The 72,089-nt window shown below is 36.6% G+C and overlaps 3 protein-coding genes across 3 annotated transcripts; 1 reads left to right on the forward strand and 2 right to left on the reverse strand.

The window, feature by feature from the left end:
* Positions 1 to 17,451: 17,451 nt before the first annotated feature.
* LOC113275047 (putative transcription elongation factor SPT5 homolog 1) lies at positions 17,452 to 20,681 on the forward strand. The gene has a single exon (XM_026524479.1). The coding sequence runs from the start codon at positions 18,095 to 18,097 to the stop codon at positions 20,558 to 20,560; it is 2,466 nt and encodes an 821-aa protein (XP_026380264.1). The 5' UTR covers positions 17,452 to 18,094; the 3' UTR covers positions 20,561 to 20,681.
* Positions 20,682 to 26,475: 5,794 nt separating this feature from the next.
* On the reverse strand, positions 26,476 to 27,279 carry LOC113272265 (uncharacterized mitochondrial protein AtMg00310-like). The gene has a single exon (XM_026522130.1). The coding sequence runs from the start codon at positions 27,277 to 27,279 to the stop codon at positions 26,476 to 26,478; it is 804 nt and encodes a 267-aa protein (XP_026377915.1).
* A 9,605-nt stretch (positions 27,280 to 36,884) lies between these two features.
* Positions 36,885 to 38,560, reverse strand: LOC113275048 (fasciclin-like arabinogalactan protein 8). The gene has a single exon (XM_026524480.1). The coding sequence runs from the start codon at positions 38,457 to 38,459 to the stop codon at positions 37,083 to 37,085; it is 1,377 nt and encodes a 458-aa protein (XP_026380265.1). The 5' UTR covers positions 38,460 to 38,560; the 3' UTR covers positions 36,885 to 37,082.
* Between the last annotated feature and the right edge of the window lie 33,529 nt (positions 38,561 to 72,089).

The following is a 72,089-nucleotide window of genomic DNA, read 5'->3' on the forward strand; positions in this document are numbered from 1 at the left end:
CTTACTAACACATATTTCGAGAAATAAATAGGCGAGTTAAACTCGGCTCGAAATAGCAAATGCATATAATGAAAGTCTATATATCAAAACGACTTCTGTCTCAAGAATAGGATATAGAGTATATAGACTTTTGAGTGACAGCTAAGTTCAAGTCTCCACATACCTTTTAGTCGGTGAAGTTCCACCAGTTCCTTGAGTAGTCCTTCGTCTTGTATGATGATTTCCATGGAGTCTTGAGCTCAACTACACTTTCTATCCTAGTCTGAGACCTTTAGCTATAATAGGCTATAAATCAAGACTTATAGTTTTGATCACTAACATTGACAAACATGCTTGAGATAGCAACGCATGCGAGTTCGACCGAGAAATGCTCTAACAATCTCCCCCTTTTTCAATTTTAGTGACAAAACTATTAATACATATGGAATACAAAAAATAAATAAATTAACTTTTGTAGCTCCTATTCCACATGCCTAATCTTCAACATTACTTGAAATCTTCGTCACTTCCAAGTACTCCAATGATCCCAAAGGTTGTAAGTTTAGCATCATCGTTGTTGAAAATCCGAAGCTATAACAACAAGAAAACAATAGTTCTCAATCATTTTTATACAATGTCATAGTATCATTACACAGCGTCAAAGTCCAATTTGTATCACAACTTCAACAACAATACTATGGTGATATGTATCACTCCCCCTTAGTCAATACTCCATCTCACATGGAAACCACTCCCCCTTACATAATGATCTGAAAACCATATGTATTTGTAGTGTGATTAATTCTCCCCCTTTTTGTCAATAAAATTGGCAAAGGTACAAGAACGGGATCCTAATGAAATTTCCGAAAGAGGCATTTCTTGACCAAAAGAAAGCAAAAGTATATCATCTTATTTTGATGCAATCATAAAGCCGAAGCTAAATGCATTCATCAAGGAGTTTGAAGATACAAGATAACCCCTATAATATTCCACAGTCGCACTCCCCACAAAGATTTGGCAATTAAGCGCAAGTTCAAAAGAACTCTCCCCCATAAAATGTCATTCTCGAAAGAACAACAAGAGCGACCTTAATTTCGAAAGAAAAGAAGGATTTCTTTGTACATAACAAATCACATACAAGTATGAATTTGAGTCCAAAATATTCAATGAAATTAATCACAAGAGAACCCATAATTAATCTAATCGAAATACACAACCAAACCAATCACAAAAGTAATCTAATTGGTTGTGCTTGACATAAGAAAACTTACGGAGCAACAACTAAATAACCAAACTAGATGATTAATTTAGTTGAAAATGCTCGACATAAAGTACCTCACGGAACAACAACATAGCTAATCATAAGAATAATCAACTTGGTCGTTCAATGCTCAACATAAGACACTTTACGGAGTCTCACAGTAATACATAAAATATGGATCAGGGAAGATCAATACTGTGGAATACACAAGGATTCATTCTATTTTTCCATCACCATTTGCACAATGACATACAATAGACATAATCCTTGAAAAACAAAAGATTTTAACCTATCTTTCATCAATAATTGACAATATAGGCATAAATTTTGTATTTGTCAAAAGTCTATTCATTCTTTTATCAATACATGCATATCGACATAAGAAAGACTTTACTTTTGACAAGGTATGGGACAATCATAGTTCACGGATGCAAACACACATGTCTCATAAACAATTGCAATATATAAAACCATAAAGATTAATACTGCAAAAATCATCTTCCAAACAAATTTAGAATTTAAACCAATAAATCTAAAAACATGAAGATGAAAACGTTGGACATAGCTATGTGTAATCACAATAATGGCTATTCCAAACTCTAGTTATTCTTCTAAACAAAAACGAAAAAATAGAAGATTTACTAGACAAACAAAGAAATCAACAAGCTAAGGAACGAAAGCAGACTCCAATGCCATGGACGAACACGAACTAAGGTCAAATCGACGGTTCAGGATCCTCACGAGTCTTGGCGTCTTTGAGCTTGTGATTAGCAGCATCCATTGCATCTTCAGAGAAGATATTCTCTTTATGAAGATCATTGATGTGAGATTTTATGAGACCAAGGTCAGTTGAAACCTTTTTCAACTCAGTTTTCAACACATCAAGACTTTTCAGAGTATCAACGAGCTGCAGTTTTGCTTCCTCAAAATACTTAAGAAAGTCATGGACCACTTCAGCAGAAATCATATCATCCTTCTCAACATTCTCATGAGTATATGGATAGTAACACGAGGCATTGGGATGATTTTCATCTACGAAGGTTCTTTTCTTCCTCCCTTCGGATTCAAAACCAATACCTTTATCAAGAAATCCTTTAGCAAAACTACACGATTGTGAAGAGGACGACAATCTTGATAAACCAAAATAACGTAGAGTACGTAAACGTGACTCAGAGGTTTGGTATTTATATGGTTTCTTAGGGAAGAAGACCTTTAGGGTTTGCAAACCGTTAACTCGTGATGGTAACCCATGTACACATACGAATACAACATGGCCCATAAGGACTAAAACAACAAAAGAACTTTTGCTACATGAGAATTCATAAATGGCTCAATAAATTCCTTACCATAGGAGTAATTTAGAGCACAAGTGTAGCAGTCCACAAAGTTGCAAAAAAAAATGCATAAAGAGAGAAACGATACTAGACAACACAAATACTTCTTAAGAAATATTGTCCACAAACACTAGTTTAGCTATAAATGATAAGAGGATAGCTCAACTAAGCAGAACACCAAATTGCCATAGTATACCTGATTTTTTACACATCTTGCTCAGCAGGATTTTTATGAGCAAGTTCTTAACCCTTGTGATTAATTAGCACAAGTATGAGCTCTGAGCTCATTAAAAGAACTGTGTTTATGATCGAGTCTCTTTTTCCTTCTGAATATAGAAAGAGATCCATTTTTATGTGAGAAATTATCATAAAACTTATTGTCATCAAAATATGAGACGTAGTTAGAGTTCTTACCAGAACAATTTTGACTTGAGGAGGATGACAACCTATCGACAATTTCTTTATATCCTTCAAAAATTATCTCCATCAGGTTATTTCTCATATCATCAATTTTTCTTCTTTCTTTTGGAATTTGGTTCACATTAAGGGAAGTGTTATTCCATAGGAAACGACATGATCTTTCCTTGGACGAATCTTTTTAAGAATCCTATTCTGCTTTAGATCATTTGAGGAACTCATTGAACTGACTTTCCTGGTAACATACACAGGGTAAGTACGAAAACCAACTGGTTTAGACATACAAATGTCAGTTACACCTTTGAGAATTAAGTCTAAGGTGTGTTGAAGTTGAACCAAGGAGGTTTTATTCAACCTAGAGTTTCTCTTTTGTTTAGCAGAGCCTTTTGCATCGCAAAAGAGGCATACTTTCTGATCACAAGAGTGATTATACAAGGTAGTTTTAACAACCTCGTTAGGAGATTTCTTCCTTCCATGTGATGTGGAACATCCTTGATCAATGGGAAATTCAGACACATTCTTTTTAACAGGAAGGGATTCCAATTTTACTTCTGGAGCTGGAAAGTTTTCAGGCGTAGCAGAAGTGCTTGGTATATTAGACTGCTTAGAGCATCCTTGAATAGAGAGTTTACTCAAGTGATGTTCAATTTCCAAAGCATCCTTTTTGAGGCTAGCCTCAAGAGTCATACGTGAAGAATGATCTTCAGTATTTTCTTTGAATTTGCAGTCTCTTATTACACCAAGCAGAACATCGACATGGTGTTTTAACCGATTAAATCTATCAGTCTCTTAATAGATAAATCCGTCTCCCACGAATAGATAAATCCGTCTCCCACGAATATACCTACGAGTTTTGTTCCGTATTTTGATAAATAAAGGTGAACAGGAACCAATTGACAAACCAGACTTATATTCCTGAAGAACAGCCTAGTATTATCAATCACCTCACAATAACCCTAATCGACGCAGCAAAAAAAGATATTGTGGAATCACAAACGATGACATGAAGTGTTTTTGATTACTTTTCTATCTTGTCTATCGGAGATATAAATCTCAAGCCAATTATTACAATTGTACTTGTACGATAGAAGATGCAAGATCAGATCACACAACTACAAGAAAAGTAGTATCGGTTTGGCTTCACAATCCCAATGAAGTCATTAAGTGGTTAACCTGGTTTAGAAGAAGAAACCAAAAGTTAAAGGAGAATCGACTCTAGATTATGCAACTAGTATCACACGTAAGATGTGGGGATTAGGTTTCCCAGTTGCTAAAGTTCTCCCTTATATAGTCTTTCAAATCAGGGTTTGTAATCAATGTTAGCTTGGTAACAAAGCATTCAATATTCACCGTTAGATGAAAACATGATTAGATTCAAGCTAATATTTCTCAACCGTTGGATCGAAACCTTAACTTGTTACACACAAATGAAATGTCCAATTTTGGATTTATGTAACTGTTCCCAAATATTTACATTTTTTTCTTCAACAATAGTTAACCAAAAGGTTAGCCATATGATAACTTTCATATCAACCATATTCTTCTTCACCATAACTAGTCCAAATGACTCAAATGAACTAGTTAGAGAGTTGTTCAATTGCTTAGATCTTATGTAACTACACAAGACACAATCGAAGCAAAAACGGTTTGATTCACTCGAATCGGTTCATGAACTTTATAGCCACGGTTTGCAAAAGCATTCCTTAGTTTATATAAACATGAGTTCAAGAACAACCGATTTTAGATATAACATACTCAAGTTCGCGAACTGGGTTCGTGGACTTAAGCTCACGGAAGGAGTTCACAAACTCCAGCATAAATTACCGGGTCGAGAACTTCCGCCAGTTCGCGGACTGAGTTCGCGGACTTGGCTCATGCCACATTCCGTTTCTCTTGATCAACAAAGTTCGAAAAATTTGGTTCAAGGAATAAGGACTTATGAATATATGTGTTTCCACAACAATGCTTATATCCTACCAATGGTTATGTAATCTAAACTCTCATTTCAATCATTGAAACATTCTCAGAGGATGTTATATAGCCGTTATTCACAGACCATTTTTCGTCAAACCAATTTCCAAAGTGATTGAAACATAACATGACATTCGTCACTAGGTAAAGATGAATTTGGCTAAAGGGAAAGCTTACCAACACATATTTCGAGAAATAGATAGGCAAGTTAAACTCGGCTCGAAATAGCAAATGTGTATGATGAAAGTCTATATATCAAAACGACTTTTGTCTCAAGAATAGGAGATAAAGTAAATAGACTTTTGAGTGACAGATAAGTTCAAGTCTCCACATACCTTTTAGTCAATGAAGTTCCACCAGTTCCTTGAGTATCCCTTCGTCTTGTATGATGATTGTCATGGAGACTTGAGCTCAACTACACTTTCTATCCTAGTCCGAGACCTTTAGCTATAATAGGCTAGAAATCAAGACTTATAGTTTTGATTACTAATATTGACAAACATGCTTGAGATAGCAACGCATGCGAGTTCGACTGAGCAATGCTCTAACAATTGGCATATATGGAACAATCATAGTTCACGGAGGTAAACACACATATCCCATAATATTATTTCCAATACTGCAAAATCATCTTCCAAATAACTTAGAATTTAAATAAATAAATCTAAAAACATTGCAAGATGAAAATCGTTGGTAATAGATATGTGTAGTCACAATATATGCTATTCCAAACCCTAGTTATCCTTCTTAAAACACAAGAATAAATTCTCATAAGAAGTTTCCTAGAAACATGATAATAGATATAGAAGCTAATCATCATTTTCATCACTGAAATTCATCCAAGAGGCTTGAACTTTTTCCATTTCTTCCTTGATTTCGGGAAATTTTGTAGCAATCACATGTAATTTTTCTCGCACACATTTTACCATGTAATTGATCTTATGCACACGCTTGCGAATTTGATGAAGAATACTCAAGGTGGTAGGATCACAAGAACCGTTAAGGGAATCACATCTTTGTCTCTTGTAAGCATTCATATTCATTCGTTTGAAAGTAATCGAACGAACAATTTTGGGAGTTCCAATAGAATTGCCAATGGGAGCAATGGAATGTGCACAACATATTTGCTCAATTTAGCATGGAAAACCTAACTTCTTGTTGGATGACTTCATCGAGATCATTTGACGAATGATAAATCCACAAATATCAAGACCTTGAGCACCCAATTCAAGGAAATAGACTAACTCCGCAAAATCACGACTCCATCGAGAGTTCTCAACCGTGGAGGGACAAAGATTAGAAATGCCAAGTTTTCCGAAAATCATCAAAGAAAGACTAAGATAATTGGTAGGAAGGATCTCTTCAAACCAATCAACATTCTTACCATAAATACCTTTAGAGATGATTTCATATGATGGTCTTTCTCCCCTTGGTCTAGGAAGGCGAAAATTACCCAATGTAATTTGAGTAATCCTTGAAATCAACTCTCTATCAACAAAAATCCTTTTTCTATTTATCATAGTCTTGAATTCTAAATCATAAAGATTAACATCATGGATGTTAGCATAAAATATTCTTGTAAGAGTGTCAAAACCTTCACCAAGACCATTAAAGATGATTCCAAGATTGTATTTCTCAAAGAAAATCAAATCTTCTTTATGACCAATTTCCAATTTCTTTTCTAGAATGAAACCACTTGAAGAAATATTTTCAAAGATCTTACCAGTAGAATCATTGATAAATATAATTCTAATAGAATCTTGGTCACTTGATATGTTCATACACATAAAAAAAGAATTATGATTGTTTGCCATCTTCTTTGAAATCTTATCACCATTATTGATTTTCCCCATTAACCCTAAAAAAATTGAGAGTCATAAGAGGAAGAAAACCTTACTTGATATGATCCTTGAAAATGGTGACAAGCCTTTGTTCCTTTTTTACCTCAAAAAGAAGATTAATGGAGATGGTACGTGAACCCTAGAAGATCCCTTGTCTCCGAATGCGAACAATGAGAAGAAGATGAAGGGTACGCGTACGAGAACCCTTAAAAGAACCCAGTAGTGGGCTTGGACCCGTACTGGTTCGGTAACCCATAAAAGGGAAACATGAATACCTTTCTAAAACAAAAACCAAGAAGTTTGCACACTGAGAAGGGTTAAACAAGTGTGATGAATAACGTAGATCAAGTATACAAAACATCATTAAACCTCAGGTGGTCAGGAAAGATTCTGTTGAGAGAATTTTTCCTCAAAGAAAAATAAATTTCAAAAATAAAAATAAAACTAACCCATAATACAAAGACACAAAACTAATCAGACCGTTACTTTCCCCATTTCAAGTTATATACAAATGGGGTGAAGCCAATCTTGTTACCAAGAGGCTAGGTGAGCAGAGGAATCCTCACGCACCTTCTCCAGTCGATATTTGTGAAATGTACCAGAAGTATAATCATAGTAATGATGATACTCAGGGTTACTTGAAATTTTTGACTCCTTTTTCTTATGATTAAAGGAAGGATTTTTCCAACAACTGGAACTCGCAATACCACCTAGTAAAAATATTTTTATCAATTTTGACCGAGGTATGTCAAAACTCGAAGGTATGTCACGAATGACATAATCATAATTTTTTCCAGTACAACCCTTTTCCTTAATCAAAACTAGTCGTTCTAGAGATTTAAAAACGTTTTCAAAAGCCATAAATACATCTTTGTCAATTGATCCATCACGATAGTATTCCTAAAAAAGATTAATAAGTAGTCTAGAGAGGTACCATATCCTTGAGCTTTTATTCACACGTTTCCTGCAACGAACCTTTTTAAAGGAATCTTTAATTTTTCCTTTGGATTGTTTTCCATCATTTAAGATTTCCGACACATTGGATGATGAGAGATTGATGCGTGTCGTTAATGCAACAAATTAATATATATATCCCACTAATTAACTGGTAATATAGCGCTAGCAAGAGATCGTTCCCACAGAGAGCTGTGTAATTGATAGGTTATTTGATCAGCAAAATAAAGTAAATAACAAAGGGGGGTTTTGGTTTTAAGATAAATATAAATACAATAAGATGAAAGGGATGATCAAGGAATCCTTCGCCCTTACCAAGCGATAACTGTATTAATAAACTTATCTATTTTTCGTAAGAACCATTCATTGTAGAATAACAACTAGATCAGTGTTATCCTCAAAACTCCTTCAATCACTGGATACGGAAGTTCTCGACTACCAGATTCTGTCCAACGAACCACCAAGTAGTAGATCACTCAAGGTGTAATCCAATTGAACACCTTAAGCTTTGTGAATTTAGGTTGATCCCAGTAGTTAAACTCTTAGATCAAGGTTTACTTGTTGGTGTTGTCTTCACACACGATTTCTCCACAGAATCCCTCTGTAAGGTCTCGTGATTTCTACTTGTGTAGAGAGTTAATCGACGATTACTTATCTCATAACTTCCACTAGCAATAGAACAATCAATATACTAACCTAGCGTGCACTCCAAATCAATCTAAGAATCACTCATAAACCCTAGATATAGTAACGACAAACGATGATGATAAAAACTCTCAATAGATTTGTACTATTAATAAAGCTTCATGCTTAGAACATTGAATTCATCCTTAATCAACAAAGGATTTAGCTACTCATATTACAAAGAATATGAAGAATGGTGGTTTCCCCCTAAAGGGGTAAACCCTAGGTTTTGATGTAAAACTTGTGATATGAGATTCGATGATTGATGAGATTTTACACAACCTAATACCTTTTTATAGGTTTACATTGCTTGGTCTCCAAGTATTTAGTTAGGTTTAGGAACCCGATCTGAAAACACGAACTAACGAAACCAAACGTGCCCTTAGGTCTTCCAAGGAGTAAATACACGTTTCCCATTATCTAAGTGCGCGAACCCAGACCGCAAACTTCAAATTCCATCAGATATTTTCGGAAATAATTCTACGAACCCCGTCCGCAAACCCAGTTCGCGGACTGCACTATCTTTGGTTTTCAATGAAACTGTTTTGGCCACAACTTCTTCGTACGAACTCGAATGACCTCATTCTTTTTGCATTATTTTTATCTTTCAATTCTCTTCAAGACTATGATGATAAATCCTTAATTTGAATGAATTAATATCGGTCTTTGGCCTGTGTCTTGATTATGAGCGTTTTGCTCCTTTTCGTCGCACTTCTTCTACTTGTCTTGGACTTGGGCACTTGAATACTTAGAATACTTCTCTTCCTAGCTCTTTTTAGCATTTTGTAGCTCCTTTGTGGATGGTTCACCTAATAGAGACAAATAAGAGAAAACAAGAGTAATAATACGAATACATGCAAGAATAATAGCTAAAACAAGTATGGAATGGATACTAAAATCATATGAATTATGCACTTATCAAATTCCCCCACACTTAGCTTTTGCTATTCCTCGAGAAAACTAAATAAAACTAATCCTAAATACAACAACTCCATGTCGTTAGGATACGGTTACTCTTAGCATGAATAACAGGCCTTTAAACCCCTAGGTGTCCCTAGTGGACGAGTTATAGCCTCGTGAGGCTTACAAGAGGTATACCCACAAAACCTACTCCAATTTTTTTCCTTGGAAGAACCACTAAGGATAGACACAAAACAAAAAGCCAAGTAATTAGCTTGCGTATGTTCTTTAACTACAAGCATCCCACAAACATTCCAATCATCACACACAAGCAATTACTTATGTATGACATTCAACCTGATTGCAAAACTCTACTAAGATAGTCATCGTACTTGTTGCAACGTTTGTCACAACACTCGTATACTGAAATCACATGGATAGATAAGAAAATGAAAATAGAAAAGTGAAGTGTGCAAATGTTGACTTAAGTGAAAGATGTTACCCATAATACTTGTATGAATGTCGTCAAAAGATATATATTTATAGCGCACTAGTTGATAGAAGCACCCATTTAACTCGACCTCATGATTAGATATTCTAAGCGCATGTTTCCCTTCAGCAAGTACATGATAGTTGCCTTGGATCCTGCACTCCATGCTTGCTTAGGAGACAGGGACAGGGACAACGTTTCACACATACTGATATCAAAGTGTCAAGAACCTCACCAATAGTCATTTTGACTTGCTATATAATGATGATAGGTTTTTGTTTTCATCGACTATGATTAGTCCGAAATTCCGGACTTATCATTTATTAGTGTCGATAAATGAAGATGAGCCTTATTTATTTATTTTTTCTTTTTTTTTTTTTTCCGGCTCACTCTTTATGAGTGTAAGACAATTGTATTATGGGGCTATTATATAAACTCAACCAATGATTACCTTACTACAACATCCACGGCAGTATCAGGATCCCACCAAATCACTTTAGAGAAACATAAAACTGCAAAAATAAAAAGAAAGTGATTCAGTAATGATTAATTGCGAGGATGAATCTTTCAAATGACTACCATAGCTTAGTTTCGTATTCAATTATGAACATATATATGTATATATATATATATATATATATATATATATATATATATATATATATATATATATATATATATATATATTTAAGGATTGAAATAAATGGAACTTAATCTATACCCGTAAGAACTGTTTCAACCTAAAAAGGTTTAAAGTGTCATCCTAAATAGCTCATAATTAACTCCAAAATATGAAGTCTCAAGAATGCAAGAAATCAAAGAGTATTATTATTATGTGTATATGCAAATAGTAGATACTAAATTCTCCCCCACACTTAAACTCCACATTTTCCTCAGTGTTCAAAACCGAAAATTCTGATTTCTGACATAACATCCCTGACAAACTCGAAAACTGTACAAATGGGTAGGGAACTAGGAAAAACATCCTAAACTAAAGTTGTTCGCCTACGTCTTTTCTATAAGGTTTAAAAAGGGAACAGTGTTTCGATAAACGGTCTGACTTTTATGGCCTCCGGTCTGACTGACATGCAATCTGAAAAAGTTCTGGAAAAATACCAAAACTCAAATGTCCAGACCAATCGCTCCAACTTAACAGACTCCAAATTAATATTTTATTTTTGGAAAAGAAATATATGTCTGTCCTCTTTAAAAGTTGGTGTCAACCACTCAAATCGGACTCTGTATGAAGTCTCGAGAGCTATTTTCGTAACAAGTGCACAGTCAGAATTTTCTGACGAGAATTCGTCAAAACTTTCATTATGGATAAAGGACTTTGTAAAATCTAAGATGGGAATGCAATATATGATATGAAAAACTAAGAAAATTAAAAATAAAAGAGATAGAGATACAAAACCGATGGGTTGCCTCCCACGCAGCGCTTGGTTTAACGTCGTCAGCCCGACGTTATTGTTATCTTCCGTACACCAACAATCTGAAAATTTGGTAATCCTTCCAAATAACAATCTTCAATTCAAATAACATCTTCACAAAACCATTAGCACAAAATATAAATATTAAAGCTATAACTTTATTGAAGTTACCCCACACTTAGTCCTTTCTAAACTTGGAAGTGGATAGAGAACATAGAATTCGGGAACTTCAAAAGGTTCCTCAGCTTGGTGAACCTGCACAATACTCGAATCAAACACATCAAGTGGTGGATACTTAGAAGCAAAATAGTCCGTTAAAACTTTGGAAGCACACAACTACAATCCTAAGTGAGGTATTTTCTTAAAAGTTGGGTTAACAACTCTCTTAGAATCCACTTTAATTGGATGGAAAGGATCAATAAATATAGAATTAAGCAAAGGATTAGACAAACCTTGTACGTGATCCTCATCTTTCTTCAATGAATTATTTACCTCAAGTATATCGTGGTCCTCTATTAAACTATTGTTATCTAGCTCAATTGGGTCTTCCACGATTGTAATCAAATTGGTTTCTTTCTCAATCTCAATCTCTTTAACAACCTCGTCATCGGAATTGGAATCCTCTTCTAAAACATCTAGTTCATTGATGCAACTCCTAATTTCTTTGTTTGAGTACGTTACACCATTTATAACAATAGATATGTCATACCCAATCTCCTCCTTTTGAATAGGCGAGTGATCTTTATTATGATCCGGAGTTGGAATAATTATATCATTGTTACAAGAACTTTCGAAAGGTTGCTCATCTTCATCGGAATCTTCGTCATCCATAGGAATTTCAGAATCGTTTTGGTTTTGAGGCCAAACTTCTTCCTCATAACTATTCTTATCGAGTTGAGCAATTTGACTCCTTGAAATTTCCCTAGCCTAGTTGCGCTCATCCATCTTTTGAATATGCAGGTCTATTTTATCAATATGTTGTTGCATCATATCAATCATACTAGAAAACTTGTTAGAAGCATCACTATTCTCCCATCCTTGTGATTGTTTACTTAAATGCCCGTCATAAGTTTGTTGACATGTATGAGAATATCTATAAGGTTCCGTGGGATATTGATCATAGCCAAAAGATTGGTTTCGATTATACCCATAAGATGTTTGGTAGTTGTCATATGAATGAGATTGAAAACCATATTGATTACCACTATAATATGATGATTGGTCTTGTGGTTCATACATGTTATTTCCGTAAGGAAACATGACGACTCACAAGAACAAAAGAGAAAATAAAAACAAAAATAAAAACAAGCCAAACAAATAACAAATCAATTAGCGACTGCTCCCCGGCAACGACGCCAAAATTTGATGTGTGTCGTTAATGCAACAAATTAATATATATATATATATATAATTAACTGGTAATATAGCGGTAGTAAGAGATTTGTATAGTAAAGAATCACTCATAAACCTTAGATATAGTAAAGACAAACGATGATGATAAAAATTCTCAATAGATTTGTATTATTAATAAAGCTTCATGCTTAGAACATTGAATTCATCCTTAATCAACAAAGGATTTAGCTACTCATATTACAAAGAATATGAAGAATGGTGGTTTCCCCCTAAAGGGGTAAACCCTAGGTTTTGATGTAGAACTTGTGGTATGAGATTCGATGATTGATGAGATTTTACATAACCTAATACCTTTTTATAGGTTTACATTGCTTGGTCTCCAAGTATTTAGTTAGGTTTAGGAACCCGACCCGAAAACACGAACTAACGAAACCAAACGTGCCCTTAGGTCTTCCAAGGAGTAAATACACGTTTCCCATTAGCTAAGTGCGCGAACCCAGTCCGCAAACTTCAATTTCCATCAGATATTTTTGGAAATAAGTCTGCGAACCCCGTTCGCAAACCCAGTTCGCGGACTGCACTATCTTCGGTTTTCAATGAAACTGTTTTGGCCACAACTTCTTCATCCGAACTCGGAATGACCTCATTCTTTTTAAATTATTTTTATATTTCAATTATATTCAAGATGATGATGAGAAATTCTTAATTTGAATGAGTTAAGATCGGTCTTTGGCCTGTGTTTTGATTATGAGCGTTTTGTTCCTTTTCGTCGCACTTCTTCTACTTGTCTTGGACTTGGGCACTTGAATACTTGGAATACTTCTCTTCCTAACTCTTTTAAGCACTTTGTAGCTCCTTTGTGGATGATTCACCTAATAAAGACAAATAAGAGAAAACAAGAGTAATAATACGAATATATGCAAGAATAATAGCTAAAACAAGTATGGAATGGATACTAAAATCATATGAATTATGCACTTATCAGAGATTATCTTGAGATACCAGAGGTATTGAGAAGAATAAACTCTGAACAATCTTTAAGGATTTCTGTCGTGCGTTACAGATGCACAGAACAAGTTTCCCAAAGTAGTTTCTCATAGGGAAAATCTCTAGGATCAAACAAACACAAACTTATTAGGTTTATCGTGTTTGCTGCTCTGATACCAATTGGAAAAGCGGGGGTCTCAAAACCACAACCAATATTTCGTTTAGGAAATCTGTATGGACTAACTTCAATATGAGTCCAAGATAATCAACTAGACAGTCAGACTCAATCAAGGAAAATATATCCAAGAGTTATATCTTTGTTTCTCAATGTAATCAGCAAATCAAACAGAAAGAAATCCGCGAGCCTGATTATCAAGAGAAACAACTTGAACGGTACCAAAGACCAACGTTCAAGTGTCAATCAATTTCAATCAACAACCAAAGATTGGATTTACCAATTGATTGAACTACGCACAACTTGTGATATTTCAATTATATAAACAAATATAATGCGGAAAAGAAATAACACATACACCAGACGTTTTTTTAACGAGAAAACCGCAAATGCAGAAAAACCCCGGGACCTAGTCCATATTTGAATACCACACTGTGTTAAGCCGCTACAGACTCTAGCCTACTACAGTTTAACTTCGGAATGGAATGTAGTTAACCCCTAACCAATCTCACACTGATTAAGGTACAGTCGTGTTCCTCACGTCTTTGAATCCCAGCAGGACTCTACGCACTTGATTCCCTTAATAGATTGTTTTAAAGGGAAAACATTAATACAATCTAAGAAATGAACCACTTGTAGCAATGAGATTCTTGAGGTTGTATATACAGACATTTGTTTCCCTTTTACTTCCGCTCTTTTTATAGGCGAAGAGTTATATTTCATAATATTTATCGATGATTTTACATGTTATAGTTATATATATATGTGTTACATGATAAATATCAAACAATAATGTTATTGCAGTATTTATCACTAAGGTTGGGAGGTAGTTACATAGAAAGGCTTCTTAAGAAAAGATCGGCATCTGCGCACAATACAAATGCCAGGGACGCCAAAACATAACGGTGTTTTTGAACCATGTAATCATACTCTACTTTACATGGTTAGAAATACGTAAGGTACCTCAACCTTACCCCTAATATTATAGGGTGAAGCCCTTAAAACTGTTATGTCTATCCTTAATTCGGTTCCCAGTAAGTCAGTTATAAAAACTCTTTATGAGTTATGGACCAAAGGGAAACCTACATTTTCGGGTTGAGCAGTTGAAGCTAAAACTATGTAACCCACATGAAAAGATATTGGATCAGAATAATAATATTTTCTTTATTGGATACACTTAAAGATACGAAGGGTATAAGTTTTATTGTCATGCTCATAGTACGAGATAATTTTTACCGTTAATGCTAGATTATTTTAACCGTTAATGCTAGATTTTTTGAAAATGATAAATCTAGAGGGAGTCGTATATCACGAAACATTATAATCGAAGAATCGCGAAGGCCAATAATTAAATTCTTATACCTTTATAAATAATTATTGTTTTTTAAGTGATCAACGTAGTAAACCAACTGCAGTGAATTGGACAACTTACGATTCAGTCCATTATACTCTGCAGATCCTAAAGTATTTCGATTTTTGGTTATACACTGATGCACATAGAGATGCAAATTATTTAGCTGACTCTTTAGCTAAATTTGCAAGAACTCATTCAGTTTGTTTCAATTGGGTTAATAATATGCATGATTGAATTACTACATTAATCCAACAGGATAAAAACAATGTGTAAAATTTTTATCTAAGAATCGAAATCTCCTTTCATATTAAAAAAAATAAATGAAACAGAACGAGTGCACATTTTAGTATTTCTCAACGAAGTTTTTTACCTCGGTATAAATTGCACGACCGAATGAATATCAGCTTCAGTGTCGGCAAGGCCGGTTAAACGATATCCTTTTCAAATTGAGAAAGCAGGAGTAATAGGAGTGTAGGCCTTTGGATTTAATTGGCAAAACTGCAGTAAATTTTTTGTAAAACTGAGATAATAATTAGATTAATTATATGTTGATGGGACATGTTTAAATATGGGTTTTCTTAACTTGTAGCCCTGTATATATATGTTAAGGAGACATTAATAACACACTTTTATCTTGGTTTTTTAACTTTTTTGCTCGATTATGAGATAACAATTAAAAACTAACAACTTAAATACTTAAATTAATATATCGAGAGAAACTTACGTAACTACCCTTCAAGTTTATTAAACAACTTAAATATTTGGGTCCCACTAGTTATAACTATCAACGAATTCAATAACAAAGTTGAATATTCTGTTCAAAGTAGATTTTTCAGTTCCAACAATTAATAGATTTCCACGGTTTGTATTGATCGTGTGGCTTGCCTTTTCTTTATTTCTCTTCTTAGATATCATGCCGTTTGAAATTCTCCATTCTCTTCACGATTTTTCTTCTTATTAGTCTATTAACCCCAAAGTCGTTAGGAAGTGACATCTACCACTCCGACTGTTCATGATTCATGAAGCATTCTTTTTTTTGTTTTTTCCCTAACCCTACAATCTTTGTAATTGTTAATGATGTGTTTTTTGATAAACATTTTTTTTTTCTGGTCAAATTTTTAGAAAAACATAAAAATACTAATTTGGCTACTGGTAAAAAATATTTCGTAGCTGCCTCATATCTAAGGTTGTTCATGGTCGGTTTTGGTTCGCTTTCCAGCCAAACCAAAACCGAAATCAGTACTATTGGTTTCTAAAAATCTAAACCAGACCAATCCATTAATCATTGGTTCGGTTTCTAAATGGTTTTAGTCGGTTTCGGTTTGTTCCATTGGGTTAATGGAAACCGACTGTATGTCAGTTTTCTGAAACTGATAGTTCAAATCTTTTTAAAAAAATAACAATTGAATTTTTTTAACCTACCTGTAGAATAAAATTAACACACAAGCGTAGTTCAAAATATAAACATTAAAGATTCATACATAAACTCTGAATTCTGCACGCTCCAAATTCATAACTTAGTTGAAGATTCTGGCGAATGCCGACTGGAGACGAAGAAAAGATGAAGAGAAAAAATGAACTCGTCTGGAGTAAGGGTAGAACTTAGGTTTACAAAGAGTGAGATGGGCGGGGTAGATTAAATCTATCTGATTTTAATCAACGACCTATACTTATCAGTTTTCTATTGGTTTTTGGTTCGGTTTTCAGGTCAAACCAAAACCGAACCAGTAATGTCGGTTTTCCATTTTTTTACCATAACCAATCCATTAGTAAATGGTTTGGTTCGGTTTCTTCCTAATAGGTTTGGTTCAGTCTGGTTTTGGCGGAAAACTGAAACCATGTTCAGCCCTATTCATATCACTTTAGCACGAGCGAAATTATAAGCCATAGAAATGAAACTATGGATTAGTATTAAATTATCTAGTGATAAGGGTATAATTGGAATTGATATTTTATGAGAAACATGTAAACCAAGTTTCAAGATAACAACTCCAATGTAATTTATCAAACTCCAAGAGAGAAAGTGAACTATCAATGACTACTTAACATTGTATATACTGTATAGGGCTACAAGTGAAGACCCTTAAATTATACACTGGTAAGTATGGCACCAACCCCAAATGAACATAGAAAATTACCACTACAGCTTAGATTTTACCGTTTTACTGCAGTAAAATCTAAGCAACAAAAGCTGATGGTTAAATCGGTCAATAAAACTAACTCAGAGTCAGACCGGATATTACTTTACGATAATACCCCGCTCAGTTTCCAAATTCTCGAAACCCTAAAATTATCTTGGTCATCTTCTAAGTTGTAACTAGACTGCTAGAGTTGTCAAAGTGATGAAGAAAAAGGCTTTGTTAGTCCCAGCATTCAGCAACTCAAACTCTAGTTTCTGAAGCTAATGAAGAACAACAATGGAGTCCTCCTTTTATTGGATGGAATCTGGTGGAGAAGGAATTACAATCATCGTATTTGTCCATAGAGAAAATCAAAAGTCTGATTGGAGGAAGAAGAAGAGTTCTGTAGCAAGATGGAGAGCCAGGAGAAGGAGAAAGGGTGAGGAGATTGAGGATTTTATAAAGTTGAAGATTTGAAGATGAAAAAGTGCAAGGAATTGGAGGTTCAACGAAGAGAATTGGAAGATTGTAGTAGAACTGATGAGGGGGGGTTTTGGGTTTGAAAGAGGAGAAAAAAAATGGAAATGGATCACATTTTGAAGTTTACAGCAAAATTTTACTTTCCAATTTGATGTATTGTCTGATTTAGGCAACTCAAAACTTCTGCAGTTCTGAATATAAAAACCCATTTTAAGTCGGTTTCCAAGTCATACACCGACTCAAACTTCAGGGGAATTCTGAATATAGAAACCACCAACAACTATAAATATACCACCCCAGACGCTTCAATTCCTTACAAACAATTCTACTGCTAGAAAAATCTTTTAGAGAAGTTGCAGAGCATATGAGAATGGCGAGAGACAAAACCCTTGTTCAGTATCGTGATGATGATGATGAATTTTCAGAAAAAGAAGAGTGTAACATTCACGGCAGACGCAGAGCAAGTAATGGTGGTCGTGGTCGTGGCGCTGGTAAGAGTAGGTGTGATTCGAGTAGGAAACGAAGGAGGTTAATATTTGTAGATGATGTTGCTGAAGAAGCTGATGATGATGAAGAAGCAGAAGATGAGGAAGATGATTATTATGTAGAAAGAAGAAAGAACAGGAAACAAAATTCTGCTGCTGCGCCATTCATAGACGACCAAGCAATTGTTGCTAGTAGTAGTGATGAAGAGGAGTCGACTGACGGAGAAGGAGAGGATCCCTTTATAGTTTCAAATGATGAACAAGAAGATGATGATGACAGGAGGATACGGCATAAATACAGGCCTCATCCTTCGCTTTCTGATGGCGAAGAAGATATTGAAGAGATTGAGAGAAGAATTCAACAACGGTATCAAAGCTATGATGAAGAATTTGATGAGGCAGATATCAATGATGTCGAGCAGCAATCTCGTTTGCCGTCAGTTAAGGATTCCAAGTTGTGGACAGTGAAATGTGTAATTGGTCGTGAACGAGAGGCAGCTTTTTTCCTTATGCAGAAATGTGCCATTGATCAACCTGGGATGCATATAAGGTCTGTCATCGCTCTTGATTATCTCCAGAACTACATCTACGTCGAAGCTGATAAGGAGGCACATGTCAGAGATGCTTGCAAAGGTCTCAAAATGTTAGATACCAGAAAAATAGTGCTTGTGCCGATTAAAGAGATGACCGATGTGGTTTCAGCAAAAGGCAAAGCCCTTGACATTGTGAAGGATATGTGGGTGCGAATGAAGATCGGGATGTATAAAGGGGATATTGCAAAAGTTGTTAGTGTGCCTGATATGCGACAAAGGGTTATGCTTAAGCTAATCCCAAGGGTTGATTTACAAGCTGTTGCTGACAAATTAGATGGTAGAAAAGTCTCAAAGAAGGCAATCATTCCGTCTCAACGTCTTGTGAATTCAGGTGAAGCAAGGAACCTTAACATACCAGTAGACTCTAGGAGGGAACGAAGCACTGGAATTTCTTTCGATGTGATTGATGGAAAGACATTTAAAGATGGTTTCCTATATAAAACAGTATCGAAGAAATCAATTGAATATCAAAATATTCAACCATCTTTCGATGAGCTTGAAAGATTTTGTGAGTCTGGTATGAACACTTCACTGGAAAACAGGAAAAAAGGCCATTTTATGAAGGGTGATGCTGTTATTGTTGTCAAAGGAGATCTCATAAATCTGATGGGATGGGTTGAGAAAGTGGAAGACGATAACCTCTATATCAAACCAAAACGGAAGGACCTGCATACAGCAATTGTGGTGAATGAAAATTATGTTTGCAAATACTTCAAGCTTGGGGATCATGTGAAGGTCGTCTCTGGTGCTCATGAAGGTGCAACCGGTAGATTTATTAAGGTTAACAGTAATGTGCTCATTTTAGTATCTGATGCGACTAGGGAGGATATCAGTGTTTTTGCTGACAACGTCGTGGATAGCTCTGAAGTAGCTTCTGGAGCTACTACCAGAATTGGAGATTACGAATTACATGACCTTGTCATGCTTGCTGACATGAGCTTTGGAATGATTATACGATTAGAGAGTGAATCACTTCATGTACTGAAGGGAGATCCAGATAAACCTATGGTTGCAGTAGTGAAGTTGAGGGAAATCAAATATAAGATAGATGATAGGAGGAATACCTCCAAAGATAGTTTCAAAAATGACGTGTCTGTGAAAGATGTTGTGAAGATTCTCATGGGTCCTTGCCAAGGGAAACAAGGTACTGTCGAACATATACGTGGAGGTATATTGTTCATAAATGACCGCCATCACATGGAGCATTCTGGTTTTATTTGTGTGCAAGCAGAGTCTTGCATAGTAATGGGAGGCTCAAATGCCAAGGTTTCCCTGCCCTCAAGATGTGCAACTTCAAGACAGACATCTTATATCCCCCCTTCACCAAGAAGATATTCTACAAGACCTCCATTAGACTCTGGGGTGAGACATAGCGGAGCTGTTGCTGGGCGAGGAGGGCGTGATAATTTTGTTGGTAGCATTGTGAAAATCCGTCTTGGAAACTACAAGGGATGCAGTGGTCGTGTTGTGAGCCGCAATGGTCAATTAGTTCGGGTTGAATTGGAGTCTCAGATGAAAACGGTTACAGTTAAACGTGAGGAGATATCTGTAGACGCGGATGTTTTCACTTCATCCAGTGAAGCACCTCAACAGGGTATTGGAAGTCAGACACCCATGCATCGAGCACAAACTCCACTACACCCATATATGACTCCTATGAGAGATCAAGGAGGAGAAACACCAGTACATAGTGGTATGCGGACGCCTATGCGCCATCAAGCTTGGAATCCTTGTGCTATCTCAACTTATTAGATTTGTCCAGTAGTATTCAGTAAAATTATTTAGTTTTGACATTGTGTTGTAATCTAATACTGTGATCTGTAACCTTGCAAACATTGAAATACAATTTCAATTAGTCTGTTGCAGAATCTTCAAAACTGGCAATTCAATTCCTGCTAATCTGTTTACTTGTTTTTCTGTCCATACTAGTTGTGTCTATTAGATTTGGTTGGTTCCTAATTTTTTAATAAGCAACCTTTCAGCGGCGTCGCTAAGATATCCAATGCAAAGGCTTGTGTTTTTTTCACTTACCCTTTGTGAATTACAGTCATGAACAACATCCCAACACTCAAACCTTAAAAAGAGTGAGAGTGCCTGGGTCTTTTTGCAGTCGTTGGGTTCTGTTTAGTCTGAAATCTGTTTTTTTTTCCTTCTTAATATGCAAGAATGGCAAAATTATGTCAGGCTTTTTTTTTAAACGAGAAGTGATGTATTAAAAGAAAGATTAATGTAGTACATAAGTTTTGTCTCGAGTAGGCTGAGATCTAACTTAAGCAGGAGAGTAATTAGACCAAGCTACTGACAATGCATTCTCTCTAGCTAGAGAGAATGTCTGCAACCTTATTGCCTTCTTTGGGAATGTAAGAACATTTCCAAAAGCGGAATTTACTAAGAAAACTTTGAATATCTTGTTGGTGTCTGGCAACAACAGAAGAAACGTCAGATGTATCAAACAATAAATATAAAGAACCGTATCAAAAAACTCTACCACGAACAAATTGATGAGGGTAGAATCACAGGTTCAACAAGCTGGGTCCTTAACACATTAGTTCGCGGGTATACTCTAAAGTAATGCTAAACCCCAACGTGCGAAGATGTGTCCAGGATAAGACTGCCCGATATAACTTGTATTAGCACAATACAAGTTACCCACTCTTAAACTCAGCAACGGGGATGGAAGTAAAACACCGCACGAAAATAAAAGCAAGAAGATGATGAAAAGTAGATTTATTGATGGTCGCTGCTTGTGTGTTTTGAAAAGAGATTTTCGAGTTGTAATTATAGGAAAATTAACTATAATTTTCAACTCAGCAACGGGGATGGAAGTAAAACGCCGCACGAAAATAAAAGCAAGAAGATGATGAAATGTAGACCTAGAGATGGTCGCTGCTTGTGTGTTTTGAAAAGAGATTTTCGAGTTGTATTTATAGAAAAATTAACTTGCAAATCAAGTTAGGTTTAGGTTTTTTTTATAAAACGAGTTTTGTTTCTTGTAAAACAATTAAACACAAAACGAGTTTTTTTCTTAAATAAATTATTTATCAAGTTAAAAACTTGCAAAAAATAATTTCAAGTAGACACGGACTTGGTGCTTGGTACACGCGCATGGGCATGAGTCGAAACATGTATTTTGCACAATACAAGTTACCCACTCTTAAACTCAGCAACGGGGATGGAAGTAAAACGCCGCACGAAAATAAAAGCAAGAAGATGATGAAAAGTAGACCTAGAGATGGTCGTTGCTTGTGTGTTTTGAAAAGAGATTTTCGAGTTGTATTTATAGGAAAATTAACTTGCAAATCAAGTTAGCTTTAGGTTTTTTCTTATAAAACGAGTTTTTTTTCTTGTAAAACAATTAAACACAAAACGAGTTTTTTTCTTAAATAAATTATTTATCAAGTTAAAAACTTGCAAAAAATAATTTCAAGTAGAGACGGACTTGGTGCTTGGTACACGCGCATGGGCATGGGTCGAAACATGTATATTTTGCACAATACAAGTTACTCACTCTTAAACTCAGCAACGGGGATGGAAGTAAAACGCCGCACGAAAATAAACGCAAGAAGATGATGAAAAGTAGACCTAGAGATGGTCGCTGCTTGTGTGTTTTGAAAAGAGATTTTCGAGTTGTATTTATAGAAAAATTAACTTGGAAATCAAGTTAGGTTTAGGTTTTTTCTTATAAAACGAGTTTTGTTTCTTGTAAAACAATTAAACACAAAACGAGTTTTTTTCTTAAATAAATTATTTATCAAGTTAAAAACTTGCAAAAAATAATTTCAAGTAGACACGGACTTGGTGCTTGGTACACGCGCATGGGCATGGGTCGAAACATGTATTTTGCACAATACAAGTTACCCACTCTTAAACTCAGCAACGTAGATGGAAGTAAAACGTCGTACGAAAATAAAAGCAAGAAGATGATGAAAAGTAGACTTAGAGATGGTCGCTGCTTGTGTGTTTTGAAAAGATATTTTCGATTTGTATTTATAGGAAAATTAACTTGCAAATCAAGTTAGGTTTAAGTTTTTTCTTATAAAACGAGTTTTGTTTCTTGTAAAACAATTAAACACAAAACGAGTTTTTTTCTTAAATAAATTATTTATCAAGTTAAAAACTTACAAAAAAATAATTTCAAGTAGACACGGACTTGGTGCTTGGTACACGCGCATGGGCATGGGTCGGAACATGTATTTTGCACAATACAAGTTACCCACTCTTAAACTCAGCAACGGGGGTGGAAGTAAAACGCCGCACGAAAATAAAAGCAAGCAGATGATGAAAAGTAGACCTAGAGATGGTCGCTGCTTGTGTGTTTTGAAAAGAGATTTTTGAATTATATTTATAGGAAAATTAACTTGCAAATCAAGTTAGGTTTAGGTTTTTTCTTATAAAACGAGTTTTGTTTCTTGTAAAACAATTAAACACAAAATGAGTTTTTTTTCTTAAATAAAATATTTATAAAGTTAATAACTTGCAAAAAATAATTTCAAGTAGACACGGACTTGGTGCTTGGTACACGCGCATGGGCATGGGTCGAAACATGTATTTTGCACAATACAAGTTATCCACTCTTAAACTCATCAACGGGGGTGGAAGTAAAACGCCGCACGAAAATAAAAGCAAGAAGATGATGAAAAGTAGACCTAGAGATGGTCTCTGCTTGTGTGTTTTGAAAAGAGATTTTCGAGTTGTATTTATAGGAAAATTAACTTGCAAATCAAGTAAGGTTTAGGTTTTTTCTTATAAAACGAGTTTTGTTTCTTGTAAAACAACTAAACACAAAACGAGTTTTTTTCTTAAATAAATTATTTATCAAGTTAAAAACTTGATAAAAATACTTTCAACTAGACACGGAAATGGAGCTTGGTACACGCACATGGGCATGGATCGAAACATGGATTTTGCACAATACAAGTTACCCACTCTTAAACTCAGCAACGGGGGTGGAAGTAAAACGCCGCACGAAAATAAACGCAAGAAGATGATGAAAAGTAGACCTAGAGATGGTCGCTGCTTGTGTGTTTCGAAAAGAGATTTTCGAGTTGTATTTATGGAAAAATTAACTTGCAAATCAAGTTAGGTTTAGGTTTTTTCTTATAAAACGAATTTAATTTCTTGTAAAACAATTAAACACAAAACGAGTTTTTTTCTTAAATAAATTATTTATCAAGTTAAAAACTTGCAGAAAATAATTTCAATTAGACACGGACTTGGTGCTTGGTACACGCGCATGGGCATGAGTCGAAACATGTATTTTGCACAATACAAGTTACCCACTCTTAAACTCAGCAACGGGGATGGAAGTAAAACGCCGCACGAAAATAAAAGCAAGAAGATGATGAAAAGTAGACTTAGAGATGGTCGCTGCTTGTGTGTTTTGAAAAGAGATTTTCGAGTTGTATTTATAGGAAAATTAACTTGCAAATCAAGTTAGGTTTAGGTTTTTTCTTATAAAACGAGTTTTGTTTCTTGTAAAACAATTAAACACAAAAAGAGTTTTTTTCTTAAATAAATTATTTATCAAGTTAAAAACTTGCAAAAAATAATTTCAAGTAGACACGGACTTGGTGCTTGGGACACGCGCATGGGCATGGGTCGAAACATATATTTTGCACAATACAAGTTACCCACTCTTAAACTCAGCAACGGGGATGGAAGTAAAACGCCGCACGAAAATAAAAGTAAGAAGATGATGAAAAGTAGACCTAGAGATGGTCGCTGTTTGTGTGTTTTGAAAAGAGATTTTCGAGTTGTATTTATAGGAAAATTAACTTGCAAATCAAGTTAGGTTTAGGTTTTTTCTTATAAAACGAGTTTTGTTTCTTGTAAAACAATTAAACACAAAACGAGTTTTTTTCTTAAATAAATTATTTATCAAGTTAAAAACTTGCAAAAAATAATTTCAAGTAAACACGGACTTGGTGTTTGGTACACGCGCATGGGCATGGGTCGAAACATGTATTTTGCACAATACAAGTTACTCACTCTTAAACTCATCAACGGGGGTGGAAGTAAAACGCCGCACGAAAATAAAAGCAAGAAGATGATGAAAAGTAGACCTAGAGATGGTCGCTGCTTGTGTGTTTTGAAAAGATATTTTCGAGTTGTATTTATAGGAAAATTAACTTTCAAATCAAGTTAGGTTTAGGTTTTTTCTTATAAAATGAGTTTTGTTTCTTGTAAAACAATTAAACACAAAACGAGTTTTTTTCTTAAATAAATTATTTATCAAGTTAATAACTTGCAAAAAATACTTTCAACTAGACACGGACTTGGAGCTTGGTACACGCGCATGGGCATGGGTCGAAACATGTATTTTGCACAATACAAGTTACCCACTCTTAAACTCAGCAACGAGGATGGAAGTAAAATGCCGCACGAAAATAAAAGCAAGAAGTAGACCTAGAGATGATCGCTGCTTGTGTGTTTTGAAAAGAGATTTTCGAGTTGTATTTATAGGAAAATGAACTTGCAAATCAAGTTAGGTTTAGGTTTTTTCTTATAAAACGAGTTTTGTTTCTTGTAAAACAATTAAACACAAAACGAATTTTTTTCTTAAATAAATTATTTATCAAGTTAAAAACTTGCAAAAAATAATTTCAAGTAGACACGGACTTGGTGCTTGGTACACGTGCATGGGCATGGGTCGAAACATGTATTTTGCTCCCCACCCGCTCCACCCACATTGATTTACAACATATCCATGAGAACATGGTAATATAGTGGAGCACCTCTTTAGTTTTCCACAATGTGGGACTAAAGGTTCCATTTCATTCACTTAAGAATGAGTGAGTATCCTTAGACCCTTAGGTCATGAGATCAAACCACACCAAGACCAAAAAATCATTTATTAAATAACTCATTTTCTCCAACATATCTTTAACTAAATTATGTAATTGCCAGTCAATAGAAGCGTTGTTATTGACAGCTTCCACCACTATCTTAGCATCAAGCTCAAAACGCACTTTGTCCAGCTTTATCCTATCTGCCAAATTCACTGCCTCCCACAAAGCCATGCACTCCGCTTGAGCTGCACTTCTTATTCCCGTCAAGTAGATGCATTCTGCTGCTTGTTGTTCACCTGTAAAATTTCGAACCGTTAGTCCAATTCCTCCAGTATTGTTTATATGTAAATAAGATCCATCAACGTTAATAGAAACAACATCAACAGATGGGGGTATCTAGTGTATGTTGGTACGACAAACTCTAGCAGATGTAACATGTTGTACATGATATTGATCTAAGTGATCACTGATGAAACTGCGAGATCTAAGAATGGTTTTTTCTGGATTGGGGTTAACGTTCTGAAAAGCTTTATCACATCTATCAGTCCATAGACACCACACAATGATTGCTCTTCTGCAGATTTCTTGTTTTGTTATTCTCTTGGTTTGAAAATCTTCAAACCATCTTTGAGTACAATTTGTAAAGGGAATAGAACCATCTGAAGACCAACCAGTGATGGAGAACCACACAGCTCGAGCTAGATTACATTCCATCAAAACATATGATGGAGTTTCCTGCACTAATTCACAGAAGGGGCAAACAGGATTGATACCAGGAATTTTAGAATGGAGAACGTCTCTTGTAGGGAGAAGAGAGGAGACATCCTTCCATAAGAACTGCCGAATCCTAGGAAGTAAAGGCAGTTTCCACAGTATCATTTAGATTTTGATCATTCTTGGCTCAATCGATTCTGAGTTATTATGTTCTTCATGGAGTTTACGGTAAGCAGATTTTACAGAGAATCTGCCATTCTTTTTCAGCAACCAGATTAATCTGTCCTCGCAGTTGATGTGAATCTGTGTATTCCATATGAGATTTACAGTGTTGAGATCAAAGAGTTCATGCAGAAGGTCCAGGTTCCATGAGTTTTTACTCTGGTTAAAAAGTTCACAAACATACTTAAAATTCAAGTGAGTTGTTGATCCCTGTCTTGGTACTGGAGGATGAGGAAGAACTTGTATCCACCTGTGTTGCCAGATTAGAATCATTTTTCCGTCTCCAAGGCACCAACAGCTGTTTGCTTGTACAAAATATAATTCAGAACTTAAGCTTCTCCATGACCATGTTGTGTTAGTCTTATTTTTTAGGTTGAAAAGATCTCCATCTTGAAAATATTTCTCCTGCAGGGATTTTGCCATCATAGACTCCGTGTCAGAACTGAGTCTCCAATAAGATTTCGCAAGCAAGGCCCTATTAAAAGTGTGCATATCTCGAAAGCCTAATCCCCCTTCTTCTTTAGGTTTTTGAACTCTTCTCCAAGTGATGATGTGATTTCCTTTACACGTTTTCTTATTTCTCCAGAATTTTTGCTGACTTGAGCTCATCTTTTTAATGGTAACATCTGGAAGTCTGAAGCTTGTCATATGGTGAATTAGGATTGCATTAGAAACATTCCTGATCATTACTGATCTTGCTGCTTCTGACATATTGCTTCCATTCCAGTTTGCAAATCTATTGTCCATTTTATCACAAAGGATAGAAAATGGAATGCATTTTTCCTTCCCACAAAGAAAGGAAGCCCAAGATACTTCTCATCTGAAATATTCAAATATCTAACCTGCAGTTCACCACTGATAGTTTGGCAAGCTTCAGGTGACAGATTAGAACTGAAGTACATAGCAGACTTATGAAAATTAATTAATTTCCCAGAGTATAGAGAGAACTGTTGGATCACATTCAGCAGATTTTTCACTTGCACGTCATTAGCTTTGCAAAATAAGAGATAATCATCCGCAAAAAGCAGATGATTGATTTTAGCTGCTGAACGAGAAATCTTCATACCCGTGAGTTGCCCAGTAGATTAACAGTAAGCAAGATATCTCGAGAATGACTCCATGGCAAGAATGAAGAGATAGGGTGATAATTGATCACCATGTCTGATGCCTCGAGTTGGTTTAAAAGATTGTGTTGGAGCACCATTCAACATAACTTCAATATGAGTTGTAGTAATGCATTGAGCGATTAACTGTCGAAATTTGTCCGAGAAACCAAATTTCTTGAGGATGACTAAAAGAAAGCTCCACTCTAGTCTGTCGAAGGCTTTAGACATGTCCATTTTGAGAGCTAGGTGACCGCTGATTCCCTCTTGCTTCTTCATGGCTTGCATAATTTCCTGCACCAGGCAAATATTCTCTGAGATTAGTCTACCAGGTACATAAGCTGACTGCAATGGTGAGATGATTTTGGCGATGTGCTTTTTCATTCTCAAAGCAATGATCTTTGAGATAATTTTATATACTGTATTGCACAATGGTATAGGACGAAAATCCTCCGGCTTGTTTGCTATTTGGACCTTGGGAATCAAAGATACTCTGGTATTGTTGATTTGCTGAAGAAAGAATTCCGAGTGAAAAAAAAAATATTCTATCATCTTACACACATCCTCTTTTACCAACTGCCATTGGGATTGGTAAAACTCAGGAGGGAAACCGTCTGGACCAGGTGAAGTCCATGGCTCCATCGTCATGAGTGCTTGATAGGTTTCTTGTTCTGAAGAAATAACTTCAATTTCTTCATTGTCTTGCTCAGAGATGCATTGAGGTATGTGTCTGAGAAAATTCTCACTGCTAGAAGGATTGGAAGTAGTCATAATACCTTGGAAATGTCGCTGAAGTAGTTGAGATATTGAATTCCTATCATTACACCATGTACCTTCAGATGCCAAGAGAGCATCAATTTTATTTCGGCATCTTCTACGGTTCATTCTAATATGGAAGTACCTCGAGTTCATGTCCATGTCATTATAAAAGTGATCACGAGATTTCTGCCTGTTGGAACTAGCTTGAACTTCATTCAAATGTCTGATCTTGCTTTCTATATTAATAACAGCTTCTGTATTAGAACCATTATTGTCATCAGATTGCAGAGAGTTTAGTTCTGACTGAAGTTGTGTGATATGCTTGTTGAAATCCCCAAAAGTGCTTTTACTCCATAAGGACAGTAAGTGTCTAATATTTGACAGCTTATTTGTAAGGACAAAAGCATTGTGTTTCCTGTTAAGTCAATCTTATGGTTCAGGTGTGTATCGAAAGCATGGTGCAAGTTAATGAAAGACCCTAATATTGTGAATAATAAAAAGATTCACTATGATGATGCTCTCAGGTTGATGGAACCAGGTTTTATTATCATGATAGTAAGGATACTTGCACTTCAGCTTATGATCCATCATGTCTACATTGAATACAAATTCCGGGAACCTGTAATGGCTTCTTTTTGTGGAATCGCTGGTGGTGAGAATTGTGTTGTACCAATTGAGTTAACGAATGAATCTACTTACTCTAAATAAACAATTGGTAATAGATTTGTCAGATGATATTCACAAAAGCTTTATGACAATTTTGCTAGAGCCCGAAAAACTTTATGTCTGCTATTAAGGGTAAAATGAGTTAGCGAGTAAAGAATCTGAAGTGCTTAATTTGAGTTCTGAGCATGAAAAAATGTTCTTGTTGTTGGAACCGATTTTTTTTTTGAAGGGGGAAAAACTGAAAAAAAAAAAAAAAAAAACTGAAAGACCAACTCAGACAGAAGAACACTCACTCGCAATGAGCTGAGCGATACAAGAAGGAGGGATAGTAAACGACTCATTTGAGGAGTGGGATGTAACAGCTAGAGCTGCAACATTGTGTGCCACATTATTGGCAGTCTTCTTAACATACCTGAAGTCTACTGATCTGAACAGACTTAGCTCATCTCTGATTCTGTCTATAGTACTTTGAATGCGCCAGTTTGGTTTATAGTGAGCATATTTGAGAGCATTTATAACTGTGATTGAATCCCCTCCCAGAATAATGTCTCTGAACCCCTTTCTTCTTGCCAAAACCACTGCTAGCAATGCTCCTTTCCCCTCAGCTTCAACTGCCTTTCAGTAGTTTAGACTCTGATTTTTGCATCCTTGAAAACTTGACTTGGAATCCCTAGCAACTGCTCCACAAGCAAAACCTCTAGGTCCCGCTGCTCCATCAAAGTTAATTTTGATTTTCTCTACTTCAGGTGGTTCCCAGTTGTTCTTTTGGGACTCCATAATATCAGTCTCAGACAGCATATTGTCCATATCTTTAGCTGTGGTTTCCATGTTAGCCCAATACAACACCTCTTTAAGAACAAATTGTATGTCCAACTTGGCCCTGTTGAATATCACAGCATTTCTAGCTTTCCAAACAGCCCACCAGACACAAGCCCCCATCTTCAGTTTAGTGTAATCTCCACCTTCAGCCAACCATTGTGTCACATGATTTTGTATAGTCATACTAGGTTTTTCTCCTACTCTGAGGCTGAGTGGTGATGCAAATAAAATTTCTTGGGTTGTTGGGCATTGCAAAAACAGATGCTCACTGTTTTCAACCTCTCTATCACATAATCTGCATTCATCACTAATCTCATGTATGTGCTTTCTTATGTTGTGCGCTACTGGAAGCCCATTTTTGAGTAATCTCCATATAAATATTTGAATTTTGGGTGGGATGTTTTTTACCTCCCAAAATTTCTTCCATGGAAACTCATCATTGGTTGAGGTTGATGGAGTGTTGTGATTCAGATACTTGATAAAGGATTTTGCAGAGAAGTCTCCTTTTGGATGTGGAGTCCATAGCAGCTTGTCATTAGTGTTGGTGTCAGTCCCTTCAGGTATATAAATCTCCATTATCTTAGCAACTTCAGTTTGGGTGAATAGCTGTTGTAGCTTGTTTTCATCCCATCTGTGTTCTTCTTGAATAATAAGATCTTGCACTTTCTTTACAGTGTATGCTTCCTGTGGTCTCCCTTCAGGTCTCTTGGTTGGCAATCCTGGTATCCAAGGATCCTTCCAAACATCAATTTTCTTTCCATTCCTTACTGTCCAGCAACACCCTTCTTTCATCTCCTCTCTTACAATTAACATAGCTCTCCAAGTGGCTGGGCAACAATTAGGTTTCTTCACCTCCCAAAAATTCCCCTATTTTACATACTTAGCCTTCATTATCTTGCCCCATAAACAGTCTTCATCTTCCAGTATCTTCCACACCAATTTAGCAATCATGGCTTTGTTCAGCTTATGCAAGGATCGAATCCCCAGTCCTCCCTTCTCCTTTTCAAGCTCAAACTGATCCCAGTTAATGAAATGCATTTTGTTTATCCCACTTTCATGCCCCCACCAAAAGTTTCTAATAATTCTGGTCAGCTGAGTAATAGTTCTTTTTGGAAGTAGAGAGGTTGCCATATAAAAAGGAGGGATTAAGCCTAGCTCAGTCTTGATCAACATTGTTCTACCTGCATGAGACAGGAATATCCTATTCCACCCAGCTGTTTTAGCAGTAAATTTATCTTCTAGAAACCCATGTGAAGAAGTAAGATGTGCAGCTTTAAGTAATTGATGGCCCAAGTATTTATCAGTACCCTCCATTTGTTTCACTCCTAGCATATTTGCAACCTCCAATCTTCGATTACTTTTCACTCCTTTGCTGAAGTATACTGCTGACTTCTGCATGTTAACTTGCTGCCTTGACCAAGCAGCGTAGATAGATAGAATCTGAAGTAGTGTGTTGATGGTTTTGTTGTCGAGAGTACCAAACATGAGTAAATCGTCTGCAAACATTAAATGGGATACCATGGGGGCATTTCTGCAAGCTCTGTAACCATTATATAAAGCATTCTCCTCCATTTTCATCATCAACCAAGACAACCCTTGAGAGAAGAGAATGAAAAAGTATGGTGACAATGGACACCCTTGTCGAAGTCCGCTTTCACTTACAAAGAAACCCTCCTCCTGCCCATTAATTACTACAGAGAAGCTAGCAGTACTTATGCATTGCATAATCAGTGCATGAGTGTGGCCAACAATACCAAAAATGTTGAGACAGTGACTTAAGAACCTCCAACTAATCCTATCATACGCCTTACTTATATCTATTTTTAAAGCAAAGGCTCCAAGGATGGATTTTGAGTTTGACATGGAGTGGAAAATCTCTTTTGCTGGCACTATGTTATCTATGATTAGCCTACCAGGAATGAAAGCTGATTGGGCTTTATCTACTAAACTGTCTAGGTGCCCTCTAATTCTCTGAGCTAGAATCTTAGTAATAACTTTATACATAATGTTGGTGAGAGCTAATGATCTATAATCAGATGGAAGAGTTGGGTGTTTCACCTTTGGTATCAACACCATGTTTGTGTGATTTAGTCCTTGAGGTAATGTCGCCGAGGTGAAACAATGTTGAATTGTGCTTGTGACTTCATCACCAACAATCTCCCAGCATCTTTTGTAGAATAGCGCAGGCATGCCATCAGGTCCCCGGGATTTGAGGCTTTTCATTCTCTTCATAATATTCCAGACTTCCTCCTTTGAAGGGGTTCTTGATATTTGATCATTACTCATGCTATCCATCTGAGTCTCGGCTTGAATTTGAATCTGGTATTTGTCTTCCTCTGGGTCCTTCTTGAAAAGATTTGAGAAATGGTTTACCAAGTCGTGCACCACATCATTGGCTTCAGTCACCCATATTCCGCTTGGAAGTTGTAAGGCAGCAATCTGGTTCTTCTTCTTTCTTTGTATCACAGACATATGGAATACTCTAGTATTTTTATCCACATTTGGTATCCATTTGACTTTACTTCTATGTTCATAGTATCTTTGTTGCATGATGTTATAATGTTCAATCTTCTCCCTGAGCTCTTTCTCTTCCAGTCTAGTATCTCTTAGATGTGCCTCCATTTGTACCTGGAGTAATTTAGTTTTACATTCTTCCACAACTCTGAATATATTGCCAAAAATTTTCTTACTCCATTCATTTAGCTCCTTACCAACCACCCTTAGTTTTCCAATAGTATTCTGTTGGCTCTCAACCCAGCTCTTATGAACCACATCTTGAAATCCTGGATGTTCTGTCCAGTAAGCTTCAAATTTGGTTGTGTGTCTTCTTCTCCTTTTGTTGGTTCTACTTGTATTTACCAGAATGGGAGCATGGTCGCTGCTTATCCTTGGAAGATGAAGTACACCATTGTCAGGGAACTTGAAGAACCAATCAGCAGTACACATAGCCCTGTCCAGCCTCTCAAAGATGGGTTTATCCACCACATCGCCATTTGACCATGTAAAGGCAGGGCCAATGAATCCCATATCAATCAAACCCCTCTCTTGGATAAACTTGATGAACTCAGTATTGGTGTTGCTCAGTTTCTGACTGCCTCAATTTTTCTCACTAATCGATGTAATAACATTAAGATCTCCCATCAAGCACCATGGGTTGGAGATTTGAGCAGCATAAAGAGATAATCCTCTCCAGAATTTGTTTCTCAAATGGTTTTGAGGGGGACCATAGACACAGATCAAGTCCCAAGCATTTCCATCTACTTCCTTTATTCGACTATGTATTATGTTCTTGTCAGCTCTGATAATTTCTAGGTCTATACTATTATTCCAAAGTAGATCACTCCCACCACTTCTACCAATTGCAGGGATGTCTATATAATTATCAAATCCCAGAGAATTGAATAAATTTACAGCATTTAACTCACATATCCATGTTTCCGTTAAGAATGCAATTTTGGGTTTGCAAGCCCTGAGAAACGCCTTCAGATTGCGGACTGTCGAGATGTTTCTCAATCCTCGACAGCTCCAGGAGATAATTAACATCTTTCTTGTGGCTGATTTTGGGAAGCCACCACACCCTTCTGATTATTGTAATTGTTGATGATCTTCTTTGCTGGGGTATCAATCTCCATTGGACTCGCCATTCTTTTCGTTCCACTCGTACATATTTCATTGTCACTTTCTTTTTTGTTGTTGCTTGGTACTCTAGCTACTCTTTTCCATCCCGATTTTTTCTTTTTTGGGTTACTCTCTGCTAGGGAGGTGGAGGAAGACGATACAGTTTCTTCTGTATTTTGAACTTGTGAATTAGGGATTTGATGAGATAGGGTATCAATTGGGTGTATGAAAATTTTCCTTATTTGGTTGGATACATCCAACGGGTTTTCCATGGGTTTTGTTGATTTGGGTCCGAATTTATTACCCATTTCGTGAATTTCAGTTGTGGACGTTTCGCCTGCCTCTGTCATACGTGTTTCACCCTCAATTACTGTCATCTGAGGTAGTGAATTATTTATTGTCTGATCTTCTACACCCGACAAAACCTGCTCCACCTTCTTCTTTTCTTCCATAAATTTGTTTTTAACTCCAGGTGGATTCCTTGGATCCGCAGTGGTCTTTCTGACAGTGTTTGTCTCAGCACCAGCCTCAGCATCATTCAGTTGTACAACAGTGTAAGTTGTTTTGCTCCCTACTGCCATCTTGTCTTTTGCCTGCGCCATACCCAGCTTTCAATACCCTGTATCATTTGCATTTCTACTTCCGTTGATGTCATCGTTGGATCCGTTCATCCTCAGTGCTTCCAAATTTAGATGAAGGTGACGTGTGTCATCCCTCTCGTCGTCCATCTTCTTCTCACCGTTTAACGGTTCCTGAACGTTTACCTTGAACCTCTGTATTGATTCAATGCAACAACGGATATTGATGACCCCTGGTTCATTGGGTTTGTAGTATGCTCTAATTTCTTCAGTATATCTTGCCAATGATTTATCCCTCATACTTGCTGCTATTTCCTCTGCACTGTGACTTAGATCTTCCTCCAATTTCTTTGACAGAGATGGACACTGCTTCATTTGATGACCAAAATAGCCACAGTAGAAACATAGCCTGGGTAGTTTTTCATACCTGAAAGTGATCTTGATCTTCTTTTTTGATCTAAGTGTGATTTCCATATCTCTTGGTAACGGTCTTTGGATGTTCAATCTTACCCTAAGCTTCGCAAATCTCCCCCACTTCTTAGCCATTTCCTTATCTGTTGGTTCTGGATCCCCTATAGTTTTTGCAATATTATACACCTTCTCTGCATTTAGCATACTAAATGGTAATCCATATATGTGGATTCCAAAAACAACATGCTTAAAATCATATTCTTCTAACACCAACCCATCTACTACCTTCTCCGGTAACATCAAATCCTCTCTAACTGACCATGATGTTCCCTGCAAAACTGCTGCAATATCACATAGTAAGGAGAATCGAGCGTTATAATGACCACTCCCCGGATCTGTAATAGATATTGTTCCCGATGGTCTCCAGGCTTTTGACAGTACTTCATTAAGAATGTTGATGTTGTATTCTCTCCCTGAAATAAACTTAAAAACAATATCTTTGTTATGTTCTGAAACTTCTCAGTTTTCCTCATCTGCTTCCTCATAAACATATGTTTGCGGTTCTTCGATCTTGTTGTTGTTTTCTTCGTTTAATCTTGAGCCTTCTCCATATCTTCCTACCTCGTTATCCATACTCAGTAAGACCCAGAAAAGGAACAATCTTCTAACTTTGCAAAAACTCTACAAAAAACAAAACCCTTGAAAAAAGATCACTCTTAGCTCTCAATTGAAGGTATCCAAAAAAAAAAAAAGAACAAGTGTAATCAATCACTAAACAAGGTTCACAAATGTGTGAGAGATAAAACATCCATGAAGGAGAGAAAAATCATCAAAAGATGAATAAAATCGAAAACAAATCATCAAAAGATGAATAAAATCGAAAACTTGACCAAGGTCAAACTAACGACGGCCAAAATTGACCAAAAAAACCATTAATTTCATTTCAATCGTTGGAACCGAATTGAAGAAAGCTAGATTTGGAATCTCTTGTTAATCCAAGTTAAAAGCTACAAGGCAAAGACCAGCTATTGGCCGAAGATTTACAAAAAATTTAGCTGACGATGTAGATTGGATTCGATCATCAAGTTTAAAAACTCACCAAGCATCCTAAGAAATAACGCAAGCACATGAGTCCTGAACTCAATGGAAATGGCTAAAGCACACACAAATACAATGTGAGACTCCCAAACTCACTTGCACATGCTTACTGCTCACTTAACAACAGAATAGGGATAAGATATTAAGGAGATATTACACTGGGATTACATGCAATTGACTCCTGCACTGCCAAGATGCTTCCTTTGTCAGACGAATGCACAGGGCATCATTTCACCAGTCTCCAGGGTACAGGTTTCGCTAAAATCAACTTTCACAAACTACCACCGACAAAAAAACAAAACAGAATAAAAATGATGTACCACTAAGGAAAAAGTCTAAAATGACCCCATAATCTATTCCAAACATGATCTAAAGGTCATAATGGAAAAGTAAAGATGAGATGGTGATCAAATTCCTGATCCATCATCAAGATGAAATGATCAATTAAAAAGAGAGAAGGAACTAACTTTTCAGCCCAGATGATGTACTCGAATCAGAACAAAATCAAAATACCACCAACTGGAGGAACCCACTAGTCAGATAAGTCAGATTAGAATCAGTCACACGACCCTAGTTAGTAAGTTCGCGAATGATTCGCGAATCATTCGCGAATTTTTCCGTATCACGAATTTTACCGTCTTATTCGCGTACGTTTGCAACTCCGAACCCAAGTCGCGTATTATGTGGCATTCCCGGATTATTCACGAATCGTTCACGAATTTTACGTATCCCGAATGATACGTCCGCTTAATTCGCCATAAATTCTTTAGCTTTTACTTTTCAAAGACTCCATTTTTTGGGCTTTACTGCCTCCCGAGCATACACGACCGAATATTAGACGTGTTGTAATTTTTATGAAACAAAAACGACTGAACAAATTTGAAGGTGAAGGTGAGAGAGATCTCAAACTCACTAACCAAGCATCTAAACCACCATACGACGTCCTCTTGGATAACCAATGTTGTATATATTATTAATATCATCATATTGAGTTTATTTTTTCCTTAAATAACTCACACATGCATAAAAATTGGTCTATGACCTTATAAATACAAATTATTTGTTATATATAGATACCGAATTTTCAGAGCCGATCTCACATTTACAAATCGAATTATACACGTACATATGCCGTTCCGAATTAATGACGAATCACGTCCCGTTGACCGAATTTTGGACCGAATTTGGATTTTACAAAACCGTATAATACTCGTACGTTTGCGGTTCCGTATGTTTGCCGAATCCCGAATTGCTAACTAGGCACACGACTCACACACAACAATAATGAACCGCATAGAGCATAGCATAATAACAAACTATATCATTAAACTAGTCACCAGAGTTCACAATAACATAACAAACACCATCTCTGCTAGAATACGCAGCAGTCAAAATTCAAAATAAATAAATAAAAATTACCCAATAAAAAGTAAAAAGAAACTAACTAAAAAGGAGGAGAGAGAAACTGTTCTTCATCCATCTGTGATCATAATCTTCTTCACAAGTTCCAAGCAAGTAGAGCACCAGCAGAAACAGTCAAAATTAGGGTTTTGAAGAACGAAACATGAACAATTACACCATGACTCTTTCCATCAGAACTAGAATCATCAGCACTATCAGGAGAATCAGCTGGTGATCCATTAGGTGATTCACCGGAAGCTGGTGCTGGTGGTGATGCAAAAGGTGCCGTTGATGGTGATGGACTAGGTGTATCAGCACTTTCCGGTGACGGAGATGGTGCCGAAGAAGGTGAATCTGAACTTAAAGGTGATGGTGCTGAGGAAGGTGAATCTGATACTGATGGTTCAGGTGCTAATGATGGAGACGGTGATGGCGATGTACCAAATAACTCCACCGGTAACAAAATATCATCCACAGTGAAAATACACAAAGGAGTTTCATCAATAATAGTACCAGCAACTCTAGATGAATCAACACCGGTATTCAGAGTGACAGAATCACCAGCAGTAGTAACAGAGAACTCAAATTTCTTTGCACCATTAGTAGCTAATGTTGAGATTGGATGATCTTTATTTGTTTTCAATGTACCAATTGGTGTGTAACTAGGAATAGCATGATATTGAAGCATTGTAACAATCTCAGCACTTGATAATTTTGATAGATCTGGTTTACCTGGTTTACCAACATCTTTTTTAAATGCTTCATCAGATGGTGCAAATAATGTTAATCCTTTGTCAAGAGCTGATGATTCATACATCTTCAATACACCAGAAGAAATCAGCATTGAAGAAAATGTCTTGCAACCAGCTTTCTCTAACAAAGCTGTGGTGTTCAAAGCTGATGTGTTTGGTGCTGTTAAAATACCAGGTGCAATAATTGGTGCAGAAATCTCTAAAACAGAGAGTGAATATGGGATTTGTTTGACAGATTTAGTGTAATTAGAATCAAGTTTAGATCCAGGTGCAGCAGAACCTAAAGCAACTTTCCCACCTTTCATATCAGTAATATTAACAAACCCAAGATTACCAGGTGCATTACCAGTAGTTTGATAAAGAGTGGTAGACAGAGTAGTACCTTCAGAGATATCATGGAGTTTCTGAGCATCAAAATAATCAAGAATAACAAGTAATGACAGTGCTTTCTTGATAACTGATAATGGATGATTACCAGATGTTAAACTTCCCATAGCTCCATTGTTGAGTACCAAGACTGTGATTGTTTGTCTACTGTTGATTTCATCAGAGACTTTGGTTTTTGTTAGGTAGTCATTGTAAACACTGTAATCTGGAAACTTTGAGAGAATCTCTGTAATGTTATGTGATGCAGCAGCACCAGAAGTTGGTAATGGTGTTGTTGAGAATACTGTAAGAATCAAGAAGATTAGTATCATGGTGTTTCTGTTTGAAACAGCCATGGCTTTGAGGTTTGGGAAAATGGAAGAAAAATGAGTTTTTTTTTTGGGAGAGAGGAGGGAGCAGTCTGGTTTATGGGAGTGAAATGAGGGTTTAGGCAATGTAGTTAATATTGATATCGGTTTTTCTCGTTCAGGACCGATATACTGGTACGACTTTATATCGGGGATATTATCGTTCAAATATCGGTATACTATCGGTTCCAAATTTAGAGATTATAATTTTATAGCTACCGTCAATTTTATCAAAAAAATACAAGAGTAACTTCAATAATTTTAAAGTTCACTACTAAAATCATAAATAAACAAGTTCTAGCTAGAAACAAGAGAGTAACTTCAACAACTTTAAAGTTTACTACCTAAAATGGTAATTAAACAAGGATATTACAGTCTTATTCAAAATCATACGAGCCACTATTTATATCATTATCTTCAGTAACTCCATTAGCTCCATCAAGTAGTCCATAATCTGTGTTTAGCATCAATTGATCAGTATCATATTCATCATACTCAGAGTCGGTTGGGTAAGTAGACTTACTTCAAGAACTATATGCACCTCTACTACTAACTGGCCGACTTTCTTCACCAAAAATATCTTGCAAATCATCCAAAGTTACATTATCACCTTCTACCGCCAAGTCTTCCAAGTTCTGTGAATCCAACCATTCATCATTTTCATCATGCTCATCAGAAAAAATAAGATCACAAAATATCCCCGATATATCGACCGATACGGCTAATATCGGACAATATTATCGTCAAGATATCGTATCGCCGGTACAATGCTTATCCTACCGCTCCAAGGCCGATATCCCCGATATATCGGCCGGGCCGATATTGACTACACTGGGTTTAGGTGGGTTTTGAAACCGAAAAAGAGGGATTGGTTAACTAGGGTTAAATGTTTGCCATGTGAGTTTGCCTCGGTCATAGCTGTAGTTAAAGAAAGAAAAGGAAATTCTCATAGTACGTTTTCTGTTTTCTTTTTTTTTTCTGCAAATTACTTAAAGGTCCTTTTTGATGAAAAAATTTCTGTGGATTTTTATTTGATTTTGAGTACAACTTTGGTAATGGGTTCTTTTTTGGTAGGGTTTTGTTTGTACGAGTGAAATTGCACTACTGAGAATGTGATTATTGCTGGAAACAGAAAATAGGACTCAGGCTTGTTTTTCTATACCGACGTGTTGTTCTTGTCATGTTTTGTTTGTTGGTTCATCTCTCATTTCCAGAGTTGGATGCAAATTGGAAATGGATTTCAAAAGAAAAGTTGTAGGCAAGCCGAGACTGGTAATGGTAAAACTGACTGGTGTTGCGCACAATGATCCATGTAATATTGGATGCTAGCTTGTAGTTATGGGCAAAGAATTTGTTGGCCATTTCGTATTTTATCTTTGCTTATATTAGTCACATAGCAATTAATATTTTGGTGTTTAATGGATGTCCTGCTTTATCTATTCGCAGTATTGAGTGTATTCACAGTTCACAGTGCCAAGAAGGCAAGAAATAAACAAGTAAACAGAGTTGGAAAATTGGGTTAGGCATGGTCTGTGGGTGTTTTAGTCCATTTATTTGCATAGGGAACCAGGTGCAAAGTGTTGCTTACTTGGTAGGGTGGGTATATTTGGTGTTGATTTAGTCAATTGGAAATGTCGGCGACAAACGATAATCTCGCTAAGCACGTGAAAAGTGAAAACTTACGGGAGAATAAAACTTTTTCCACCTGACCTGTTAAAGAAAGAGGGTTGAATTAAGGTGGAGTAATGAGTGATGTAAGGAATTAAATTAATCTTAATTAAGATTTAGGAAGTTAGTTGGTAATTGACAAAAGAATATGAAGAGAAACAGTATTTCGACAAGTCTTGGTACAAAGGACTAAAAAAATTAGGTTTAAGCTTTAAAGTTTAAAGACACATACTTGAACATCAATCTTAATTGGTGTCGTTTGTGGGTCAGAAATGAGTTACTTTACTTGTAGCATGGATCATCAAGCACATCCTTGAACTTCAATTCGAGTGCTTCTGGTTTAGAAATGAGCTCTTTTGGCATGGATCCAATGTTAAAGCACCTTAGATCCATTAACACAGTGGCATTATTTTGTCTTGTTTTTGCGTATATGGCATCAATATATTGTTTAATGCAACTATATATGATTCTGGTACATTTGGAGTTATGTCTTTAATGCAACTATGATTTATATTACTACTACTATTATTATATTTAAGCAGGAGATATCGGAGTAACAATATGCAAGAGGTGGAAAGTGAAGGGAAAGGTGAAACTCGAATTATTTTTTTCAAAATCAAAAGAGCTTTTGAATGGGTTGAGAGTAATGACTAATGAGTATTAGCGTGAGTTTCCCCAATTAATTTCCTTTTTAGGATTTTGGTGATGATTCTAGAGATTAAGATAAGACTCGTGCTGATAAAAGCAAGCAAATGGACAAGATTGATAAGATAAGACTAGGTTTAGTGACAACGAGACCTCATCCTTGCACATCAATCTTAATCTTTCTGATTTTATCTGTCGGTCACAGTATGTGAGCTACTTTTTGTTCAAACATTGTTTATTTAATTATGGGTTATGAAGTTTGGTTACACATTAACAGGATTTGGAAGTTGATTAGTCTGGTGTTCATGCTGGAGATGGAAACTTACAGGGAAGCAAAACTTTTCCTTTTTCATTTAACTATTAAATGGGAAAGATCCTTTGCTTTGAGTTTGGGTTGAGTAAAGTTTGAGATTTTCTCATTTTCCTTTTTAGGATTTGGTGACTAAGAGCCGGGGATTAAGTAATTAAAGTGAGGTTTAGGAATAATATCTTATCTCGTTTAACTTTAAACTAAAAGAAGTTTAGGGACAATGAGGCATCCTTGGACATCAATCTTAAATGTTTCTGGTTTTTGTTTGTGGGGACGCACGTCGCACATGAGCTACTTTGGCATGGATCCACTGTTTAAGCTTAATTACAACCATAAATACATACAGTGTACCATGATTCTGTTTTTGGTTTTACTGTGACTATTGACCAAGTAAGAGAAAATTAACATCTTTTGGTTTCAGAATACCATGGGCTCTTGTCGAAAATGCTTCTCACCCCACGCCAGCCCTCCCCACACTCACATCAGAATGATAGCGGCCCTCCGTTAACTCCAGCAGCCCATCAAAAACAAATGAATGGTGAGAGATCACGACACCTATTGGGGGAGAAAGTGGGTGAGTGGTTTTGGGGGTACGTAGCAGCTTCGGGCTCTTGTCTTAATCAAAAAGTTTCTCAAAAAGTGGTGTTTCGGGTTTGGACTCTCTCTTACAAGGTTCCTCTACCCTTGGACACCATAAGAAGTTCCATCATGGTGAATGATCGTCTCATGTGCAAAAATAATTGTTAAATCAAACTCACCTCTTCTTTCTTTCCTTTTTTTGCACCGAGGTACCTAGCCAAATGGTCGGAGGTTCTTTTTCTTTTGGCTGGTTTAGTTATCAACAAGTCTTCTAGGAGGATCTGATCAAAAAAAAAAAAAAAAAAAAGTCTTCTAGGAGGGTGTTAGGAGCTCATTGAGGGGATAAAAAGGCTAGGAAAGTCATAAAAAGAAGATTATGGCATAAATTATAAAGGGAATACCTCAGTTAGCAAATCGGGATTCGGAGACAAGTTCAGGACAGTATACGTACGGAAATTAAACGGATTCGGATTGGTCAGATTCGATCAAAAAATCGGTCAACGGTTCGTTGTTCGGGAGGTAGTTTGGAACGACAGACATACGTATATAATTCGTTTCAGAAATGTGAGTTCGGTACGATTCAACTCGTACGATGCAAGGTTTTAAAAATCATACGAGTTGACTCGCAACTCGTACGATTCGAGTCATTTCTAAGCAATTCGATTCGACTCGTACTGCTGAATCGAATCATCACCTGAATCGTGAAGATTCCTTTTTATTTATGCGATTCAGTACATCTGTGAAGGTTTAACCTTTGTTAAAATTAAGTATAAAATGAAATGTTATGTAGGAGTCGAACCAGAGGCGCCCTCGTATGGAGTCATAACCACTGCACCACATCGTGCTTTTGTGAATTACATTAAAACTATGTATATCTTATAATAAAATTATAAAATAATATGTAACCCACATTGCATTTTCCACACAACTTGATTATTTGTTAGCAAATATACGATTAATTATACGATTCGATTCTTAAATTTTGAAAAACCATTTACGTTACGATTCACGATTTCACAACCTTGGTTAGATGGACTGTATAAAGAAATTCTAACTTAGTATAGCATTAAGTACAATGCATACACAAATGAAACCGAAAAACAGCACACAGAACAGTGGTTACCTGTTAGAGCAAGTCTTATGGTGGAATCCAAGCTATTCCAAGTGTGGAAAAATCATGGAATGTCAAGTCTAGTGGCTTCCAAGTTGGGGTCTTCTACAGAAAATCCAAGCAGGGTTCCATGATTTCGTGGAAGGGTCCGTGGAATCCATGGAAACGCTAATAAGAATAGTGTAAAACGCTATTAAGAATAGCGCGCTAAAAGACGAAAAATGCTAATAAGAATAGCGTTGAGCTCTATTCTTAATAACACTGAGCGCTATTAAGAATAGAGTTTTTTATTGTCCGTAGATTTAAGATGAGATGTTGAAAAATCTAACGGCTGAGAAAAATGCTCTATTCTTAATAGCACAAGGTAGCGATATTCTTAATAGCTCTACTTAGTGCTATTAAGAATAGCACTTAGCGCTAAGAATAGCGTTTCTACTATTCCACCACTACACTTGCACTTCCATCTACAATTCCAAGTGTTGAGGTGGCGTGGAAGATGGAAGATGGATGGATTCCACCATAAGGCTTGCTCTTAGACATGCGAGCGGGAGGTTTCTAGTTTGAAACCCAACCCATTCAACTCAACCTATTCTGTTTTTTGAAGTATTAATTCGAAACCCAACCCATTCAGTTTTTAGAATATTTAAGTAAACCATCTGAATTACAAGTCCGAACTATTTGCGATTAATTCAGATGCTCCATAATATGTTCGTATTATGTTAATTTCAGTAGTTCGACCGATAGGTTCGGATTCGACCAGTTCGTACGGATTCGCGAATAGTTCGCCGAATTACTAACTAGGGGGAATACTAGTTTTGGCAGGTAGGATATGATAAGTGCTTAATTTACATGTTTAGAATGTCAATTCCATACTTGTTTTAGTTATAATTCTTGCATATTACTTGTTATTATGATTATATTCTAGTTTATGTGTTTTATCGGGTGAATCATCCTAAGAAGAGTGAAAAGATATGCAAAAGAGCTATAACTTGAAGTTCTCCAAAGATCCAAGTGTCTAAAGCCGAAAGAAGTGGAAGAAGTGCGACGAAAAGAAGCAAAGAAGGTCGAAAACATAAGAAGGACTAAAATACCAAGTTCAACTCATCCAAATTAAGTATTTCTTATAACCATTTTGAAGAGAATTCAATTATGAAGAGAATGGTGAAAGAATGAGGTCATTCCGAGTTCGGACGAAGAAGTTACGGCCAAAACAGTCGAGACGTAAAACTGCAATCTACAACACAACTTTCGGCATTGCTAAAGCAATACCGAAAGTGACCATATTTCGGGCAGAAAAGGTGTATTTTCAACCCCAACTTTCGGCATTGCTTTGGGGTATTCGACAATGTCGACTGAGACAAAGCTATGGGGTCCATTTTGACGTATTTTGACTTCCAAATCAAGGAAACTTGGTCCCAGATGGATTCTAATACCTAGATCTCATGGAAACTGTATAAGAGGACTTCCACAACAATTAAAGGGGATCTCTACATATCATATCTCATATTATACTTTTGTTCTTAATAAAATATTCTAGGGTTTACCCCTTTAGGGGGAAACCGGGTAATTGTGTAATCATGAGAAGCTAAACTTTTGTTGATTGAGGATGAATTCAATGTTCTAGCGTGAAGCTACATTATTATACAAATCTATTCAGATTTTTATCATCTTATCGTTTGTTTTCACTATAATTAGGGTTTATGATTGATTTCTAGATTGTTCAAGTGTACAATTGGATGAATCTATTGATCATTCTATTTCTAGTAAAGGGTTAGGATATCCATGTAATTGTTGAATAATCCTTACACAAGTAGAGAATGTGAGACCTCGCAGCGGGATTCTGTGGAGAAATCGTGTGTGAAGACAACACTAGTAAGTTGACCTTGCGCTAAGAGTCTAATTGCTAGGATTAACCTAAGTTCACATAACTTAAAGCTTCCGTTGGGTTACACCTTGAGTGCGCTACTACTTGGTGGTTCAGTTGGATAGAATTTGATATGCGAGCGCTTCGGTATCAAGTTACATAAGGGACTTTGGGGATAGCACTGCGCCAGCTGCTTTCCTACGGTTGGTGATGAATGGTTCTAACGAAGATAGATAATTATACTAATCCAGTTATTGCTTGGTAACGGTGAAGGATTCCTTGATCATCTTTCTTTTATTTGTTATTCTTTTACTTTGAAACAATCCTCCTTTTTTCTTTTATTTTGTTTCGCTATCTAAATAACCTATCAATTACACAGCTCTCCGCGGGAACGATCTCTTACTACCGCTATATTACCAGTTAATTAGTGGGAAATATCTTAATTAATTTTTTGTGGTTACGACACGCATCAGGATACTATTTGAAAGATCCGACGGTTGGGAGTTTTAGAATTTCTTTGTCCTATATGCAATGGTATCCTTCCCGCCAAAACTGGTGGGATAATGGGACTTAATTTCTTTTGCTAATTGATGGACAATCTGGTAAGAAAAAAATAATAGGCTATTTCGAAGGGAAGCGCAGGACGGTTGACTTACTCAATGACAATATAAATTGTTTCTACTTCCTCCATCCCTATTATATAGGCGGAAAAGCAAATCTCGTAGAATAAGGAAGTTTTTGGTTTTCATAAAAAATTTTTTACTTTCCTAATTTACCGTCGTCTTATCCCAATACAAATATTATATATTAATATGTCTATAAATCTCCACCTCACATTAAATTAAATTGTATGATAACCACACATCATAAATAGGGATATATGAGAGAAAAACAACCTTGAAACTAAAACTCCGCCTATCTAATGGGACTACAAAATCTACAAACTCCGCCTATATATTAAGAACGGAGGGAGTATTTAATTGGTTGTCATGTTATTTTTAAGGGATAACCCTTTGTTGGGGAGTGTCCAAGTTAGTTAGCTTTAGTTTTAATAGATCGGTGTTAATTTCGATTAGAAATCAGGTCATGTGAGTCGCGCTTGGTGCTTTTTGACCCGTTCTTTTTTTTTTGATCAAAACCCTATTTTCTTTTCTCTTTTAATTCTTAGGGAGAGTTTGAGTTGTTCATGAAACTCACCACAAGTGGCATCGAAGCACTCAATTCTGAGTAACCTGGTTGCAACGGTGAATTAAATGGATTTTCATATTCATAAGAAGTTTAATTCCTTGATGAAGAGACATGAAGATCTGACTAAGAACGTCAATGATACTTATGCTAAGATCTTATCAGATATCATCACAAGTGTTACGTATATTAACTAGCTTGATAGCTACAAAAATGAAAACATTGGAAGATCGAATAACAAAGAATACTGGATTTGATAAAGGTTTAACTCAGCAATGTCAAGGTTCAGTTGGCCATGTAGCTTTTCTGTGGGAGGATCATTTTCTGGAGGTATATCAATCCTCGGTTCTCTAACCCGTTTACAGATCCATATAAACACAAAGTTGATTTTCTTAAATGTTAGAGCACTGCACAGTCGAACTCGCAAGTTTTGTTATCTCAAACTTGTCGTAAAAGTTAGATGTACAAAGCTATATCTTTATTTCTAGTATACTAATACTAAAGACAAGTCTCTGACTAGGATTAAGGTATCGTAGTTGAGTATCAGAAAGCACTGAATACCCTCAACTATTGAAGACAGAAGAACAAACGAAGACATCAACAAGGACTTCATCAGTAAAGGTATGTGGATACTGATTTCATTTGGAATTGTTGTTTAATTCTACCTTTTTAATCTATCGAAACAAGTGCTCACTCTATGAAACAATTCTTTTGACGATAAATATACATGTATGTTTACACACGAGGATATTTAAGCCTAAGGCTTTAGTGAGAATGACCCTTGTCTATGGATAAGTCCTCATGATGTAGTGCATGATGTACATATAGGCTTATATATTTGATAATTTATGCTAGAGTTGTAACTTAGGAAACACTCTCAAAATAAGGAGAGTTTTGAAAAAAGAAAATTGCTCACTCTAAATAAAGGGTGAGCAATAAAGGGTTCATATAAGTTGCATAACACATCCCTTAGAAAATTTGTATGTGTGCTTCATAAAGTTGTTTTCCACTACTTCTGTGGTCCAAGAACAAGAGTGAGCAATAAGACTTTGCTTGGGGATCGTGAAGCACGTGTTAGTAATAATCTTCTTAGATAGTTACGAAACTTGTATCTAGTTCAATTCAATAATCCTTGTATATTTTAAGGTCCCTATCTTATGATATAAATCCATTCAATGATTGATGATAATAAACCCTAGATTTCATAGATTTCAATGAAAGATCGTATACCGACACTAGTTGGTCGAAATACGGATTAGAAAGAAAACTTCATATAAGGTGTCTCACAAAGTAGTTTAACTCGCTCAAGATCCTACGCGATTGGGGACTGATAGACACATTTTTGTGTCTAATATGTCTCAATTGTATGCATTGTTAGTGCTCGATTTTATATTTATTGTGTTATTTTATGTCTTTGTAGGTATTTTTAGAGAAATAAGCCCTTGCGGCGAAATGGGCTCAAAAAGCAGTGTTTTACACCCCCGGAGAAATGCACCGGAAATGTCCCAGAAATATCCCGGAGGAACCCAGAAAAATTACTATTTCAGCCCCAAATTGCTAAAGGGACACCAGAACTAGATTAGGGGGAGATCAGTTTTCTTCCCAAAATTTGAATGAAAAATTTGGCGGGAAAATATTTTTTCTTCATGGCAGATTTTCCAATCGATTTTTGAAGAAGTTTCAGGCCGATTCAATGGCTGAAACTCATTGGGTATCTTCTTATGGGCTAGAAAGGATGGTTATGGGTCTTTAGATCGCTCAAATTTGGCTAAATAACTCACAAGAAGAAATCAGGGCAGCACGAGCATAATAAGAACAGTTCACGGGATTACGTGATTTGGAGAAGATTTTTAGCGTGTTAAGTGCATGATTGATGTCCCGAGCAGTAGGAAGGAGTGTGTATTTGTTAAAAAAGTAAAGAAATACAGCTTATAACGCGTGGAGAATCATTTCAGAGAAGAAAATATTCGGAAGATATTTTCTTTAAACACCGAGTAATGAAGATTATATGGAGTAATTGAGGGAGATTCAACGAGATTTAGGTGTATAAATATGTTGCCTGGGAGTACTAGAGAGGGTGTCGAGAGTTTGGGTAAGCTTGGGAGGCCAGCAGAGAGGCGCAGGAGGAGTTGCAGGAATTGTACCTGCTGCTGCTGCTGCCATTAACAAAGCTCGAAGAACATGAAGAACACACCTGCAAAGACAGTCGTTCTTTGAATAGTGGAAAGACTAGCGACCGTGGGTCTTAAAAGAGAGCGTCAAGAACAGTCTTAGTTTTTCGGCGTCAACAGCAGTGGTATTTTATCGTTCTTTTCTGGACGCCGTCTGTTGGTCGCAAAATTACTGTTTTCATTCTTTTCACTCTTTTAATCAACTTTTTGAGCTATAAACATGTAATTTGAGCAAGTGATTAATATGAGGAGCTAAACCCCAATACTGGGATGATGGAGGAAGCCATTTTCATGCATGTGGTAATTTTATTTAATTCTTTTATGACTATTTGCACTTTTATTAATCGTTTTATGATTTTTATTAATTAGTTGTGATGTCGTTTGATGGTGTATGCTTAGACGTAAGAGCTTTTGATGCACCATGCTTGTGATTTACAATTGATGTTTTACAAAATCTATTTTTGGCAAATAAAAGAGTCAATATTTATAAGCTATAACTGTCTAGAATTGATAGTTGAATCGCATGAGTATAAGAATTGGTGGAATCCCGAGTCCTAGTCTCTTGATAATTGTGACACATATTTTGTACATATTTTTGGTTTTTAAATCTTTACAAGTCCGAGCAACGAACTTTTACTACCACTTTCAAACCTATAACAAAATGGCGCCGCCGACGCGGACTTGTATATAGATTGATTTATTTTTTTTAGGTTTATTATTTTTTTTAGAATTGTTTGTTCCTTTTTACGTTTCTTTTTGTCTTTATTTTGCAGGTTCGAAGTGGAGCACTAAGGACTTGGAGAGGAAAAAGTTTAAAGCGAAAAGCGAAAAGAGAAGAAAAAAGGACAATTTTAGGATTTAATTTTTAATTTTTAATTTTTTTAGAGTGTGTGAGGAAAACTGTAATTTTTTTTTTTTATTTATTTTGGACTTTGGACTTTAAACAATTGGACTTTATTTATTTTTTTTAACCCTACGGAAGGGTATTATTAAAAAAAAAAAAAAAATTTATATAAACTGTGTGCAGGGAAGGACGACGATTACTATATCGTCTCGGCCCCTCGGGTTCGCACACGGCATAGGAGTCGTGTCCCGAGTCGACGACAACGGTTCATCGCCCGTCTGGTACGGGAGGTAAGTCCAATCGAAACACCCGCGAATCTCCTGCAAGCGGGTTACTGTCTGCCTTAAGGTGATAATTGTTTGAGGACGAACCGGACTGTCTTTATTTTCCTAGTAAAGGGCAAGGCCTGGCCTAAACAAGATAAGGGTTCGGATTTCATCACCGCTCCCTTCTTGCCCGCCTTAGGAAAACGAAACCTAACGCGAACCCAAGCTTTAAAATATGGAATAGAACGAGACCGATAGGGTAACGAGCTTAATAGGAAACTCGTTCGAAAAATATTGGTTGCTCTTTAAGCACACTCCAAAGTTCATGATGGTTTCTGTGAGTTGAATGCGTGACTGCGCCGCCTTGTGATAGCGGTGAGGCCTTGGGTATCAAAGCTCCACTGAGCTTCCCTCGCCTCAATTCAACTTACTTTGACTCGGATTGATTCCAGAGGGGTTTGCTCAAATTGCAACGAATTCCCTTTCGAAAGATAGAAGCTGGTCTAGAAACAATCTAAGTGGATCCATCATGCTTTTTGTTTGCTAGAAATCTTTAGGTTTGCTTTGGTGGAGTCGAGTCGGCCTTGTTTGTGATTGTATAGAATCCCTCTGTAGTTTTATTTCTTCGGTGATGAATCCTTTTGAGGAGACGCCACCTGCGATGACGTTGCGAGAATATATGTCTAGAAATTCTCGTTATCAAGAGACGTCTTCGGAAATGACTCTTGGTGAATATATGTGTGGGCAGCGATATATGGATACTCCAACTTTTATTGAGGAATCACCTCTAACGATCTATGAGAAATATTATAAACATAGACCATGTAGTTGGAACAAAGCTTGAGAATTCGTGAATATCAAAAATTATATTGTGATGATGATGAGGAGGAGGATGGTGATGATGATTATAATGATATTTCTAGTTCAAATCCAAATAATTTTAATAATTATTTACCTATTCAAAAGGACGAGGATTTGACTAGAAATACCCCCGTTTTAGACGATGATTACGAAACCGATGATGGTTTAGAGGAACCAGTTTATCTTGAGAGTACTGTTTTCGAGTCAAACGATTTAGAAACAATAGTCTTAGAAGAACTCGTAGAGATTAGCGGGGATGAACCTGACTTAGAAAAATCAATCGCCCACTTTCAGGAATCTGATGACCTAGAAATTAGGGAGATTATGACCAGTCTACCTAGAGACGCCAAAAACTCTAAGTTTGGGGGTGATTATCATTATCCATGTTCTTTAACTCTTAAAAATATCCCTCACTTGGGACTTGACATCAATGCCTCACCCATCTTACGAGACTATCTTCGTACTCGTTTTCCAGAACCTAATGATATCCAACAAGAGTCTCAACTGTTAGAAACCCATCCTATGGTTGATGTGGTTAACCCAGGAAATAATACCAAGATTGATTTTGTTTTCCCACCAAATAGTTTTCTTCCAAATGTGGGAACATATAGATTTCAAATGTGTCGAATATTAAGTTGTGAGACTAAACCTAAATGCTTTAGGAAATTAGAATCGACACATTTTCTTAAGGATGACCACTACTCTCATTGTGGTCAATTATGTAAGTCATATCTGATTGACTTAGAGGATCCGCAATTATTTAGGTTATTACTTCGTGATTCTAAGTTCGTATTTGAGTTTTTCCAGACTCTAGGACCTAGTAATTTAGATCCAATCTATGAGGAAATGCATCCAAGAAAACTATTTTATTTAGACCCTTTCATAGAACCTGAACCTGAACCACAATTAGATATAAATATCTTAATCAGGAAACTAGGTAAGGGCACACTAGTCTTGTTCATTTTCTTGGTTCACTGCAATTTCCTGTTGTCATCTCTTTTTGGTTTTAAAGACCCGCAGTTATTCCGGCTACTGTTATACGGTTCGAGTTGACTAAACCTTTTCTAAGTCTGGCTGAAGACTTTAAACTTAGCACTTTTTGGGAGGTAACCCAATCTCATGCAACACGGTAATATCCTTCCTTAACTCTTTTGCTTCAAATAGTAACCGTTTCTCCTTGTTCATGCTTTTAGTTTCATCTTTAGAACATTGAGGACAATGTTAGATTTAAGTTTGGGGGTATGGGAGAAACTTTTTAGTTGCAATAAATAAACTCCAGAGCCTAGAAATTTACGCCTATTAAGGATAACACTAACCAATCTAAGTGGATGGAAACATTTTTGTTTTAGGAGTTGAGGAACCAATCTGACTAGATGGAAACATCTATAGAGTCTATTCATAAAAGCACAGAGCTCAGGTGTTAGAAATAACATGATAGTTTCGCCATATCTTGTCGAGTCCTTTTCACTTTCTATTTTTAGTTTTCTTTTGTTTCAAGTGATTTGGTGGGGCACACGATTCAAATTGTTACCTTTGCTAGGGTGAAATAGAGTGACTGAGTTACATTTTAAAAAAAAAAAAAAAAAAAAAAAGACCGGACCAGTTAGACCAATCGGAATAAGTATTAACACTTGGATAACAATATGCGTGTGTTCTCCCTGTTTCCGTCGCCTAAGCAAGCGTGGAATGCAGGACCCGTGGGAACTATCGTGTAATCTGCTGACAAGAAGCATGCGCTTGGATCAAAAAGATCTATTCATGTCGTTAAGTTAAAAAAAAAATGGTCATTGTTACGTGTAGTCAACTGCTGGTTCCCTTGTATTTGCCAGTTTGTTGATCTAGATTTAAGTTATTGACCACTGGTTCCCTTGTATATGCCAGTGTGTTAATATTAGTCAGACCGGTATCTCAGTCATTTAGGTTAGGTTCATCTTGGCAGAGGCCTTCAGACAGATATGGGAAACACCGTTCACTTTTCAACCATCTACATTTTTCTTTTTCCATCTTCTTAATCTTTTCATGTGATTAGTCTGACTCCGAGTATGATGTCCATCGTGAAACTATCTTAGTAGAGCTCTGTCACTTATATGAATTTTAGTATGCTTGAGTGAAAACTCGTATACAACAATTGGAATTTCGCGTCAGGGTACTTCCTCCTGTAATTAATAAGTATGCCAACCAAGGAGGTTCTTTAGTGCTTTCCAAGATTTTTCGTAGATATCTATTGTCTGGAGTATTGGTTTTTGTGGGTACACCTCTGATAAACCCACCCGAGATTAACTCGGTCACTTTTCAAGAATAATTTTTGCTCGAGGACTAGAAAATAATAAGTTTGGGGGTATTTGATAGACACATTTTTGTGTCTAATATGTCTCAATTGTATGCATTGTTAGTGCTCGATTTTATATTTATTGTGTTATTTTATGTCTTTGTAGGTATTTTTAGAGAAATAAGCCCTTGCGGCGAAATGGGCTCAAAAAGCAGTGTTTTACACCCCCGGAGAAATGCACCGGAAACGTCCCAAAAATATCCCGGAGGAACCCAGAAAAATTACTATTTCAGCCCCAAATTGCTAAAGGGACACCAGAACTGGATTAGGGGGAGATCAGTTTTCTTCCCAAAATTTGAATGAAAATTTTGGCGGGAAAATATTTTTTCTTCATGGCAGATTTTCCAATCGATTTTTGAAGAAGTTTCAGGCCGATTCAATGGCTGAAACTCATTGGGTATCTTCTTATGGGCTAGAAAGGATGGTTATGGGTCTTTAGATCGCTCAAATTTGGCTAAATAACTCACAAGAAGAAATCAGGGCAGCACGAGCATAATAAGAACAGTTCACGGGATTACGTGATTTGGAGAAGATTTTTAGCGTGTTAAGTGCATGATTGATGTCCCGAGCAGTAGGAAGGAGTGTGTAGTTGTTAAAAAAGGAAAGAAATACAGCTTATAACGCGTGGAGAATCATTTCAGAGAAGAAAATATTCGGAAGATATTTTCTTTAAACACCGAGTAATGAAGATTATATGGAGTAATTGAGGGAGATTCAACGAGCTTTAGGTGTATAAATATGTTGCCTGGGAGTACTAGAGAGGGTGTCGAGAGTTTGGGTAAGCTTGGGAGGCCAGCAGAGAGGCGCAGGAGGAGTTGCAGGAATTGTACCTGCTGCTGCTGCCATTAACAAAGCTCGAAGAACACGAAGAACACACCTGCAAGGACAGTCGTTCTTTGAATAGTGGAAAGACTAGCGACCGTGGGTCTTAAAAGGGAGCGTCAATAGCAGTCTTATTTTTGCAGCGTCAACAGCAGTGGTATTTTACCGTTCTTTTCTGGACGCCGTCTGTTGGTCGCAAAATTACTGTTTTCATTCTTTTCACTCTTTTAATCAACTTTTTGAGCTATAAACATGTAATTTGAGCAAGTGATTAATATGAGGAGATAAACCCCAATACTGGGATGATGGAGGAAGCCATTTTTCATGCATGTGGTAATTTTATTTAATTCTTTTATGACTATTTGCACTTTTATTAATCGTTTTATGATTTTTATTAATTAGTTGTGATGTCGTTTGATGGTGTATGCTTAGACGTAAGAGCTTTTGATGCACCATGCTTGTGATTTACAATTGATGTTTTACAAAATCTATTTTTGGCAAATAAAAGAGTCAATATTTATAAGCTATAACTGTCTAGAATTGATAGTTGAATCGCATGAGTATAAGAATTGGTGGAATCCCGAGTCCTAGTCTCTTGATCATTGTGACACATATTTTGTACATATTTTTGGTTTTTAAATCTTTACAAGTCCGAGCAACGAACTTTTACTACCACTTTCAAAGCTATAACAGGGACCTTGGAGATTGGAGCAATGAGTTTGTGTTTGGAACTCGCCTAAACTCGGCCTAATACTCGAATGAACTTTTAGAGGCTTAGAGTCCCGTTGATCATATATGTTGCTGTTAGCATGACTTATACCTAACTAAAATCAAAATTTTGACATTATCGTGTACTTTTAGCAATACTAATACAATTAAAATTATATATATGTTCAATATAACGTAAATTCAACATTAAAGTAACTCAAACAAAAAATCTTCTTGGAATTGGCTAAAAAAGAACTTAAGGTCGGCCTTGGAGACCTATTTAATCGCCCAGACACATATTCAGCTTGGGATCGGAAATCACTAAGGTCATTTAGTGAGTAATGATTAATCACTTTGAAATCGATCTTAGAGAACATGTTAAACTACTTTGGTGTCTCATAAATTCCTTACGAAGTTTTACAAGATATCTCAAGATTTATTCTAGATGTTCGTGTTGTAGAATAAATTAGATATCTCTACAAGTTTGAAGAGTATAAACCCTTATTCTACAAGTTTATTTTGATATCTACTTTACCTAGTAGTTGTTCGAAACAAACACAATATTTCCAAAATATTTATTCACATCTAAAGGAAAATCAAATAGGTGTTTTGTGAAAGGAGAATATCAAAAAGCCTTCACTTAGGTTGAAGCGACTTTTAGGTTGTAGCGGAAATCGGCTAAGGGAATCAAATGCGTAGAATCTTGTAAGGTTCGAGAGACTTAAGGAGCATGAATGCAACTGAATTACTCGTAGGGTTAATTCGATCACCAGTCCGAAATCTAATAGTAGACTAGTGTCTGTAGCGGTTTAATACAGTGTGGCGTTCAAGATGGATGAGGTCCGGGAGTTTTTGTGTAGGTGAAATTATTCTCATTAACAAGATTCTTCGTGTCTTACTTTACTTTTTTACTTCTGCATTATAATCGTGCTTGATATGATTAAAGTAAAAACAAGTGATCTAATAATCAACCCAGACAGTTTTTAACTCAAGCTATATAAAACCTACAATACGGTTTTTAACTATATAAAAGCTACAGTTTTTAATTCAACCCAGACATAGCTATAAGTAGACTAGAAATCAAGACTTATAGTTTTGACAACTAAACTTGACAAACAAGCTTGAGATAGCAACGCTTGCGAGTTCGACAGAGCAGTGCTATAACGATCCCCCCCTTTGTCAATTTTAGTGACAAAACTATCAATACAGTGATTACAAAATAAATAAACTTTGTAGCTTCTCATCCAAATGCTTGATTTCCTTGGTTCTTCAACATTCCTTGAATTCTTCGTCACTCCAAGTACTCCAGTGATTCCGAACGTGTTCAACTCAGCATCATAGTTGTTGAAAATCCGTAGCCATAACAATAAGAAAACAATTGTTCTCAATTATTGTTATACAGTGTCATAGTATTATTACACATCATCAAAGTTCAATCCTCTTGTATCACGTTGATGTTTACTTGCTCCTAGCATAGTGGTTAATTTGATTGAACTAGTATTGAACTTTTTCAAGTCATCTTCCAACATCTTCATTTTATCAAGAGAAGCAGCTAAATCATCCTCAAGGCGTTTTTCTCGAGCGAGATAAGCGCTTTCTCTGTCATCAAAACTTTCTTGCTAAGAGTTAAACCTTGCTTCAGTTTCTGCAAATTTCTCTTCCTGTAATGACCCGTCCCTCCACCGATATTGTCCCCACTTAGTCGCGCGGTTATTCGACAGTGTTGGGTTTTTCAACAGGCATCGCTGCTGGCAAGAGAAGAAGCTAAATCATCCTCAAGGCGTCTTTCTCGAGCGAGATAAGCGCTTTCTCTGTCATCAAAACTTGTGTGCTGAGAGTTAAACCTTGCTTCAGTTTTTGCAAGTTTCTCTTCTTGTAATGACCCGTCCCTCCACCGATATTGTCCCCACTTAGCCGCTACGGTTATCCGGCAGTGTGGGGTTGTTCAACGGGAATCGCTGTGGTAATCCAGCAACGACTTCCCGGGAGGTCACACATCCCCGGATTGCTCCTGCCCGAGCATGCTTAACTGCAGAGTTTCTGCCAACTCTGGAGCAATTGTGCTGAAAAGGCTTCGGTGTTAGGAAAGGACAAAACATTACTTATATTCCATTCGGCCAACCACTGTCGAATATCAGGGTATTACAATACCACCACCTTAAATTGGAGCCGTCCTAGGCTCCAGAATATGTACAAGCCCAGATCTCCGACGTTCCTTGTAATTACATGTCCCTCCACCGATACTGTCCCCACTTAGCCACTGCGGTCATCCGGTATTGTGGGGTTTTCAACGTCCGGTATTGTGGGGTTTTCAACGAGCATCGCCGCGGTCATCCAACAACAATTTCCCGGGAGGTCACCCATCCCAGGATTGCTCCCGCACGAGCACGCTTAACTGCAGAGTTTTCTGCCAACTCTGGAGCCAATTATGCTGAAAAGCCTCGGTATTAGGAAAGGACAAATCATTACTTATATTCCATTCGGCCAACCACTTCCGAATTTGGGGTATTACAATACCACCACCTTAAATTGGAGCCGTCCTCGGCTCCGGAATATGTACAAGCCCAGATCTCCGACGTTCCCTGCCTCTCATGAGAAGCACCTGGAGCAACCCCGTCCAGCGTGCCTTCCCACCCTCGGTAGGTGACCCGTCGTTGGCTCTGATACCATTTGTAATGACTCGTCCCTCCACCGATACTATCCTCACTTAGCCACTGCGGTCATTCGGCAATGTGGCATTTCAACGAGCATCGCTGCGGTCATCCAGCAGCAACTTCCCGGGAGGTCACCCATCCCTGGTTTTCTCCCGCACGAGCACGCTTAACTGCAGAGTTTTCTGCCAACTCTGAAGCCAATTGTGCTGAAAAGGCCTCGGTGTTAGGAAAGGAAAAATCATTACTTATATTCCATTCGGCCAACCACTGCCGAATATCGGGGTATTACATTCCCTGCCCCTCATGAGAAGCACCTGGAACAACCCCGTCCAGCGTACCTTCCCACCCTCGGCAGGTAACCCGTCGTTGGATCTGATACCATTTGTAATGACCAGTCCCTCCACCGATACTTTCCCCACTTAGCCGCTGCGTTTATCCGGTAGTGTGGGGTTTTTCAACGGGCATCACTGCGGTAATCCAGCAGCGACTTCCCGGGAGGTCACCCATCCCTGGATTGCTCTCGCCCGAGTACGCTTAACTGCAGAGTTTTCTGCCAACTGTGGAGCCAATTGTGCTGAAAAGGCTTCGATGTTTGGAAAGGGCAAATCATTACTTACATTCCATTCGGCCAACCACTTCCGAATATCGGAGTATTACACTTCTAACAAGAATTATTTTTGATAAACATTATCACATTCAAGTGACTTTCTATTCAGGTTTTCCTCATAATCTTTGAGGATCGATTCGCAAGAGCGATTCAAAACACAAAGACACTCGTAAATCCTTTTCAATTTCTTGTTTTCTCGACAGAGAGGAGTCAGAAGAGATGTGACATGAGAAGTTCTCATCTTCTTCTTTTCCAACGAATTCAAAAGCTTAGCATACTCTGAGACTTCCTCATCAACATCTTTATCAATATCTGAATCACCTTCATCAGAAAGTTCATCCAACTCTTCTTCTAGGTGTGTTTCCCAATCAACAGTTTCTACATCAAGGGAATGTTTAGATGTTGACTTAGATATGAAAGTTCTCTCAGGTGAATCCAAGCTTTGAAATACATCCGGTAATTTATGAACCAGTACGTTATTAGAGATAGACTCGTCCATAATAATCAGATTGCTACAAACACAGACTTATGAGGTCTTAAACGTGTTTCCCTGCTCTGATACCAATTGAAAAAGCGATGGTCTAACAACCACACCCAATACTTCGTTTAGGCAATCTGTATGGACTAACTCCAATATATTTCCAAGAGAATCAACTAGACATTCAGACTCAATCAAGGAAAATACATCCAAGAGTTATATATTTGTTTCTCAATGTAATCAGCAAATCAAACAGATAGAAATCCGTGAGCCTGATTATTATGAGAAACAACTTGAACAGTACCAAAGACTAATGTTCAAGTGCCAATAAATTTATATCAACAACCAAAGGTTGGATTATCTAATTGACTGAACTACGCGTAACCTGTGGTATTTCAATTATATAAACAAATATAATTCGGAAAAGAAATAGCACAGACACCAGAAATTTTGTTAACGAGGAAACTGCAAATGCAGGAAACCGCAAATTTTGTTCATCTTAATCGCAACTAGTTCAAATAACTCAAGTGAAACTAGTTATAGAGTTGTTCAATTGTTTATATTCTCATAGAAGTATACAAGACACAATTGAAGCAAAATCGATTTTGATTCACTCGAATCAATTCATGAACATTATAGCCACGGTTTGCAAATTGCATTCCATATTATATAATAGTATTTGTTCACGAATAAACCAATTTAGAACTTAACCCACTCAGGTATGCAAACGGGTAAGCATACCTAGAGTTCCGGACTTGGTCAGTTCGCCAGTATGCAAGCGGGTACGCATACTCTCGTTCACGACCAATATCAGCTGAATTAGTATGCAAACGGGTACGCATACTAAATTCCGGACTTGAACTGTTACGCCTGTATGCATACGGGTATGCATACTAAGTTCCTGGACTTCAACTGTTAAACCAGTACGCATATGTGTATGCATACTATGGTTCCCGGACTTAGAGTAACTTGCAACAGATAGCATACAAGTATGCATAATGTGTTATATCCAATCAATGGTTAATTGTTCTAAACTCCATTTTAATCATTAAAACATTCTTAGAAGACGGAATAGCTGTCTCACACAAACTATTAGCTTCAAAGCAATTTTCAAGTGATCAATAGATCAATACGAAACATTCCGAGTCTACATCAAATGACTGTCTCACACAAATCATGTAAGATTTTACCAGGCGATTTTCACATGATCATATTTTGACTTTCGTGAAGAATAAAAATGAACTTGGTTAAAACGAAAGCTTACCAACATATATTTCGAGAAATATGTAAGCGAGTTAAACTCAGCTCGAAATATCAAATGTGTATAAAGTAAAGTCTGTATAGCTGTGCGACTTTTGTCTCAATAGAAGATATAATAGAAATAGACTTCTGAGTGATAGATGAGTTCAAGTCTCCACATACGTTTTGTTGATGAAGTTCCACAAACTCCCCTTAGTAGTTCTTCGTCTTCAATCGATGAACGTCGTGAAGTCTAAAGCTCAACTACACATTTTATCCTAATCCGAGACATAGATATAAGTAGACTAGAAATCAAGACTTATAGTTTTGACAACTAAACTTGACAAACAAGATTGAGATAGCAATGCTTGCGAATTCGACCGAGAAGTGCTCTAACAATCTCCCCCTTTGTCAATTATAGTGACAAAACTATCAATACATATGGATTACAAAATAAATAAACTTTGTAGCTTCTCATCCAAATGCTTGATTTCCTTGGTTCTTCAACCTTACTCGAAATATTCGTCACTTCCAAGTACTTTAGTGATCCTGAACGTGTTCAAATCAGCATCATAGTTGTTGAAGATCCGTAGCCATAAAAATAAGAAAACAATTGTTCTCAATTATTGTTATACAGTGTCATAGTATTATTACACAACATCAAAGTTCAATTGAATCACAACTTTGACAATAATACTACGGTGATATGCATCACTCTCCCTTAGTCAATACTTCATCTCACAATGAAAATCACTCCCCATTACATAATGATCTATAAACCATATGTATTTGTAGTATGAACTACACAATAATTATTCCCCTTTTTGTCAATATAAATTGGCAAAGGTACGAAAACTAGCGGGATCATAATGAAATTCTCATAGAGATACTTCATGACTAAAAGAGAACATATCAACTTTGTTTCGTTGATTTCACATAGTTGAAACTTAGCGTATTCATCAAGGAGTTTATAAAGATACAAGAAAACTCCTACAATATTCCACAGCCGCACTCCCCACAGAGATTTGGAAATTAAACACAAGTTCAATTAAGAACTCCCCCCCATAAAATGTCATTCCCGAAAGAACAACAAGAGCGACCTTACTTTTACAAGAAAAGAAGGATTTCTTTGGATATTAAAAAATTACATGAAACATGAATTTGTATCCAGAAAACTCAGTTAAATTAACCACAAGAGAACCCATGATTAATTTAATCGGAAATGCTCAACATAAGAAAACTTGCGGAGCCATACAGTACTTTCACATAGAAGTGGATCATGGAAAGATCAATACATCGGAATATTCAAAGATTCATTCTATTTTTCTTAAATATTTGCATAATGACACAATAGACTTGATCTTTGACGGCAAAAGTTCATTATATTTTCCATCAATATTTGCATAATGACATACTATACTTTAACTTTTGACATATATGGGACAATCATAGTTCACGGACGCAAACACACATATCCTATAACAATTTTTTGCAATATATAAAACCAATAAAGATTAATACTGCAAAATCATCTTCCAAATAACTTAGAATTTAAATAAGTAAATCTAAAACATTGCAAGATAAAAATCGTTATCAATAGCTATGTGTAATCACAATAATTGCCATTCCAAACCCTTCTTATCCTTCTTAAAATACGAGAATAAATTATCATAAGAAGTTTCCTAGACATCAAGACAAACTCATAATGCACATACAAGATGATTTGTCCTTAGAGGGTAGAATCAATCTTTTTCGCACGGATTTACACCAAGAATAGCTACCAAAGGCGTATAAAACTATTTTCTTAACAAAGAAGAACATACAAAGTCATTAAAGACCATGCATCATAGTTCACATAAGATGATTGTGAACATTCAAGAATCCCATAGCAATGCGTACTACTTCCCATTCTTGAACTTCCTTATTTGTGATTCACCAACATCATTCTTTAAAAATCTTAAAATGAGCTTAGAAGAGAATTACTCCAAAAATCCAAGTGCCCAAGTCCAAGAAAAGTAGAACAAGTGCGACGAAACGGAGCAAAACACTCAAAAACAAGAGACGGGACAAATACCAACCTTAACTCATCCAAATTCAAGAATTCTAATTACTGTTTTGAAGAGAATTCAAAAAGAATGAGGTCATTCCGAGTTTGGATGAAGAAGTTACGGCCAAAACAAGCTTTTTATCAAATACCGAAGACAGAAAAAGTTTGCATACGAGATTTCGTGACCTGGAGCAGTTTGCAAACTGGCATGCGAACTGGATTCCCTATAATTTGATTTTAAATGATGGTATGCATACCACCAAACATCCCGAACTACTATTTTCGAACCTGAACTTTTAAGAACCTTAAACACAAATCAAGTTAGGTAGACATGAACGAGGTACATGGATCATGATAAGCACTTTAAGCAAATAATAAAAACATAAATCTTGCTCAAGTTTATAGACATACCTTTTAGAAGAATCCAATCGTGAATACTACGACTTTTCCAAAAATTCAATATCTTACCTAACACAATATGTGCGCCCCAATTCTCGTGCTTCCCTCACCGTATACATAGCAGGGCATTCCTTGGTGAGGATGCACTTACAACACCATCAAGTTGTGTTAAGGTGAACAAGGTTTCAGTCACCACAAGTGACTGAAACATACTTTTCCGCAACTATGGATTTTTCACCATCTATAGTTTTTGGCTTATTCTGTTTCACTTTTGGATTATCATGAAAGAGATCGCTTTTAGAACCTTTCACATCCAAATCCATCTTTCCAAAGAAATTTTTAAGTTCCAACATCATGGATACTGCTTTATGCATAGTCATGGAATTTTCTGGGAGATCATTCCTTTTCACACTCAAAACATCATTGACTTTCTTTGGTATCCACTTATGAGTGCGTTTAGGAACAACCAGAACCTTCTTCTCAAGGTACAGTTATGCTCCTACGTCTCTGATCCTAGAAGGATGCTACGTACTTGATTCCTTTAGCTGATCTCAACCACAACTAAGAGTTGCTACGACCCAAAGTCGAAGACTTTAATAAACAAATCTGTATCACACAGAAAAGTCTACGGTAATAGATAAATCCATCTCCCACGAATATACCTACGAGTTTTGTTCCGTCTTTTGATAAATCAAGGTGAACAGGAACCAATTGATAAACCAGACTTATATTCCCGAAGAACAACCTAGTATTATCAATCACCTCACAATAATCATAATCGACGCAACGAAAAAATATATTGTGGAATCACAAACGATGAGACGAAGTTTTTGTGATTACTTTTATATATTGCCTATCGGAGATATCAATCTCAATCCAATTATTACAATTGTACTCGTACGATAGAAACAGCAAGATCAGATCACATAACTACTAGAAAGTAGTATCGGTCTGGCTTCATAATCCCAATGAAGTCTTTAAGTCGTTAACCTGGTTTAGAAGAAGAAACCAAAGGTTAAAGGAGAATCGACTCTAGCTTAGCACAACTAGTATCACACAGAAGGTTTGGGGATTAGGTTTCCCAGTTGCTAGAGTTCTCCCTTATATAGTCTTTCAAATCAGGGTTTGTAATCAATGTTAGCTTGGTAACAAAGCATTCAATATTCACCGTTAGATGAAAAGCTGATTTAGATTCAAGCTAATATCTTTCAACCGTTAGATCGAAAACTAACTTGTTACACACAAATGAAATGCACGTTTATAGGCTTGTGTAACCGTACCCAAACTTGTACATTTGTTGGTTCAACAATAGTCAACCAAATGGTTAGCCATATGATCACTTTCATATCAACCATATTCTTCTACCATAACTAGTTCAAGTGACTCAAATGAACTAGTTAGAGAGTTGTTCAATTGCAAGGAAATCTTATGTAACTACACAAGATACAATCGAAGCAAAAACGATTTGATTGACTCGAATCGGTTCATGAACTATATAGCCACGGTTTGCAATTTGCATTCCTTAGTTTATATAAGAATAAGTTCACAAACATCGTTTTTAGATATAACCTACTGGGTTCGCGGACTTAAGTTCCCGGACGGAGTTCACAAACTCCAGCAGAAATTCTCGGGACGAGAACTTCCACCAGTTCGCGGACTTGGCTCACGCCACCATGCCGGTTCTCTTGATCAACAAAGTTCGCAAACTTCGGTTCAAGGAATAAGGACTTATACATATATGTGTTTCCACAATAATGCTTATATCCTCCAATGGTTATATAATCTAAACTCTCATTTCAACCATTGAGACATTCTTAGAGGACGTTGATATTCTATAGTTGTTATTCACAAACTATTTTTCGTCAAAGTAAGCAATTTTCAAAATGATTGAAACTTGTCATGACTTTCGTCACTAGGTAAAGATGAACTTGGTTAAAGCGAAAGCTTACCAACACATATTTCGAGAAATAGATAGGCGAGATAAACTCGGCTCGAAATAGCAAATGTGTATAATCTAAGTCTATATAGCAAAACGACTTTTGTCTCAAGATATGAGATAAATAGACTTTTGAGTGATAGATAAGTTCAAGTCTCCACATACCTTTTAGTCGATGAAGATTCACCGGTTCCTTGAGTAGTCCTTCGTCTTGTATGATGATTTCCATGTGATAAGTGTTGTAAAACACCTAATTTTATATCTATAGTTTATGCTTTCTTTGTTATTTTTCTTGAAAATTATGTATCTTATGTGTGAATTTGAGTTTATTAGGTGCAATGGAGTCATTTGGATCAAAAGAAGGAGAAACGTCCATTTTGAGCGAAAAGCGCAAAAAGGTCAATTCACTGGTGATATTTGGAGCAGACTAGGTCATGCAAAAGGAGTTATGCAGAAAATTATATTGTCAGTCTCCTAGAACTGACAGTTGAATTGAGAATTAAGCTGTCGGTTTTCTGAAACCGACAAGCCATGTTCGAAGCGGTTAGCCCTTGTCCAGGAATGCAGGGTGCCAATATGACTTTGTATCATTACAAGCCCTAAATTCAAGAGAAGTTTTCTTCTCTTCCCATTATTCCCCCGAAATTGAGAGAAGCCATGGCGGCAGTGAAACTCGGTAAAAAGAGATGAAATTGGGACAGTGATTGAAGTCTGGATCGAACAAAGAGAGAAAAACTCGATGCTGATGCCATTGATTTCTGCTGCTGCTTAATAGGGAAAATCAGATTTGATGAGTTTTTGATTGAATTGCAAATGGAGATCGAAGAATTGGACCTGAGAAGAGGGGTTGTGTTTGAATCAGTGAAGAAAAGAGAGTTGGGTTCGATTGTGTGAGTTCTAAAATGGGTTTTAGATGGATTCTGAATTGAGGATGAAATTGAAGTTGGTGGTATAAATTAAGGGTTTGCTTCTGATCTAGGAACTAGGGATTTTGTAGTGATTGTGAGATGAAATGGATGAAGAAGAGAAGAATCCCTCTGAAATAGAAGCTAGGGTTTGAGGAAGCTTCAGTGAATTGAGGTTTTGAAGCTGGAATTTGGGTTTGGATTGAAATAAAAGTGGTGAACAAGACTGAGATAGATTCTTTGCTGGTGATTGAGACGTTGCTGCTGCAGGAAGGAAATGTGCAGCTACAGAATGAAACTAGATGTATGCTTAGGATTGACTGAATGTGATTGCACATTACAAGAAGGGAGGAGCTACAGAATGGATACCACCGAAGATTTCGCAGCTGAATGTTGGGTCATGCAGTGACTGGTGCAGGAGTAATTGACAGATGTATGTTTTAGGTTCAAGAGAATTGCAGGTGGTGGATGTAGCTCAGGTTGCAGGATATTGATTCATGGGTATGAGTTGGGTGTTGGTCAAAGAACTGAGCTATGAGTCTGGTGTATGGGTTTGATTTGAGCTCAAATAGGAGGTGCTAGTAATGCAAGGAGCTACAGATGGTGGAATTGACAGGGTTGAATGCTTTGTGTTTGAATCAAGATTGTAGAGAAGAATTGCAGTCAAGGGATGAGTTGGGAGGCATGAACTGAGATGGGTTTCTGGTGGAATTACAGGAGATTGAGTTGGTGTTTGAACTCAGGTGAATAAAAAGTCGTAGTTGTTGCTGCAGTGCAAGACTCAGGAAATGGTTCTGATGGGTATTTAGACGCTGTCAAGGAAGAATTGTTGCTGTCGTTCAAATTGCAGAAACGAAGCTGCAGTCGTAGGGATTCAGATGCGATGCTGCGGGTAACCTGAATTCGAGAAATGAGCTGCAGCTGAGAATGGCAGGTGTTGTGGTGATGGTTGTTGATGCAAAGAAAGCTAATGCAAGAGCAGAATGCGCTACAGGGAGTTGATATGAAGCTGTGTCTGAAGTTTACTGGTGATTGCTGCTTGATACTGTAGAGTGGCGAGGAGGAATGAGCATGGGAATGTCTGTGTACAGACTGGTGGTTGTGCTGTTATACAAGAAGAGTGCAGCTGATACTCAAGAAGCTGGTTGTGCATATTACAAAGTCTTTATGTTGGAATTTGGTCCGAGATGAAGTGGGGTGTTCTGGTGTCTTGGTTGATGCTGTTGATGTTATTAGGTTGTCATATCCTGGCCTTGTGTGGATGGATTGCAATGGATTTCTACAATAGAGTTCTTGTGGAACTGAAATGGTGGGTGATTGCACGTGGCCTAACTGAGATGAAACTGAGCTGAAAAGAAGCATTTCAGGCATTTGAGCACTGCAGTAAGGAGTTGCTGGAGCTGTTAACTAAGCAGTACATTATGTGCTTAAAGTTTCAGATTTCAGATGAATGGTGTTGTGTGGTTGGATGGTTTGATGTTGGCTGAGAGAAGAATACGAAGACTTGTTGCAATTGATGGTTAACTGAGTTGAGATGGTCGAGAAGCGCAATGGAAAGTGAGATGCATATGGAAATGATGATTGCAGCTGAACTGAAATAGAAATGGGTGCAGGATGAGAATGGAAGTTAGTGTTGTTAATAGTTTGGCAGTGGTGAATATTGTGGTTACGAAGCAGTGATTCTAGTGCCATTTCACTACAGTTATAGTGTAGCTGAGAGTGGTGATTGAAGCTGCAATGGAGATGGGTTAGATTATGCAAGTGGCAAGTGGAGCTGCAAGCAGGATGGAGCTCCTTATGGCTGGGTTTGGAATCTGTGATGCACTGTCATGGTGCAACAACAGGTTATGGCTTGTGAAATATTGCAAAGGCTCAGGCCTTGACCCAGAACCAAATCAGCTGAGTTAGTTGTGATTCAGACCTGCATTTGACTCATTTCAAATCGGGATGACTACTGAGTTTGACCGTTAGTCGGCCGTCAACTTTGACGGGTGACTGTTAGTTTGACTGATCACCGGACGGACTTTGCCGACCACCTGAGATGTTTTCCGGTGACTTCTCCGGACAATTTCCGGCGCCGACACCAGTTCTCCGACAACATATTTTTTGACATATTTTCACATGGGTTCTTCACACACATGGGCTTGGTGGACTTCTTGGTGATGGGATTTTGAAGACTTGACTTAAGATGAGCTACAAAAAGGAAAGTTTTCTACTTCCTTTGGATCACGTATTTTCTACTTGGAGTTTGGAGGAGAGCGGTGATTCTACTAGGGTTTGCTTTTCGCATATTTTTCATTTCATTATTTTATGATTATGATTATAATGAACTCAAAAGCTATGAGTAGCTAAATACTATTATTGGTTAGGGATAAAAGTTGATTTCTCAAGCATGATATTTAAATCAATGGATTAGTTTTGTCTCAACTTTATTGTTTATGTTTCATTGTTAATATTGTTGCATGATTTGGGTGCTAGTTTGATTGAGTCCGGAATCAATTAGATTGGTCTTCATATCTATTGCTAGATTAAGTTTTATTATACGAAAAAGTGATAAATTCCTGATTACAAGTAGCATAAATGTGAGTAGTGCTTGTAGTGATATATCCTACTAGTCACATATGAATCATAACCTTTGTTAAAACGAATTAGTGGTTTTACACGTTTGTTTGCATTTATTAGTCTTATTTCATATAACTTATTGCTCTTAGGGAGTTAAACTTAATTGTGCTTTTACACTTTAGGTTGCTTTCTAGGTAGATTTCACAATAGCATCTCTTAATGTTGTTTGTGATAAAATCGGGAAATAAACGGGATACTCTTGCGATCAAGATATCCTAGGACTTCTAATAAATGAGAGATTAAAATATCAATTCTAGTTATTGATGAAAATACATGTTTGTGAATGATACTATCCCGTGACCAATATCTTCTCCTTATTGATTATTCAAATTATTTTATTGCTTTCGATTACTTTTATTGCTTTGTTTATTTAGATAAAACAAAAATCCCCCCATTTGGTTACTTAAGAATCTGAAAATTTGATAACAACAAAAGTTTCTCTGTGGGAACGAACTCTTTCTTATCACGTACTATATTTATATCTAGTTGAGTGAGAAAGTGAATTATTTTTGATGCATACGACAGCGATCACCATGGAGTTCTTGAGATCAACTACACTTTCTATCCTAGTCCGAGACCTTAGCTATAGTAGACTAGAAATCAAGACTTATAGTTTTGATCACTAACATTAACAAACATGCTTGAGATAGCAACGCATGCAAGTTCGACCGAGCAATGCTCTAACAATCTCCCCCTTTGTCAATTTTAGTGACAAAACTATCAATACATATGGAATACAAAAGATAAATAAATTAACTTTTGTAGCTCCTATTCCATACGCCTAATCTTCAACATTACTCGAAATCTTCGTCACTTCCAAGTACTCAATGATCCCAAAGGTTTTAAGTTCAGCATCATCGTTGTTGAAAATCCGTAGCTATAACAATGAGAAAACAAGAGTTCTCAATCATTGTTATACAGTGTCATAATATCATTACACAACGTCAAAGTTCAATTGTATCACAACTTCAACAACAATACTATGGTGATATGTATCACTCCCCCTTAGTCAATACTCCATCTCACATGGAAACCACTCCACCTTACATAATGATCCGAAAACCATATGTATTTGTAGTGTGAACTACATATTAATTCTCTCCCTTTTTTTCAATAAAATTGGCAAAGGTACAAGAACGGGATCCTAATGAAATTTCCGAAAGAGACATTTCTTGACCAAAAGAAAGCAAAAATATATCATCTTATTTAGATGCAATCATAAAGCCGAAGCTAAATGCATTCATCAAGAAGTTTATAAAGATACAAGATAACCCCTATAATATTCCACAGCCGCACTCCCCACAAAGATTTGGCAATTAAGCACAAGTTCAATTAAGAACACTCCCCCATAAAATGTCATTCCCGAAAGAACAACAAGAGCGACCTTAATTTCGAAAGAAAAGAAGGATTTCTTTGGACATAACAAATCACATACAAGTATGAATTTGAATCCAAAATATTCAATTAAACTAACCACAAGAGAAACCATGATTAATTTAATCGAAAAATGCTCAAACATAAGTGAACTTATGGAGACTCAAAAATATACAATTAGATTAATCACAAGAGAACCCATAATTAATCTAATCGAAATACACAACCAAACTAATCACAAAAGTAATCAATTTAATTGGTCATGCTCGACATAAGAAAACTTACGGAGCAACAACTAAATAACCAAACAAGATGATTAATTTAGTTGAAAATGCTCGACATAAAGTACCTCACGGAACAACAACATAGCTAATCATAGAAAATAATCAACTTGGTCGTTTAATGCTCAACATAAGACACTTTACGGAGCCTCACAGTAATACATAAAATATGGACCAGGGAAGATCAATACTGCGGAATACACAAGGATTCATTCTATTTTCCATCACTATTCGCATAACGACATTCAATAGACATAATCCTTGCCAACAAAATATTTTAACCTATCTTCCATCAATAATTTACATAATAGGCTTAACTTTTGTATTTGTCAAAAGTCTATTCATTCTTTTATCAATACATGCATATCGACATATGAAAGACTTTACTTTTGACAAGGTATGGGATAATCATAGTTCACGGACGTAAACACACAAATCCCATAACAATATTGAAATATATAAAACCATAAAGATTAATACTACAAAAATCATCTTCCAAACAAATTTATAATTTAAACCAATAAATCTAAAAACATGAAGATGAGAACGTTGGACATAGCTATGTGTAATCACAATAATGGTTATTCCAAACTCTAGTTATTCTTCTAACAAAAACAAGAAAATAGAAGATTTACTAGGCAAAAAAAAAGAAATCAACAAGCTAAGGAACAAAAGAAGACTCCAGTGCCATGGCCGAACACGAACTAAGGTCAAATAGACGGTTCAGGATCCTCACGAGTCTTGGCGTCTTTGAGCTTGTGATTAGCAGCATCCATTGCATCTTCAGAGAAGAGATTCTCTTTATGAAGATCATTGATGTGAGATTTTATGAGACCAAGGTCAGTTGAAACCTTTTTCAACTCAGTTTTCAACACATCAAGACTTTTCAAAGTATCAACGAGCTGCAGTTTTGCTTCCTAAAAATACTTAAGAAAGTCATGGACCACTTCAGCAGAAATCATATCATCCTTCTCAACATTCTCATGAGTATACGCATAGTAACACGAGGCATTGGGATGATTTTCATCTACAAGGGTTCTTTTCTTCCTCCCTTCGGATTCAAAACTAATACCTTTATCAAGAAAGCCTATAGCAAAACCACACGATTGTGAAGAGGACGACATTCTTGATAAACCAAAATAACCTAGAGTACGCAAACGTGACTCAAAGGTTTGGTATTTATATGGTTTCTTAGGGAAGAAGACCTTTAGGGTTTGCAAACCGTTGACTCGTGATGGTAACCCGTGTATACATACGAATACAACATGGCCCATAAGAAATAAAACAACAAAAGAACTTTTGCTACATGAGAATTCATAAATGTCTCAATAAATTCCTTACCATAGGAGTAATTTAGAGCACAAGTGTAGCAATCCACAAAGTTGCAAAAGAATTTCATAAATAGAAAAACGATACTAGACAACACAATACTTCTTAGGAAATATTGTCTGCAAACACTAGTTTAGCTATAAACGATAAGAGGATAGCTCAACTAAGCAGAACACCAAATTGCCATAGTATACCTGATTTTTACACATCTTGCTCAACAGGATTTTTATGAGCAAGTTTTTAACCCTTGTGATTAATTAGCACAAGTATGAGCTCTGAGCTCATTAAAAGAACTGTGTTTATGATCGAGTCTCCTTTTCATTCTGAATCTAGAAAGAGATCCCTTTTTTGTGATAAATTATCATAAAACTTACGGTCATCAAAATACGAGACATAGTTAGAGTTCTTACCGGAAGAATTTTGACTTGCGGAGGATGACAACCTGTCGACAATTTCTTTATATCCTTCAATTATCTCCATCAGGTTATTTCTCATATCATCAATTTTTCTTCTTTCTTCGGGAATTTCGTTCATATTAAGGGAAATGTTATTTCCAGAGGAAACGACTTGATCTTTCCTTGGTCGATTCTTGTTAAGACTCCTATTCTGCTTTAGAGCATTTGAGGAACTCATTGAACTGACCTTCCTGGTAACATACACAGGTTAAGTACGAAAACCAACTGGTTTAGACATACGAATGTCAGTTACACCTTTGAGAATTAAGTCTAAGGTGTGTTGAAGTTGAACCAAGGAGGTTTTAATCAACCTAGAGTTTCTCTTTTGTTTAGCAGAGCCTTTTGCATCGCAAAAGAGGCATACTTTCTGATCACAAGAGTGATTAGACAAGGTAGTCTTAACAACCTCGTTAGGAGATTTCTTCCTTCCATGTGATGTGGAACATCCTTGATTAATGGGAAATTCAGACACATTCTTTTTAACATGAAGGGATAACAATTTTACTTCTGAAGCTGGAATGTTTTCAGGCGTAGCAGAAGTGCTTGGTATATTAGACTGCTTAGAGCATCCTTGAATAGAGAGTTTACTCAAGCGATGTTCAATTTCCAAAGCATTCTTTTTGAGGCTAGCCTCAAGAGTCATACGTGAAGAATGATCTTCAGTATTTTCTTTGAATTTGCAGTCTCTTATTAACCAAGCAGAACATCGACATGGTGTTTTAACCGATTAAATCTATCATCTTGGATTCTAGCAAGATTTAGAATCAAGACACTCTCTTCAGCTGTTTCCCGTTCATTTAGAGAGATAGACTCTTTTGAAGGGTAATCAGAAATACTCATGTCGGAGCCTGTCTGTCTTATTGGAACACATGGTTCGTCTATATTCGAGATTGAAGAATCTTTCTCTTTAATAGAATTAGACAAGACAAAGACTTTATTTCTGGTGACGCGTTTATCAGAGATACTATCGTCCATCCTCAGATCGCTACAAACACAGACTTGTAAAGTCTTGAACGTGTTTGCCTGCTCTGATACCAATTGAAAAAATGGGGTACAACAACCACACCTAATATTTCACTTAGCAATCTGTATAGACAAACTCCAATATACTTTCTAGAGAATCACTAGATAGTCAGACTCAATCTAGATAAAAAAGTATATCAAATAGTTTATATCTCAATCTCTCGATTTGATATATACTCAAGCAAATAGAAATCTGCGAGTCTTTATCAAATATTAGAGAGATAACTTGGATGGTACCAAATACCAATATCCAAGTGTCAATCAATTTAAATCAACAACCAAAAGGTCGGATATTCTAATTGATTGAACAACGCACAACCTGTGATATTTCAATTATATAACAAAATATAATGCGGAAAAGAAATAACACAGACACCAGAATTTTGTTAACGAGGAAACCACAAATGCAGAAAAACCCCGGAACCCAGTCCAGATTGAACACACACTGTATTAAGCCGCTACAGACACTAGCCTACTCCAAATTAACTTCGGTCTGGACTGTAGTTGAACCCCAATCAATCTCACACTGATCCAAGGTACAGTTATGCTCTTACGTCTCTGATCCCAGCAGGATGCTACGTACTTGATTCCCTTAGCTGATCTCACCCACAACTAAGAGTTGCTACGAACCAAAGTCGAAGACTTTAATAAAAAAATCTGTATCACACAGAAAAGTCTACGGTAATAGATAAATCCGTCTCCCACGAATATACCTATGAGTTTTGTTTCATCTTTTGATAAATCAAGGTGAACAGGAACCAATTGATAAACCATACTTATATTCCCGAAGAACAGCCTAGTATTATCAATCACCTCACAATAATCCTAATCGACGTAGCTGTAGGATCAGAATCTCGCAGCAATAATGCCTCAGCGAAATTATTAACAACACAGCACGACAGTGTC

Source organism: Papaver somniferum, chromosome 4, assembly GCF_003573695.1.
Source record: "Papaver somniferum cultivar HN1 chromosome 4, ASM357369v1, whole genome shotgun sequence".
NCBI classification, from domain to species: Eukaryota; Viridiplantae; Streptophyta; class Magnoliopsida; order Ranunculales; family Papaveraceae; genus Papaver; species Papaver somniferum.

Excerpts from the sequence above, each read along its gene's own strand:
- LOC113275048 (XM_026524480.1), bottom strand. The coding sequence starts at position 38,459 with ATGGCTGTTTCAAACAGAAACACCATGATACTAATCTTCTTGATTCTT.
- LOC113272265 (XM_026522130.1), bottom strand. The coding sequence starts at position 27,279 with ATGGACAATAGATTTGCAAACTGGAATGGAAGCAATATGTCAGAAGCA.
- LOC113275047 (XM_026524479.1), top strand. The coding sequence starts at position 18,095 with ATGAGAATGGCGAGAGACAAAACCCTTGTTCAGTATCGTGATGATGAT.